At 38.0% G+C, this 72,089-nt stretch overlaps 1 protein-coding gene and 1 long non-coding RNA gene across 2 annotated transcripts; one reads left to right on the top strand and one right to left on the bottom strand.

Annotated features, from left to right (window-relative positions):
• The first annotated feature begins 15,588 nt into the window (after positions 1 to 15,588).
• Positions 15,589 to 21,979, top strand: P2RY1 (purinergic receptor P2Y1). The gene is made up of 2 exons (XM_049628687.1): positions 15,589 to 17,626; positions 19,703 to 21,979. The coding sequence occupies exon 1, from the start codon at positions 16,464 to 16,466 to the stop codon at positions 17,586 to 17,588; it is 1,125 nt and encodes a 374-aa protein (XP_049484644.1). The 5' UTR covers positions 15,589 to 16,463; the 3' UTR covers positions 17,589 to 17,626; positions 19,703 to 21,979.
• Positions 21,980 to 22,303: 324 nt separating this feature from the next.
• LOC125922137 (uncharacterized) lies at positions 22,304 to 25,149 on the bottom strand. The gene is made up of 3 exons (XR_007457585.1): positions 24,934 to 25,149; positions 23,657 to 23,894; positions 22,304 to 22,445 (listed from the first exon to the last, which is right to left on the bottom strand). It is a non-coding gene; the product is annotated as an uncharacterized LOC125922137 (long non-coding RNA).
• Positions 25,150 to 72,089: the final 46,940 nt, after the last annotated feature.

Here is a 72,089-nt window from a genome sequence, read left to right as displayed (position 1 = left end):
CCACTCAAAGAATTCTCTTTTACATTTCTTATAGGGCTGGTTTAGTGGTCATGAACTACTTTAGCTTTTATCTGGGAAACTCTTTATCTCTCTATTCTAATGATAGCCTTGCTGGAGAGTGTATTTTTGGATGCTGATTTTTTTTTTTTTTCCTTTTAGCACCTGGAATATATCATGCCACTCTCTTTTGGGCTGCAAAATTTCTACTGAAAAATCTGCCAGTAGCCTTATGGGATTTCCCCTGTATTTAACTGTCTTTTTTTGCTGCTTTAAAAATTCTGCTTATCACTATTTTTTTGCCTTTTTAATCACTGTATGTTGGTGTGGACCCCCTTGGGTTGATTTTTTTTTGGGGGGGAGGGATCTCTGTACCTCCTGGATTTGGATAGTTGCTTCCTTCCATAAATTTGGGAACTTTTTAGGTATTAATTCTTCAAATAATTTTTTTACCTCTTTTATCTCTTCTTCCAGGATCGGTGTAATGCTAATGTTTTTATGCTTGATGGAGTAGCTGAGTGCCTTAAGTCTATTCTCATTTTGCCTAGTATTTTTCTCTCATCTGCCCAGCTTGATTACTTTCCGTTACTCTGCCCTCCAGGTTGCTAATTTGTTCTTCTGCTTCTTCTAGCCTTCTATTTATTCCATCTAGTGTATTTTTTTCATTTATTGCATTCATCATCTCTAATTGGTTCTCTATATTTTCTATTTCTTTTTTTTTAAGTTGATTTTTATTTACTTATTTTTGAGAGAGTGCACGCATGAGGGAGGAGTAGAGAGAAATCCCAAGCAAGCTCTGCATTGCCAGCATGGAGCCCAGTGTGGGGCTCGAACCCACAAACTATGAGATCATGACCTGACCCAAAACCAAGAGTCAGACACTTAATGGACTGAGCCACCCAGGGACCCCTTATGTCTATTTTTGAGAAAGAGCCAGGGTGGGGTGGCAGAAGGAATGGGAGACAAAGGATCTGAAGCAGGCTCTGTGTTGACAGCAGAGAGCCCAATGCAGAGCTTGAACTCCTGAACCATGGAGATCATGACCTGAGCCTTAACTGACTGAGCCACCTAGGCCACCCCCATTTTCTGTTTATTAATAGTCTCCCTTATATCCTCTGCTCTTAAGTCCAGTGAGTATGTTTATGAGCATTTCTTTAAATTATCTATCAGTCATGTTACTTAAATCTGTTTCACTTAGTTATCTTGTTGTGGTTTTACCCTCTTCTTTCATTGGGACATATTCATTTGTCTCCTAATTTTATCTAATTGTTTGTATCTATTTCTCTGTGTTAGGAGAGTCAACTATGTCTCCTGCTATTGAAAGTATGGGCAGCCATACACTTTTAACAAGGTAGCTCTGTTCCTTTGCCAGAGGAGTTGTGCCTCCATCATCAAGACCAGAGCAATCTGAAGCAATCCACAAAGTGGTGAACAGTGCCCATAGCTTTTGCATGCCAGTCCTCTTTCACAGGGGACTTGTTACCATTGCTGATACTCCTCTATAAGAGGTGACCAGCCACTGCTCCCACCAGGACTGAGGCCCCACAAAACATGCAGTTGGGAGATGCAGTGTTGGCAAGGTTTGCACTGGTCTTCTTGAGGCAAGGAACTGCAGTGCTGGGACTGAGGCAAGCCTGGCTGGAGGTTCAGGGCTTGATATAACCAGGTTTGGTAATATAAGCTAGCACTGTACTCATTCCTATGGTGGCCATATTTATGCCGGGTACAGGGGAGGGAAATGACACCTGTCAGCTCCTTTGTTCCTACAGGAGTTTCCCAGTGACATTGGTTTATCTAGGACCCACTTGGTTATTAGTAAATAACTCTCCCTCCCATTTGTCCCAGGTGTTGTCCTAACTGCTGCTTGTATGCTGTTTCTCCATGGGCTATTGGTTGGGTTATCTCTTTAAGGGCCAAGACTCAGCTTCCTATTGCCTTTCTGGCCCTCACAGAGCTGAGGTCACTGATGTTTAAAGTTCCAGGCTTTAAGTCCCTCTGGTTGTAAGAACTCATGAAATTTGGCCCATCTGGTTTTCAAAGCCACATGCTAAGGAGATTCAACTTCCCTGAGCAGGCTCACCAGTGTGATCATTTTTTTCTCTCTCTTCTCCTTGCCCACAGCTCCATTTCTCCCACAGATGGCCCTTGAGTCCATTTAGCTCCCTACTATGTGTCTGCCCTTCCTGCCATATTAGATGTGGCTTCTTTTCTACCTTTAATTGTGAAGTTCTTCCAGTCTTCATTTTGTTTTCTGGTTATTTATATGGAATGTTACCTAAGTGTATTGGTGGGAGGAGGTAAGCTTAGGGTCCTCCTACTCCTTGATTTTTCCAGTACACTGTTACTCTTAATTCTTCTATATCATTCTATAGTTACTTAAATTTAAATTTTTTATTTTGATTTAAAAATGTACATTAGCATTGTAATAAAAATATATTGAAAATATATTAATGAGAGGTCAAAATATAGAAACTGTTTAATTTATTACACATGACTTAAATATATTTTGAATACACTAATTTTTTTACAAGACAAAATAAGATATTACCTAAAATAAACATCTCACTTTTGACTTTGCTTTCATCATAAACGGTTTCTTTTATATATTGGCTTTAGCAAAAGAATTGAGTTTGCAAATTTCAGGAACTACAAAAGAAGTATAAGGATCCCTGTAAAACAATAATTTCTCCCCCAGAAACTGATTTTCACTGTTCCCAAGATGCTTGGAAAAAATTTGGAAGATTTCTCATTTAGCTATTGGATATTAAATATATCCTTTTTTCCTCTTCTTCACTGCCGGGGTTCCCTAGGGTGCATATTGTAAAGCAGGGCTCTTTACATCAGACAAAGTAATAAAATAGAGGGGATAGAATTTGAAAACTTAAGAAAACAAACTCCTGAAAATATAATCATTACATATCATAGTGAAGTTTAATGTATGTATACACATAAGCATTTTAATAGCTTTGAATATAAAATGTCACATAAATATATACATAGGGTATATACATATCCTCTTCTATATGTATGTGTACGTGTATATACAGCTAGCCCTTGAATAATACAGTGTTTAAGGGTGCCAGTCCCCTGCACTGTTGAAAATCCTTACATAACTTTTCACTCCCCCACCCCAAACTTAACTAGAGCCTTCTGTTGACTAGAAGGCTTTCAAATAACAGTTGATTGACATGTATTCTGTATATGTATTATGTACTGTATTCTTAAAGTAAGCCAGAGAAAGGAAATTAAGAAAATCATGAGAAAATCTACACTACTGTATCAAAAAAAAATGCACATAGGTGGATTCAAACAGTTTAAACATATATTCAGGGCTCTATAGTCTTTTACTGCATCAGTTCTTCACAGGATTTAAAGGATAAAAAAGCTGAAAAGGCAAAGAGGACATTAAAAGGAAGAGTAAATGTCATGAGGGAAGCTTGAGAGGCCAGAATTAACACAGAATGCACAGGGAATAGAACAATATTGCTTTGACAGGAGGGTAGGTTTTAGAAGGGAAGACTTGGGCTGTAGTAGAGGTTTTAAAAATCTCAACCTAGTAGGGATAAATGTGAGTCCTCTGAACATAGAAAACACAATGAAAGTCCAATTTGGGGAAAAAGAATGAAAAATATTTTTGCTGCCTAAGTTTCATATTATCTACTTATTGTGTTTCAAAAGAAGTAGCTTATACTAGAATTGTCCAGAATCCTTGTTACTATGTATTAATGTAGTAAATCATAAAAATACTTAGGGAATGCTTTTATGATACATGCTATATAAAGAGTACACAACTTAATATAGATTCTCAAATACCTAAACATTTTGGGTCAAAGAGCAAGGTTTTAAAACAGCCTTCCTTAAATTTACACAATGTTGGTTTTTCCAAGTAGCTTAAAGTTCAAGTCCATTTTTTAATTCTCATTATCCCAAGAGATGGGTAGACATAGAAATTAATAATCCCAATTTACAGACAAAGAAACAGTGCACAGGGAGGCTAAGTGCCCATTGTCACACAGTAGGAGAGTTGAAGCTAGAATCCAAGATTGGTTGTACTTCTTACACCTTCGATGATATTTGTGTACCAAGGGTTTTGAATTCTAAATAATATTCATTTTTATCATTCCTGCAAAGTCACTCAAATTTAAATCAAACATACTTTGTTAGTTGTCTGCATTTAAACATTTCTCAAGACATAAGAGTTATACTGGAAGTTCAAACTGCTGAGTTTGGAGAAGCAAAATTTAAGGGCTATTGGAATAATGGAGAATTATTTGGTGATTATTGGCACACTCTGTGCATTGAGGATAAAAAAGGGAAACTTCGTTTTCACAGGGTTTACATTAACTGAAGCCTCAATGTCTTTAATTGCTGTGAAGTAGACATATACATAATACTGACATTCCATTATGGAGAAAGAACAAACACCACCTTGAGATCATGGAGTTGCTTATGCTAGCTGAAAGAGAAGGTAGTCGTGCAATTTTAGGTTCCTTTGTGCCCCATGAAGAACAAACCAAAGAGAACCAATTCGTGAGTCTCTTGTTAGCCTTCTTAATGGGGAATATCATAATGGGGAAGCCATTGGAATGGCTTAGTACCATAATGGGGAAGCCATTGGAATAACTCTCATATCTTCAATTTCTTGAGCTTCATAGATCCCATTTACTCATATTCCAGAGTCTAGCAAATAAAATACTGTGTTTTGATGCTCATTTTCTATATGTAATATTTTCTCTTTGTATATTCACTGTTGATAGATGACCTTTACAAGTACTACTTACATATGCATTTATTACTCTTCCCCAACTAACAATTTGCATGGCTTTGAAAATCAATTTCTTACATTTTCTTTTTCCTTAAACTTTCTTTCTCTTCTTCTCTATGATGTGGCTTACCCATCTTTTCTATAATGTGGTTTTTCCCACTTGGCACGTCTTCCTGTCTCCTTCACTCATTTATAGGTTTCTGCATTTCTGCTGTCCCAGAAGGACTTTATCCCCATAATTAGGACTTTTGGATCTTTTCTTTTCCTTTTAATAATACCCGATGATTTTTTATTTAAACCTCCATCTTGCCTGCTTCTCCCAGATCCATGCCTGTGACTTCTCCAGTTAGTAATCTCAGCCATCTGCTTCCCAAATCTTTTCCTATAATGCATTCCCTTATTAGGAGGGACTTGATCCTTACATGCTTCTTTTGGAGAACTGCCATGTTTTCCTATATTGGTTTTAATTATGGGTTTTGGGGTTTTTTACAAAACGTTCTGCATAATAGGCCTGCTTTGCTCTAGTTTTATTTCCTGTATCTTTTAGATGAATTTTTTTTCTACCCTCATCATCAAACTCAGCAATTTCTGTTTTGGGGGTATTGATGTACTTGGTGATTTTCTGTATTTAACTTGCCTTGTATTCCATTTTAAATTTAGGGTCTTTGCCTTTGTTTCAATGTCTTTATCTCCCTTTTCTACTCTTTTGTCTCTTTTTCATTTCTATAAAGACCTGATCATTTGTTAGAGAACTACCTTTGTATTATTCCCAAAGATCAAATTAGCAAAAATGTAAAATGCTATGGACTTTCACAGTAAGTGGTCACTAACTATCTGCTCTTATTTTTATATTTATGTTGGTGACAACTTTGAATAACCACTACACCCAGAGCCACTTGGCTTAGCTTGCTCTATTTTCAAAAACAACTAATTATAAATTCTCATTATGTTCACTTAGCAATTTCCCATTTATCTTGGATCTTTCTTCTATTTTCCGTATAATTTGCATTGCTCTGTTTGGTTTAACAGTTCTTATTACAACTTCTTGTATAAGTTATTAATGTATTTTAAAATTCTTCTTGTGTTTTTTATCATTTCATCTTTGTCCTTTAAATAAATTAGAATAAATATGCATTTCACTTCTGAACCTTAAATTTTATTTTTTTTAACATTTCATTTAGGAGTGCATTAAAATACTATATATCCATGCCATCTTCCAGGTTGGCCTTTTTCTGTCTGAAAGCTTCTGCAGGGAATCCTGGAAAATAGTTTTTGCAGTAAGTTAAAAGATAAGAGCTTTATCTTTTTCTGTTATTGGAAAGAAAATTGTTTACCTGATTCAAAGTCTTTATTATAAACTTAGTTGACGCACCTTGATACCTCTTAAGGAAATTGTGCTCCTTTTGTCCCCTTAACGTGCCTCTCTGTATTTTACATGCTATCGGGTCAGTCTTTCCTGTTTAGTAATGCCAATGCCCCTGGTTTTCTCTCCTTTGCCCTTTCAGTGATAGTGATGGTATCGTGATACCATCAAGAAAATGGTAAGATATGTGTATATGTATGTGTACTGGCAGGAAGGCAGGATACAACCCTATAGGGTCCCAATTTAAAATGTACATATAGGTCTATATTCACACAAAGGAAGAGAGAAAATCTTTGAATTAGTCGATGTTAACACTGGCTGCCATATAGTATGATATTTTGCATCTTTTCTGTGTGTGTGTGTTTGTGTGTGTGACTTACCTGCATTATCTACAGAAAGTAGATATGGGAAGAAATCCCATAACAATCCTGTTCTTGGGAAATTAGTTGAAACATTTTTATTAGAAGTACTTCTTTAAATTGAGTTTCCTTATGTCATCATACTTGTAATTCTAATAGTCTCCCATAAGCCAACAGTACCAGACAAAGTCAGCTCAGCCAGTCTACAGAAAGAATTTAGCTGAAGCCATTGAACCAGGAAAAGTTTCCTCTTTAAAAATGCCATCACATCACATAATTCTGGGATGTCAAAGTCTGACAATAATTAAATTCTCTCATTCTTTAGTACTGTCACCATGGTATTAAGTTGCATCTTTCCCAACTACATTTTAGATTATCTCTAATGGTAATCAATAATCCTTCTCCAACTTCCTTCCTTTGCAGTCCTACTTGCTTTTTTTCCAAGCTTTTTTTTTTTCAATATTTATTTTGAAAGAGAGAGAGTGAGCAGGGAAAGGGCAGAGAGACCACCATCAGCACAGAGCCTGACATGGGGCTCGATTTCGCAAACTGAGGTCATAACCTGAGCTGAAACCAAGAGCCAGACACTTAACTGACTGAACCACCCAGTCACCCCTCTTTTTCCCAAGTTTTTATTTAAATTCCAGCTAGTTAACACAGGGCAATATTACTTTCAGGTGTAGAATTTAGTGATTCATCACTTATATACAACACCTGGAGCTCTTCACAAGTGTCCCCCTTAAACCCCATCACTTATTTCACCCATCCCCCACCCCCTGGTAACCATCCCAGGGGTATACCATCCCCTCTGGTAACCATCAGTTTGTTCTCTATAGTTAAGAGTCTGTTTCTTGATTTGCCTCTTTGTTCCCCCCATGTTCATTTGTTTCTTAAATTCCACATAAGACTGAAATAATACAGTGTGTGTTTTTCTCACTGATTTTGCTTAACATAACACTCTCTAGCTCCACCCACACCATTGTAAATGACAAGGTTTCATTCTTTTTGGAGGCTGAATAATATTCTTGTGTGTGTCACACACACACCCCACATCTTTATCCATTCCTCAGTCGATGGATATTTGGCTCTTACCACACTTCGGCTAGTGTTGATAATGTTGCTATAAACACCGGGGTGCATGTAACCCTTCAAATCAGTATTTTTGTACCCTTTGGGTAAGCTCCTAGTAGTGCAATTACTGGATCATAGGGTAGTTCTGGCTTTGGAACTGCCATACTGTTTTCTAGAGTGGCTGCACCAGTTTTCATTCCCACCAACAGGGTAAGAGGGTTCCCCTTACTCTGCATCTTGGCCAACATTTGTTGTTTCCTGTGTTAATTTTAGCCATTCTGATAGGTGTTAGGTGGTATCTCATTGTAGTTGTTATTTCTATTTCCCTAATGATGAGTGATGTTGATCATCTCTTCATGTGTCGTTTAGCCATCTAGATGTTGTCTTTGGAAAAATGTCTATTCATGTCTGCTGCCCATTTTTTAATTGGATTGACCTGTCTGATAAAGGGTTAGTATCCAAAATATATAAAGAACTGCTTCTTTCTATAATATATATATGCACATACCTACATAGATGCTTTTTCATTTCAGACTGCTCCATAACCCATTCTGAGACTGAGTTATTTTCATTACATATTGTAACTTTAGGTTCTAATTTATCCAAACTTGGCAGTTTATCAATCCTTAAAAGTTTCTTTGATGAGCTTTTCTTTTATCATTAACTCCTTTCTTCTTCTCCTCCTCCTTCTTCAGTCTCTCATTGCCCAAAGATTTTCACCTCCTTTCCTGATAATTCCTTATATCACCATATGCCATATTCCTCATATTCTAATTTTCTCATATAACCTCTTAACAGTATTAATATATTTAATATTTTATATTTCCATCTTTGGGATGTTATATGCATTTTCTTCAGTCTTTACCTCCATCAGAAAAAATACACAAGTTCACTTCCCTCCACACACGTTACTTCTAAGAATCTCTAACCAAAATGGTATTTTGTGAGGTAAGGAGAGTTTGTCTCCACATTTTGTTCCTGCGTTTATTCTGAGATGTTCCCAGCTTAGTTCTTTCATTTCCCCTTTCATTGATTGTAACATAGTATATAACAGTGTAACATATAGCATGCTCTTGGGTGAATGCTGTAAGGATGATTTCCATGAAAGCATGATTATATACATATTTTCTTTTTTCTTTTTTTTAATAACTAAGATCATCAACCTTATCATCCTTCCCTAAACCTCTTTTCCTTAGTGTCCAAACACTAATTTCATTTTGACTTTCTAAGTCTATCTTTACCACCACCCTGAGTGTCCCCATGCTGGTAATCTTGGCTGTCTCTCAATGAAAAGTACTTGGTCAGTAGTTAAGCTCCACTTCCCCTTGCCACAGTGATCTTTCACACATACATTTTCCCAATCCAAACCCTTACCAGTCTGCCACGTTGACGGGAGATGCTAATCTTTCATGGTATCTCGCTAAAGTAAATTATAACATACCCCACAGCCAAAATTTCAGGCCTATGGAGAATGAACAGAGCTTTTAGCCATGACTGGTTAATGCAATCACCACAAAGTTTTTCCAGCCTTGCTTCCCGCTTTCTCTCCAGGCACTCATTCTCTAAACCAAATTCAATTTCTCTGCTGCTCTGAAGCACAAGTCAAATTTCTTATTTCTGGGGACTCAAATTACTGCAAATAAGTCCCTTGCGTTCTTCCCAACTCAATTAATAATTAGGGTCCCAGTAGTAATTACCATGCCTTGGGACTGGTTTCCATGATAGAAGCAGAACCTCATAATTTATCTTTGACTGAAAGAAGACTTCCATTTTCCTAGCAGGAATACAAAGATTTTCTTCCTTTCTTTTATATTTTTCACATGTTTAGTGAAGGCAAAAATAAATGGCGCAGCCATGTTTTTCTGCCTTCCGCCTCCTCCTTTCTGCTCAGTTCCTCCATTTTCTCTGTAGATCTTCAATTGGGTGCTTTCATGGGTAGTTAACTATCTCCTTCTCTGCCAAAGCAGTAGGCACCCAGGACGTGCTCTCACCAACCTTGGCGCATGGTTTTCTCCATGAGGCTTGGCATGGTCCCAGGCACAACCCTCCAGCTTGAGACTTTGGAGTTTGCCTGTCACAATCGCCTTTTCTGAAACCCTTGTTCTCCTCTTTTTCCTTTCCTACCCACCAATCACATGCATGGTGAAATTGCATTGTATACCAGAGATAATTTCATGAGTCAATCACATCCACTCTGCCCACATATCCCCTCCTAAGAGAAGTGGTTTATCCTTCTCTTTTCTTGGAGTCCGTCACTTAGCCCTGGAGGGAGGCTCTGGTCACTGAGCCTGTCCCTTCTCCTCCAGGTCAAAGTGAACTGGACCATGTCAGTCCAGATTGTTTCCCCAGGAATTTATGATTGGAAATAACCCTAGGCTGTGAATGTAGATGTTGCGTTATGTCCACATAGGGAAGAAAAAAAAAAAACAAAAACTTACCAACAGAGAAAGGGAAGTAAAGGAGGAAGAGTAAGAAAAACAAGTTGAATAGAAAAAGGCAAAGAACAGAGACCTCATGGCTTTGGATAAGTAGAAAATGGGCAAAATCCCTGATTTTTAATTCCTATGCCCACTTCCATATAAAGCTCATACTCCTATACCCTTCCCATAGAATCATAGCTGCTTTTAGTGGATTTGGTTTCTTAAGCTCAAATGCCCCCTTACTAAGATCTATCCCTTAAGGTAAAAATAATGATGGTATCGTAAGTAATGATATCCATCGTAAGAGCATTTATTGTGCATTCACTATGTACTAGGCACAATCCTCAACACTTTATATACATGATCACATTCTCATAGATATCGGTGGTATAGGAGTTACTTGATAGGAACATTGACACAAGACAGGTTTGGCCATGTGTCTGGTTGCACAGCTGTTAAGTGGCCTTAACTGACCTTTGAATCTAAAACCACATGCTATGAGCTAATACATAAACCATTCTAAACATGACCTGGTACATGTATGCCAGAGTTCAAGATTGCTAACCCCTTTAGGTGTTTTAGTCACTGGATGGGAGCAGCCACAGAGGGAAATTGGCATGGCAAAGAAACGTCAGGCAGGTTCATATAAAGTCTGCTCTGCAAACTACAGTGGTTGGATGAAGAGCTTAGACTTCAAAGGAACTTGTTAGAAAAGCAATCCTGGCTCCACCCCACACCTAAAATTGTATTTTATAAGATCCCCCAAGTGGCCTGTATGCACATTCAAGTTTGAGCAAATGTGCTAAGAGACTCACAGTAAATGTTGCCAATGAGCTAAGATGGTATTTTATTTATCTGGTTACTAGAACGATGATGCAGTCTCCAAGATAAATGTTAAGTGCAGCATCAGGTGTCTAGAACTAAAACTGAAAGATGAAAATCAAAACTAAGATTTCAAGGTTCTGCTAAACCCTGTCATTGAAAATACAAGACTTGATCAAGAAGTAACTATTACCCCACCGGAAGCTTTAGCTAGTCTTTTTTGGTTGTCAGCTACAATAACTGTTTCTGTATTGGCTTTTATTTTATTCCATTTTATTGTTACAGGGGATGGGTCTATTTCACCTTACTATGTTGACTCATTGGCTGCTTTCTGTGGCCACCCAGATAACTTTGCAGAAAAGTATCCAAAGTTTGGCTTGTTGTAAGATCATTCTCTGGGCTTAGCTCAGCCTGCCAGCCTTTCTACAGGAATCTAAACTAAGAGATTATTAAAGAGGATACAATGCTCATCTACTTAACATTGGTTCACACTTTTGGCCATGACTGGTGAAAACTTACAGACTTTGCAGAATTCCATATTCCAAAATCTGAAATATAAGTGACAACGACTGTTATTAACTTTAATCTTGAAAAATGTGTAACACCCCAGACATAACAGATGAATATCCCAGAAGTGAGCCAATGGAAGATGTGACTTAACATGAGAAAAATGGGTATTTCTTGACTTGTACACATGATTTTCATTCACTTGTTTAGAATTTAGCTTATATACTCAAAGTATGGACATACCAGAAGTCAAAAATTTATGATGGATATAGTAATAATTAACTTCCAAATATCGTCCCATTCTTATCTTTTGCACTACCATAGAAACCCTCCATTGGTCCATCATGTTGTAAGATTTCAGATATGGGTAAGTGGCTCTAAAGATATTGGCATACCTGCAGGCTTTATGGACATGCCCTTATGAAACCAGAGAGGCCAGAGACAAAAAGAGCAAAGGGAATAATTGTCAAGAAGGGTAATTAGAGAAAGACTGAGGCTACAAGCCAAGACAGGAGTCTTTTATTCTGGATTAAGTGAAAATTGTTTTAAAAAATATTAAACAGAACTTGGGCCTAGGGCTTCACATGGATGGGGATAAGGGACACAAACATTAAAGAAGTGAATATCAGAAGAGTTCCCTTGAATACTCCTAACTTCTGGGAGCAAAATATTTTCCGAAGGACCCAAGACTCAGGGGGGCTGTTATTTTGTAGGTTCCTGCAAGTGGTAGGACCGAGGTGGAAAAACCTGGCTCAGTGTCATCTACCTAATGGCAGACATTCAATAGGGACATTACTCTGACCACAGATCAGGTAGGCTATGGCCTCTCTCCACCTTCCAGACCGCTTTATCCACGCCTGCCCTGTGTAAACCTAAATAATTGAAAAGCAATGCTCTCCGAGATTTTCAAAGGTCTCCACCCAGTTCAGTGTATGTACTTTGCTTTCAATTCTCCCCACCCCCACCCACACACCTAGAATTTCCCCTCCTGCACCTCTGTCTTCCTCTGTCTTTGGTTAGGTCTCTCTGGTCTCTTGTTCTCTCCTCTTCTCATGCCAACCATGGAACAAACTGGATGCCTTCTGTGTCCTACACCCTTACTGTGATTTTTTTAAATGAAATATATTTCAGCAACCCTACTCAGAAGCACATTGGGCCCTCCCCAACACAGTACAAGCCTTTCATTCTTTCTCAGTTTGCTCTTTTTCCACTTCTACTCCACCATTGCCCCCTCCTGCTTCACTGGAAGATCTCGCCAGTGAATGCCTTAGACTTTGTCCTTCTATTTCTTTCTGCTGTCTTCTTGGGGAACAAAAAGGTCTTTCCTAAGGTATATCTCAGAGGCATGTGGATGGCTCAGTCAGTTAAGCCTCTGACTCTTAATTTGCCCTCAGGTCATGATCTCAGGGTTTGTGAGTTTGAGCCCCATATAGGGCTCTGCACTGACCATTCAGAGCCTGCTTGGGATTCTCACTTCCCCCTCCTCCTGCTCTCATGCATGCTCTCAAAAATATTTTAAAAAGTGATCACATCTTAGTTACTATACTTAGAAGAATCTCTTAGAGGATTATCTTATCTCCTAAATCAGGGTCTCATTGGCTCTTATTTGTAAAATCTTTTGTAGTACTGTTTAATAAAATCTCATATTTCTCAGCTTCAACTTGAAAGTTGGGAGATCTTATCTTTTGTGCTTAGAGGTTTCTGATGCTTATAGCCTTCAATTACAATCTTTTCAATGATCTTTCCATCCTCAATGATTGTGTGATGATCTATGACTTTAAGAAAGAGAAGAGATTCTTATGACACTCTTTGTAAACACAAAAAGGGCAGCCTTTTAGTTTGAGTCCAAGGCTCAACAGATCTGGCTTCTCCATAAATGTCTGTCCTTCTTGTTTTGTACATAAACTGTTGGCTGTTTTTTAAAAGCCTAAGTAAAGATGTAGAACACTTGAGAAGCTTCTGAAACACTCTTGGACTATTAGTTTTCTATCTTATAAGGCTTCTGGGAATAACTCTTTGTTCCTTCACTGCCCTGTACTTGTGGGTATTTCATCACAGAACAGTGGTCAAATGTATGGGCTTTGGTGAAAGATAGCTTAGTTTAAATCACAGTTTCTACTGTGTGACTATGGATGAGTTACTTAACCTTTCTGCCTTTGTTTCACCATTTGAAAAATAGGTACACAATTGTCTATCACAGAAAAATGTTAAGAATTGAAGTTCAAGATAATTCTTTTCAGGTATGTATGCATAGTACTGACTATATAAGAAATAGATATTATTGCTATTATGTTATTATATGGCTATGTACTTTGCATTTCCAACTACACTGTAAATCCCCTGAGGTCAGGTATTTGCACTAATCAAATACAACATAAATTTATACCAAATGTTTGAGGCAAGCCACTTAAAGGTATGAAAAGAATATGCTCCATATATTTAAGGCATTCATAATTGGTGGTAAAGAATCAATAAATATTAACATGTTCTTGGGTTTTAGAGGCATTATTTTCCTTCATTAAATCAAGTTTCATGCGTTAACATATAATTCGAATACATATAAATTATTCCTACTAGTTCTGAATTAAAATATAACAAATATAAACATGTAGTTAGATATGCTGAATGCAAATGCAGTATTGACAACATTTACATTTTGTATGTAATTTTTAAAAAGTCTGTGGTGCACTTAGGACAACTCTCCTCCAAAATCCTAGTCCAGTATTTAATGGTATTTGGACTAACTGTACATTTCAAAACACATTATGAGCTTAACGCATTTGACACAGACTTTAAGTGAGGTTACATACTGCTTATGTTGAAATTAAAAATGCAAAGGAGTTCGGATCTATTGAGTACCAATGGAATTCTTAATGGTTTTTCTTTGCTTCTCTCTTAATAGAATATCATCCCAGTTAATGCCATCCTAATCAAACTAGGAAGAAAATGTTTGATGTTAAGCCTCAGAATTATAGAATCGTATAATTTGGAGACGGGAGTAAAAAACTAAAAGACAAATTGACCCCCCTGATTTTATAGATGAGAAAACTGAGGCCTGAAACATTCCTTTCAATTAAGACTGTTTTCAAAACAACATTCATGCCCCTCGAGTTATTTACTCTAGTTTTATCATTTATTTTCATGCTGTTCAACTCAAAAAACCTGATGGTCCTTTGGAGGAACACATACTCAGAAAGGCCCCTCTGAGTCTTGAGGGGGGGGGCGGGGGAGGGAGCGAATTTCCCTTTGTGGTATCAGAGCCAGGGGCTAGTGGTTTTCCTTTGGGTATTTTTTAAGACAACACTATCATGTAACATCTGGGACCAGAAAGAGATCTTTATGGTATATATTTTATAGATCTTTTCTTCTTAGATTTTCTTTTTCCTCTAATTAGTAAATGGCTAAGAAGTGCTAGATTCCTGTGTGAGCCCCTTTAAACATATGCTTGAAACATTAGTAATTCATTTTCCAGTTACACTTAAATACAATTTGGAAGTGCGCTGTTTAAAACTTTGATACACTCAAGCCATGAAAACGAGTTTTTCAAGAGGTGTGATACTTAAGGAAGTCCCAACCTACATTGCCAAGGTATTTACAAGGGCTCATTGTGACTAATCACTTTAACCTAAAGGAATAGGATTGGTCATAAAACCCCCAAATCATACCTTAATTACTTGGGAGTTGTAATGGACCTTTACCTCTATCTCTATAAAGCTGTACTTAACATATTTATTTCTAAAATAAAGCACTGCCTCTGATCTTTAAAAGTACTGGACGGGGAGAGGATTTGGGGAGCTGCTGTTGCCCGTCGGTGGTAGGAATCAAGGTAAATAGTGCGAAACAATATGAAATACTGATACTCTGCTTATAAGGCCCTTTTAGAAATTGTTACCAATAACCTCAGTTGATTCCAACTGGGTTAATTTAAAAATATTGAAATAGACGCTAAGAAGCAGACTAGAAGGACAGAAAGACTCTCCCTGCCCCCCTCCCAACCCTCCCTCCTTCTAAAGCTCTCACTCTCTCGGAGTAGCAGGTTCCAGCAAGTGCCTGGAATCTAGTCTCTTTGAGGAGAGGAGCACTACCACAGCAGGGCGTTCCCAGCTGCTAGGAACCTGCAGACACCTGGCGTGGTTCTTCGGTGCTCTAGAGACTTCTGTCTTGGGCTGTACGCAAAGGCTGCGAGCAGTCAGAAGGGTTTCCTGTGTGTCAGCAACTTCACTTTGCCGGATAGCTGGCGGAAGAGCGAGGGAGCACTCCCGGGCCAATCGCTCCCCAGCAGCCAGTCGGACCGTGCGCCCCCTCGCCGCCTCTGGTAGCTGCCGAGGGGGAGAGGCTGAGCGCGGTCGCTCGGTCACGGTGAAGATCTCCACAGAAGCCTCCTCTGACTCCAGGCGGACGCCCGGGAAAGCGCTGGCTAACCACGGGTCTGGCTCCGCCAGGCACGCCCCTAGCCTCCCGGGAGCGGTCTCACCCGGGTGCCCAAACTCCGCCCACCCTCGCAGGGAGCCCGCCTGCCCCCTGCACTCACCCGAGCGGGGCCTTGAGGAGGGGCCGCGAGCTGCACGGAGGCTGAACACAACACAGAAGCGCACGGGTGTGCGGTGACGCGCGCGCTCCGATGGCCCCCAGAGGCTGAGCGCTGGGGGCCGTGCAGGAAACGGCGCGGGGCCCTGAAATGAGCTGCTTGATCGCAAGGTAGGGAGAAAAGAAGATGCCCAACCCAACTTGATCTTTGGGGACAGCAAGCTGGGGAGTGCCTTTGTCCCCTACTGAGTGCGGCACTGCGAGTTTGGCTCGACCTCGGGCACACGCGCTCTGAGCTCTCTGGTGCGGACTCGCGGCCCCTCGGGAAAGCTCAGTCGGAAAGTTGTCGGTGCCCCGTGCGCCCTATTGCATAACCTCAGCACGGTGGCCAGGCGGGGAAGTTGGTGGCCCGGCTGCCAGCCCAGCTTGGTCTCGGCGGCAGGGTGGATTTCATGGCCCGCAGGGCTGGAGCCGGCGTGGGCGAGCCCGCGTGTGCCCCCTCCGGTGGGGATCCCGCGCACCCGCTGCCTTCAGCTCACGCGCTGTTCCCATGCTCGGTGCGCCCTTGGCCGCTGCCGCCCTCTCACCGCTGCTTGCCCCTAGGAGCCGCCGCGTGAGTCTGGGAAGAGAGAATGACCGAGGGGCCGTGGCCGGCTGTCCCCAACGGGACGGACGCTACCTTCCTGGCTGGCCCTGGCTGGCCCTGGGGGAACAGCACGGCAGCCTCCACGGCTGCGGTGGCGGCAGCCTCCTTCGCCTGCTCGCTGACCAAGACGGGCTTCCAGTTCTACTACCTGCCGGCTGTCTACATCTTGGTGTTCATTATCGGCTTCCTGGGCAACAGCGTGGCCATCTGGATGTTCGTCTTCCACATGAAGCCGTGGAGCGGCATCTCCGTGTACATGTTCAACTTGGCCCTGGCTGACTTCTTGTACGTTCTGACGCTGCCCGCGCTCATCTTCTACTACTTCAACAAGACAGACTGGATCTTTGGGGACGCCATGTGTAAGCTGCAGAGGTTCATCTTCCATGTGAACCTCTACGGCAGCATCTTGTTCCTAACCTGCATCAGCGCGCACCGGTACAGCGGCGTGGTGTACCCCCTCAAGTCTCTGGGCAGGCTCAAGAAGAAGAACGCGGTCTACATCAGCGTGCTGGTGTGGCTCATCGTGGTGGTGGGGATCTCGCCCATCCTCTTCTACTCGGGTACCCAGGTCCGGAAAAACAAAACCATCACCTGCTACGACACCACCTCAGACGAGTACCTGCGAAGTTATTTTATCTACAGCATGTGCACGACCGTGGCCATGTTCTGTGTCCCCTTGGTGCTAATTCTGGGCTGTTACGGATTGATTGTGAGAGCTCTGATCTACAACGACCTGGACAACTCGCCGCTGAGGAGGAAATCCATTTACTTGGTGATTATTGTACTGACTGTTTTCGCTGTCTCTTACATCCCTTTCCATGTGATGAAAACAATGAATTTGCGGGCCCGGCTGGATTTTCAGACACCAGAAATGTGTGCTTTCAATGACAGGGTTTATGCCACTTACCAGGTGACACGAGGTCTAGCAAGTCTCAACAGTTGTGTGGACCCCATTCTCTATTTCTTGGCAGGAGATACTTTCAGAAGGAGACTGTCCCGGGCCACCAGGAAGGCTTCCAGAAGAAGTGAGGCCAACTTGCAATCCAAGAGTGAAGACATGACCCTCAATATTTTATCTGAGTTCAAACAGAATGGAGATACAAGCTTGTGAAGATACAAGAATCACCGAAAACCCACTTTTGTAACATGGTAGGATGCTTAATACAGCCAAATGCTTTCTTCCCCTTTAAGTGTCTAGTAAGTTGAGAGAAAAATCAGTCCAAGAGACTAGGAAGTTAAAAAACCAAGAAAAACAAGAAAAACACCCACCCCCACACTTAGCATGTTGGGGGTTCACTTTCAAGGCCTCCGTTTCTAACTAAAAGTATGTAAAATAAAATTATACTATCCTAGTTAAACATTTACTTTCTCATCTGCCCTTAGAATTTACAAGCCATTCTGCTTAAATGCACTGAGTACTAGCCCTATTTTGATATTAATAATTTCTCTAAGAGAACCGATCACTTGAAACTGAGCTGTCAGTGATCCATGGTGGGAACAAGCTGAAACTCGACATTCTCAAAGTTAACACAGTAGAGCAAAAATGCTAAACTCAATTCATTGAATATCAGATGAAGAGATCTCAGCTGGGTGTCCCTTTGGTCCTCTAAACATAGGTGGTGGCTGGCTGGGTTTCTTTGGAGAATTGAATAGCAAAGTCACTTCTTTTAAAAACCTAAAAAGTGATTATTTCCCATTTACTTGTAGAAAACTGCTCACTGTTAGGTGTTAAATGTTTGGTGTTAGAAGCCTGCATAAATTACCTTACAGGTAAATTGCTTTGGGAACAATCAAAGTTCATGTATGTTCCGTGTAAACACTGACCTCTTAGACTTCCTGTGATAAAGAACATTTATTTGTACCACTGTTGTGCAATGCCTTAGGAGTTTGGGTTCCAGTACAAATGCTCACTCATAGCTGTAAAAACAATGTAAAAAAATCACAGATAAATTACAGACCAAGGTTGAGGAATGTTGAACAAGACGATGATGATATTATCAGTGGGAGATGGTTGACAGTTATTCACAATGCAAGGTTGTAAACATAGTCTCAAATGAGGGAGTGAGGAAAAGACAACTTTTTTTTCTTTTTTTTTAGAGGACACTATTTTAAAATAAGGACGTTAAGTGGTGTAAAGCTCTTTTTTTGCCTCTTAAAAATAATGGGAAAATGTGATTTGCAAAAAAAGGCAGTAGACTTTGTACAATTTATGTTGATAGAATGAAAAGCTGTAATTATTTAATGGATCTTACATCTTCATATTTAAAGGGAAAAAAAAACTGCAACTATAGGGGAAAGGGAAAAATACAGAGAATTCTATCTATGGGCTACCTAAGGTACCATACCACTGAAAAGTTCTGAAAACTACACATCAGGCTAATAGTTTAAGAGAAGATTACTGGTTGTTTATTTTATTTCCTCTGCCAGGCACAAATGAAAGCTTCAGTAATTTTAATAAGTTTTCAATGAATATTGAATTTAAATGAATAGTGAATATTGCATTTCTAGCCACTGAATCAGGTCAAATTTTGTATGATGGAGAACAGTTAAGGTGAGGGAACACAATTTCTAACTCGTAACAAATCTAGCATCAACAGAAGTTCTGTCAAAATTAGCCTCAATGAAATCCAATCTGATAGCTTGCAACTGTTGGTGAAATAACTTGTTTGAAAGCATTTGGTAAGTAAAGCAATTTGGAGGCTGTCTTCAGGCAAGAAGCTGTGAGATGTAGGGACGGGACAACGGGGGCTTGATTTCAGTTGTTGTAGTGCCCGAGTGGCCTGTGCATTTGTGAGACATTCAGAGACTTGCTTCAGTTTATCCAGTCTCGGGCCACTAATCAATGAAGAAAAGCAGTGTTAAGCCTTACTAAAAAGTGCTTTTTTTTTTCTTAATATATGTTTAGGTTAATGCACAGAATTACAAAAGCCGTATCAAAAAGAAACCAGGTAGATGTCCTACCTCCACTGCCCCAATTCTGAGTAAGGAAATTAGTCAAGGTTCTCTCGGTTAGGATTCTCCAAAGCATTCACTAAAAGAAAAGGTATAAAATAGATCATTATTGTATTATCCCTGCTAAGCATCATGATCAGTGCCACAAGATTAATATCACTACACTGACCAAGATGGAAATTTCAAACCCCATATCAGTCTTGAACTCACAAGCTAAAGGTATGCATTTGTATAGTATTTCCTCACCATTCACTTTAGTTTTCTTTCTTTCAGGTCTTGGGATGCCAGCATGGTTGAATACATGTTCCACACATTGTTTCAGCTCCCAGAGAGCTTTCTTTTGGAGTGTGGATCCAGTGAGGTGGCCAGTGCCTGGAAAAGCCCTTTTACTTCTTGGCATGTTTTTTTCCAGTGTTTCTTCTTCATACATCACACAGTGGACAATGATAACTTGTGAATACATGCCAAATAGTAACAAGAACGATCTTGCCCAACCCCTTCTAGGCACAAAGAGGTCTCTGGGAAAAATCTGTCCTAATGGTAAAAACATACAGAGGGTCAAGACTATTGGCTAGAGATCTGATAACGTGATGAGGTAAGCAGGTATTTTAATGGTAAAGGCAGAAATCTATTGGCGTTTGGATGAAAGCACTGCCAAAATTATCAAACTAAATTTCACACTACAAAACTATTTTAATGCCAAGTTGAAGGTAGTTTATGGCTTACCAGTTGGCATCTTTGACTCTTTAAACATCACTGTATACTTGGATTAAAATGATAAAAAGACAGACCAAGAAGAGATACAGCAAAGGGTAGGTTTCAGAATTAAAAACATGACCTCACCACTCAGCCAACTGTGGAACTCTTGACCTATTCAATACCATTCTCCATGGATTAAAAAAGTTGGATGATATCCATCTGTTGGAACCTCAGGGGATGTGGTAAAGCCTGAAAACTACAGCCAGCCAGAGGTGCATGAAATCTGCTACTGTATTTTCCAGGACCCTTTGATTCCAGTCCTTGGCTAAAAATTCTCACAAAGTTCACCAATCATGATGTGGACCTATGACCCATAAGTTTTCTCAATCGACTCCAAACAGTACAGTAAACTGCCTTTGGATACAAGAGATGTCCGTGCTCACAGCAGCTGGAATTGGACTAGTGAAAATAAAGATATGTAAGTAGTTAGGAATCTACTAAAGCTTTAACTTAGCTGGGCACAGTGTAACTAACATAGTATTTATGGATGGAGCTCACAGTCCTTCAGTTGTACAGATTGAAAAACTTTTTTGCAAGATCAAATATGCTGATGTAAGATTATATTTATTATGATGTATAATAGGTCACACTCGTGTATTTTACATTATGTGTTGCATAGATAAAATGAATTACTGTATAGTATGCTTTTCAAATATCAGTATCTTGAAATGTTCAAGTCTTAAGATTTTGATCTAAAATATGAATGTTTTATGATCAAAGTGGTTAATTTTCTCTAGAAATGCTTTTGCATGTTTACCTTTTTATTTAGGGTTCTATATATACACATAATTGGGTGTCAAACTCTCATAAGCTCAATAGCAAATACAAAATATCTTTGCCAGACTAAGACTTACTGTCTATATTTTATATGACATAGTCAAGTTTCTATTGTCTTTAAAGAACATTTAGAATTGTGCCCCCAAATACGGTTGAAGCTTCCATTTCTAATGCAAAACCTTGTGCTAAATTCAAAGTAGATCTTACATTTTAGAAGTCTGGAGGAATGGGCATTACAGATCTATCAGAATTTAAGGAAAACCTAGGGAAATCGGGAGAGAAAAAGGCAGCTGGTGCAATCAGTTACTGTCCTCAGTTCTGCTTACATTTTTGTGTTGTAATCGTGTACTCTTAATTACTTTGAGATGGAGTTTCTAAGTAACACACTACCACCAAGTTCAAGACTGCTATTTAATGTTTTAGGTGTTCAGTTGGTAACTTGAATTTCAAGTTTTATAGTGATAACTGTGTATGATTTGGCTGCTGAATTGTTACAATTTTTTATTATGTTGTACATTGTATCATACACATCATTACAAATTAATATGAAGGGGAATATATATTACATATCAAAATTTGTGACTTTGAATTCTAGTATGTTTTTGTGTTTTTGCAAAAATGTTTATTTTTATATTATCTGTGATTTTAACATAGTTGGACTAGATTTCTTTGTGATTAGTAGTTTCATTGAATGAGCAGTATGGAAACAGTGTTACTTGACATTTTGAGCCTTCTCAGGTTTATCTAAATCAATGGTAGCTTAACAAATTCCAGACTAACTGTATGTAATTGTGTTTTTAATAAAAGGAATGTATATTTCCTATAATTTTGCATGCATGAGTGTACAATATTGTGTTTGTATATGTGTTCTAAGGCATGCAGTAACTTTGTATCTGCTATTTATAATAGGAAAGCTTTGATATGATCACCATCAACAGAATTGAACCTACTATAGACAATTAAAACTGAAAGTCTCAATAAAACTATGAAATGTGATTGGATGGCTTTCATGTTATTATTATAGTGTTAAAACTCCTAAGTTCCACCAAACTTTGACATACACTATGCTGACTGACACAGTATGTATTTCTTAAGCTGTGGCCTAGGGAAATGTTAAAGAATTCTGGTATAGGCTAATTTATAAGATCATTTATGTTGAGGAAAAATACAGAATCAATACCTATCTTCATACTAGTTTTAAATGTTAGCTATAATCTTTTCTCCTTTAATTTTTAATCCATGGAAGTGATAATACTAATAATTCTTTGTGGTTTCTGCTTATCCATTAGCCTATATTGCCTGCATCTTTCAATTTTATTAAAATATATGTCGAGTCTTGTATAGTGATAAAGTGTAGAGTGGAAGGGAAGTATGCTTAAACCGTTACCTTTTTTTTTCCTTGGCAGAGAAGGTAAGTGCACAATGGTCCTGTGTTGAGTTTTCTGGTCGTCTGCTAAGACAGGTGCCCCGTCACAGAATCCTGTGGGTAGTAAAGTGTAAATTACTTGCAGCTTTAAGGTACAGTTTTAACTCCTTAATTAGCTATACTAGAATCTTCCCTTACTAAAATCAGCTAGGTAGAGTTTTGTGGGTGTGTATGTTTATTTAGTGCATACACAGAAATAATACAGAAAGTCATATTTTTCTGATTTAAGAATTTACCACGAAGCTGTGAGAATGTTTTGATTTTCAAAGTCACGTTGGGATTAGAGTCAGACAGAGAACCTTCATTCCCTGTAAGTAAATACTCCTGCTTTTATTTATTTATTTATTTTAAGTTTTTTTTTTTTTTTCAACGTTTTTTATTTATTTTTGAGACAGAGAGAGACAGAGCATGAACGGGGGAGGGGCAGAGAGAGAGGGAGACACAGAATCGGAAACAGGCTCCAGGCTCCGAGCCATCAGCCCAGAGCCTGACGCGGGGCTCGAACTCACGGACCGTGAGATCGTGACCTGGCTGAAGTCGGACGCTTAACCGACTGCGCCACCCAGGCGCCCCTTTTAATTTTTTTTTTTCAAAGTTTTTTATTAAGTTTATTTATTTTTGAGATAGAGAGAGACAGAGCATGAACGGGGGAGGGGCAGAGAGAGAGAGAGGGAGACACAGAATCGGAAGCAGGCTCCAGGCTCTGAGCCATCAGCCCAGAGCCCGATCCGGGGCTCAAACTCACGGACCGCAAGATGGTGACCTGAGCCGAAGTCGGACGCTTAACCGACTGAGCCACCCAGGCGCCCCAATACTCCTGCTTTTAAATTCTTTTATTTTAATAAGCCAAAAGTTTATGCTCTTTTCAGAATGCTGAGAATTTTGCCCCCAGATATGGTCAGAGTTCCCAGTTCCAAATGTAAAAAAAATTCAAAGTAGATCTGTTATGGTTTAGAAGTCTGATGGGATGAGGCATGAAAGATACAACAGATGTCACTACACATCCATACTGATGTTACTCCCATGCTTACTTGCTTTAACCCTATAAGGTTATGCTGCTTTGGGGTGGACCCTGGGGACTGACATCTTCAACTAGCATAGTTGCTGGGACAGATCCGTGGATGCAGTCAGGCCCTGGGGCTGAGCAGCTGACAGTATTGCAGCCCCTTAAAAATAGACCTGGATAAAGGCGTAGGACCACAGGAGGCATGTGGGGCCAGTCAGTACTGCACACAGAGGAAACATGCACTGCTTTTCCGGATTACCTGATGAGGAAAAATCACCAGTATCAAGGTGGGAAATCCTCAATCCACTGAAACAGAGGCCGTGGAGATGATCTGATTTAATCCTATCACCTTGGTTTGATGGTGAGAGTACAGGTTTCCATTCAAAAGTGGAGCAACAAGGAACTCAGGATTCTCACTCCTGCTTGCACATTCCTTCCACATTGCAGGACTCTTCAAACTGTAGATTTTGACCCGTTAGTGGGTGATGATGAGCTCTCTTTAACAAAACAAAACAGGCCAGACTCCATTACTCAGTAAGGCTTTGTGATTTTCATTTCAGAAACACATGCTATATTGATACAAGTAACATGTTATTTGTACTTGTGTCTCGGGTCACAGTGGGCATTTGATTTCTTAGAGGTCATTTGATTTCTCTGAGGACCTAGTCAAAAAACATAAACTACACTACTCAGTATAGGTATGGGGTTACAAGAATAGGGTATGAGAGATTTTTTTTTTTTTCAAAATGACTTTTAAATAAAGAGGGACTTGGTTGTTAATTTTGTTATATGTGTCCGCTTTTTACAATACTTCTTAAGATCACATTTGGAACTCCCAAAGAAACAGCATTCAGCTTACATTTTACATCTAAGCTTACATCAGCAAGGAGAGCTATTTGTAGCATAGATACTATAATTGAAACAGATGTATGTAAACTTTGAAGCTTAGCTCTTCATACCAGTCTCATTGGTATGAAAAGTTAACAGTAAAACAGTAAATGTCCACTATGTTCAAGAGTAGCAGCTTTGCACTCAAAATGTCTTAGGTTTGAACCAAATTCTACCACTTATTACTTGTGTACCTTGGACAGTTGCTTACCTCTTCCGACTTTGTGTTCAATTATAAATTGGGCATAAAATGGCAGCTCAAAGATGTTGGGAGAATTACATGAAATAAAAAAATGCAAGGCACTTCACAATATACCCTCAGTAAATGTCAGGTATATCATTCTTGAGGCTGCTAAGGACTTTGCCACCCCATATGCTGTTTTGTTGCTGTTGTTTGTTTCTATTACTATTTTTATTTCTGTTATGTTCTTTCATGCCGTGGAGACTTTGTGGGTCTCCTAGAATTTCTTGTTGTGGACTTGAGAGCATATATTTCCTTTTGGACTCTCCATTGAATATCTGAGGTCAGGTAATAAGCAAGTGTTCAACTTTTTTGATGTTTTGCATTGTGATATACACTGTGTGGGACAAAGATGCAAATCAAAATGTGTGCAGCTAAAAATATATCAACAAGAAGAGTATGCTGACCTTTTTAGCTGGGCTTCACCTCTCAGATTCAGTCTATTTTCAGTTGCCACAGTCCAAAGTCTGATCTTCAGTTTTGCAGATACAGAAACTTGATCTCAACAGTTCACCTAGAGTTCACCAACTCTGGAGCACTGACTCACACCAAGAAAACTGACAAGAGAATCATTTACCAACCAGAACACCAGTTTATGAATATACCATGGTTACATCCCAGTCACAATAAGACATATGCCTGTTGTTCAATTTAATTATAGATCAAAAAGTTGCCTACAGAGCTTAAAATAAAAACACAGAGGTGATATTCTCGAATGGCATTTTCAGTGAGACAGATAATATGAAAGAATTGCCTATCCCTGAAGACACTGGTTATAATAATCAGTATCCATCCTGTATATGAAAAAATTCTGCCTCGCTGAAATAGCTTAGCATGTAGATTTCACATTTGCTTATTTTCTTTTAAAATCAGTCACCATCATTATTACTACTTTCCTTGCAAAATTAGTTTAGTAATATCTCCCTGTTGTGGTGTGGTGGTATTTAAGCCTGCAGTGCTTGCTAAGTTGGAGATATTTAAAAGATATGCAGTCAGAAACATACACTATGTCATTACAAATGCCATTCCGAAGTTCAGGACAAAGTTGTAGCAAAAGATAGAGGTTTGGAAATTGTCCATTCACAAATGATAACTACGGGGAGGGGGTAAACCATAGGCCTACTGACATTGGGATGACAGAGGAGAATACTGAACGGAAAGAACTGGAATCCTAGAAGATTCACAACAGCCTCCTGAGGAAATCGGTCTCAGAAAAGAGTTTCAGTGAGGAGGTAAGTCTGTGTCACTTGTTACAGAGAGGACTATCAAGAGTCTGTTAGAGTCATAAAAATAGTAATTATTTCTGATCACTAAAGTGTTTTGGTGAAGAGATTGAGGAAAACAAATTAGTACTTTGAGGAGAAAACAGAGACAGAAAAAGCTATAAAGAGACATTGCTTGATAATGCCAAAGGGAAAATGTCCATGAGGGAAACTGAAGTAGATGGATGACATCAAAAGGACAAAGGGGAGGAGCACCTGGGTGGCTTAGTCAGTTAAGCATCTGACTGTTGGTTTTGGCTCAGGTCATGATCTCATGGTTGTGAGTTTGAGCCCAGGATTGGGCTCTGCATTGACAGAGTAGAACCTACTTGGGATTCTCTCTCTCCCTCTTTCTCTGCCCCTCCCCAGCTTGTGCCCTCTCTCTCAGTAAATAAAACTTAAAAAAAAAAAAGAAAAAGACAAAGGGGAAGGCGTAGTCTAGGGAAGGAGTGGATGTGGGTACTGAAGTTGAACACTATCATAGTAGAGGACAGAAGTTAACTGTGAGGCTAGGGCATTGGCTGGGTCACTAGGTGATAGGAATATTATAGGGCAAAAAGATTACAGGGTCAGATATGAAGGTTGGTAGATGGCAGCAATGAGTAAGAGGGCAACTAGCGGGAGCTAGAATACCTATCCCTTCTCTAGTGTGTAAAGGTGGCAAGATAAAAGTGGCCTCTATGGGGAAAATGAGTAAGGGAGATATTTTACTGAGGAGTTGATAGCAGCTTTTAGGAAGAGATGCCTGTGAGTATAGAACCTTCCTTTAGAAGGAATTGCATCTCTAGAACACAGTCCCAAAAAAGGGAAGAGATATATATGGTCAATAAAGGGTAGAAATGGGAGGAGAGGGGAGTGAACTGAAGGAGAGTAGTTTTGTGACAAGGAAACTTGTACCAAAGGGGTCATATTAGACCATGAGGACAAAAAAGGAAGGTTATGGAAAGACCTAATATTTCATTAGGGTGTAAATAACCAATATTCCATTAGCAACTTTGGCAATAAGCTTCCCCATAGTCAAGACAGATTGTTCTCAAATTGATGGAATTGGGGAAAAGGGAATGGATTAGCCTTAGGCATTGAGAGCTGTGCAGTGTTTTAAAACATGACTGCAAATTCACTGCCGTTTCTCTAACAACTGTGATGTAGGGTCCCTCTCCTTGGTTCTGAGAGGGTTTGTGGTTATTTTGACCAATAGAATATGACTTCTAAGCCTGAGTCATAGAAAGCTACATAGCTTCTGCCTTGTTCGGAACATTCTCTCTTGCAACTCAGAATTACTATGTAAGAAGCTAACTACCTTGTGGCCACAGGGTGGTGAAAAGAGAGGTGTAGGGGTATAGGTGAGGGGTGTGGGGAGACAGAGCATTCACAAGCCAAAGAGCCTCTAGCCATTCAAATCCTACCAGCCCACATACCAGACAAGTACGTGAAGAAGACTTTGATCCAAATACCCTGCCATTCACTCCTAGCTGCTTGAGTCTTCTCAGCTGAGGCCTCAGACATCATAGGACAAAGACAAGTCACCTTGTCTGAGACTTGTGTGAAAAACCTATAAGGAAAATAAAACCATGGTTATTTATGTCTTCTGGGATAGTTTGTTACACAGCAATAGACATGGCCTAAGACAGACTATAATGCCAATGTTGTGTCATTTCCCACAGTCAGTGTTTTTGTTTATCCTCAGGTATGTGTGGCCAGGGTAGGGATGGGGCTGATTTAGGAATATATGGTGTATTCCCAAGCAGGAATGACATTCAATTAATGCACAGGAACAGACTAGTGGATGTTTGGTGAGATGTCCATTCAGATTGGTTAAAGTTTGTGCCTAATCATGAGAAAATATTTTTACTATATCCCTTGCCTCCAAAACAGTGACATGAATATAGAAGGTACTTAGATTGGCACAAAAATGTCTGTGAACAGAGAACAGTTAAGAGGTAAGTTTTATCAATCTGTGAGTGTAAAAGGATTTCACAGAGAAGAGAATTTTGGCTGAACTAGAACGGACTGAGAAAATATATTCATGAAGGCATATGTTACACAGTTGGGTTTAAAGGCAGGATGGAATTTAATATTCAGGAGGAAGAAGGGAAGGTATCAGCCTCGTTTTTGTTTGTTTATTTGTTTTATCTGGAGGTTGGGGTATGAAGAAAACAATGAGCAAAGGCAATGGGTTGCAAAGAGGGTGGCCTTAGGTAGAAGAAAGAGAGAAAATAGACTCACTATGGGCTCAGAGGGTGAAACAAGTTAAGGCTAACTAGGCTAAATAATACCGCAGAGTGAAAGAACAAGCAAAGAGGTTTGAATTTACTGTATTAGGCAATAGATATCCATGCAAAGTTTTAAATTCGGAAAAAGACCTTGCAGAGAATCTGGCAAGGGAGGCAGCACCTCCTAAGACACTGTTTCTCCCAGGAGGACATTCAAAGACCGGTGGTGGTGGCAGTGGAAGGAGACAGAAGCGTGAAATACTTTGTAGGAAGAAATAACAGCTGTGGTGTGTGAGTGCAATGGAGAAAAGGAAAAGCCAATGATGACCGAGGTTCCATCTGGAGAATCAGGAATAATGGTGTTAATTCTGATGGAAATGGAGTGTTGGAAAGGAAAGCAGAGATGTACAAAATGTGAATATAGTGTGTAAACCTTGAGGTCTCCTCAGCAAGAAGCATTCCACTTATTTTTCTATGCTTCACCGTAATGTTTTGAGCCTCTCTTGGCTAATCTGGCATAGTTTTAATTTCACATTGTTCAGTTCTCCTGCCCTTTTTCTTGAACTTGTGACTTACATCCATAAAGGCATCGAATTGTTGAAAGGAGGGCATCTGGTACACACTGTCATCTCTTAACATTGCAACTCATGAGGTGACCTATGTATGTGCAGTATTCTGTTTAGTCACCCTTGTTGCTACTCACAAAGCCCTTCGTTTCTGGTTCTGTGAGCAGGTATCACGCTCTTCTTGGGATAACAGTGTCTTACCGTTGGGATCTGGGAAGGCATGGAGTATCCCATGAACCCCCCCAGTCCACTTCCTTAGATACACTACAAAGCTATTTCTGTTCAGGGGTTTCATGCCTTCAGAAAAATGTAAAAGGAAAATATTGAAACATTAAAAAAGTACCAAGGACATGGTAAGAAAAATTATGGGTAAAGAGAATAGATTTTTCTTCTTTTCAATTTTCTAAATAAACTTTGGGGCTTAAAGCAAAAATTAGTGTTTGATTTGGTTCTAAATGTATGTAGACAAAATATTTAAGATGATTACTTTTTAAATGGGGGAAGGTAACAAGAAATAAAGAGAGGTAAGGCCCCCAAACTTACTTGAACTGGGAAAATGACAACAGTAAAGGGGGAAAGTTATCCTAATATAATAGCTACAATTACAACTTAAAGTAGTAATACAAAACAACACATTCAAAAATAATGTCAAGGAAACAAAATGGAGTTCTAAAAATATTCAAGTAACCCACAGAAAGGAAAAAAGAAAACAGAGAAATGAAAACCACAACAAAACACAAGACAAAAAAATATGATAGAATTCAATCCTAAACTATCAATAATAACATAAAATGTAAATGTGTCTACTAAATACACAAGCAAAACACACAGATTGACAGACTGTATTAAAAAACAAAACCTAACTTTATTCTGTCTGTAAGAAACTCACTTCAAATATAAGCAGATTGAAAGTAAAAGAATAAAGACATATAAACATTAATTAAAGAAACACAGGAGTAACCATATTAAAAGATTAGAAGAAAGAGCAAAGAAAATTGACAGCAATGGATGTTGTAGAATGATTAAAGGGTAAACTCACCAAGGTATGCACCAAAACAACACTGCAAAATATGTGAAGCAAAAATTGATAGAACTGAAAAGAGACAAATTCAAAAATATGGTTGGAGACTTCAACATCCTTCTTCCAACAATAAAACTATGAGACAGAATATCAGCAAGTACATAGAACTCAACAACATGACCAACCAATAGGTTCCAAGTGACATTTATAACAGAACACAGGCTTTTTTCAAGTGCTCACATCCTGGGTCATACAACAAACCTCAAAAAATTTGAAAGAACTGACATTATATGGAATGTGTTCTCTGACCTCAGTGGAGTCAAACTAGAAATCAGAGAAAGATAACAGGAAAATACCTAAGCACTTGGAAATGAATGACACACTTTATTTTTTAAAATTTTTTTAGTGTTTATTTTTGAGAGAAAAAGACAGAGAGAGAGAGAGGGAGGGAGAGGGGGAGGGAGGGAGGGAGGGGGAGAGAATGAGAATGAATCAGAGGGCAAACTGGCAAGGAGCAAAGAGAGACAGAGACACAGAATCCGGAGCAGGCTCCAGGCTTTCAGCTGTCAGCACAGAGCTGGACACGGGGCTTGAACTCACAGAACACAAGATCATGACCTGAGCCAAAGTCAGACACTTAGTTGACTGAGCCACCCAGGTGCTCCACTGACACACTTTTGAATAATTTATAATCCGTGCATCAGAGAGGAAGTCTCAAGGGAAATTAAAAAAAAAAATAGATTGAAGTGAATTACAATAAAAATGTAACCTATCAAAATTTGTGGAATACAACTAAAAAGCATCTATTAAAAAATTACAGAGGCACCTGGGTGGCTCAGTCAGTTAAGTGTCCAACTTTTGATTTCAGCTCAGGTCACGATCTCACAGCTCCTGAGTTCGAGGCCAGCATCGGGCTCCGTGCTAACAGCTTGGAGCCTGCTTGGGATTCTCTCTCCCCTTCTCTCTGCCCTTCCCCCAACCTATCTCTCAAAATAAACAAACTTTTAAAAAATAAATAAAAGGCAAGCTTGCCTTAAGAAAAATTTACAGCTAACATTCTATTTAATGGTGAAAGACTGAATGTTTTCTCCCCTAAGATGGGGAACAAGGCAAACTTAGTGCTAAAGCAGTGCTGAGGGGGGAATTTATGACATTAAATTCTTAGCTAGAAAATGGTAAAATCCTTAAATTAATAATCAGAGCTTCCATCTCAAGAATCTAGAAGATCCGAAAAGAATAAAAAACAAGAAAACCCAAAGCATTCAGAAGGAAGGAAATAATAAAGAACAGAAATTAATGAGATATTAAAACACACAATCACTAGAAAAGTATCAATGAAACAAGACGGGTATTTGAAAAGATCAATGTAAATGATAAATCTCTAGTAAAACTGACCAAAAAATACCCATTATCAATATAATGAATGAAATTAGTTATGGCTGAAATTGTTGCAGCTATTAAACAAGTAATATGAGAACTAGAACTACCAGAAACAACTTGACACACTAAAATTTGGTATCTTTGATAAAACTCATCCCAAAATACAAAGTTATCACTCACCCAATATGAAATGAATCATTTAAATAGCCCTGTAACAATTAATGAAAGTGAAATTGTAACTTAAACAGCCCCCCAAAAGAAATCTCTAGGACTGGTAGTTTTCACTGGAGAATTCAACCAAATATTCAAAGAAAAATTCATATGTATTCTGCAAAATTTCTTCCGGAAAACAGAAGAAGAAATATTTACCTGTTTATTATATGAAACTAGTGTTACCAATGATACCAAAACCAGACAGTACAAAAATAAAACCAAAAAACAAAAAAAAATATAGAAGAGTACCCCTTATATATATAGTCACAACCATCCTTAACAAAATAGTAGCAAATAGAATACAAGAATAAAAAGAATTATAAAAATATTTTAAAAATATAAAAAGAATTATCATGACCAAGTGTGACCTGGGATGCAAATCTGATATTTATTAAAAAAAATTTTTAACATTTATTTATTTTTGAGAGAGAGGGAGAGACAGAGTGTGAACGTAGGAGGGGCAGAGAGAAAGGGATACACAGAATCCGAAGCAGGCTCCAGGCTCTGAGCTGTCAGCACAGAGCCCGATGCAGGGCTCGAATTCACGAACTGTGAGACATGACCTGAGCTGAAGTCAGACACTTAACCAACTGAGCCACCCAGTCACCCCACAAATCTGATATTTAAAATGTCATCTATGTCATCATGATACTAACAGACTGAAGAAAAATCACATGATCACATCACCGTTAAGGAAAAAGTATTTGACAAAATACAATATGTATTACTGATAGGAATTCTCAGAGAAATCGGAACAGAAGGGAATTTACTCAACTTGATAAAGAGCATCTGTTAACACCACCACCACCAACTGCAGCTAACATTAGCAAATGGAGATGGAATGAAACAATGGTAACATGAGGGCTTTTGTGGTGATGGAAATGTTATATATCTTGACCGTGTAATGTCAGTATCCTGGTTGGACTATCCTACTACAGTTTTTCAAGATGTTCCCATTAGGAGAAATGGGTAGAAGGTACTTGGGATTTCTTTGTATTATTTCTTAGCAACTGCATGTGAATCTATATCTCAAAATAAAAAAGTTAAATTAAAAAAGAGAGAGGGGGGCTGGGTGGCTCAGTCGGTTAAGTGTCCAATTCTTGGTTTCAGCTCAGATCATGATTTCATGGTTCCTGAGTTTGAGCCCCATGTTGGGCTCTGCACTGACAGCATGGGCCTGCTTGGGATTCTGTCATCTCTCCTCTGCTAGCTCTGTTTCTATCTCAAAACAAATAAGAAAATTTTAAAGAGACAGAGAGAGAGAGACTGAAGGAGACTAGGCATACCTAGAAATATGTATCCGTCAACAGATGGATGACAAAACAAATTGTGGTAGATCCTTACCATGGAATGCTACTTAGCAACAAAAAGGAACAGTTTACTAATACATACACCACAGATAAATCTCAAAACTGCTACACTGAAAAAAAGAAGCTATAAGAGTACATTCTAGGTTATGTATATAAAATTCTGGAATAGGCATAACTAACCCAGAGTGATAGAGAACAGAGAAGTAATTGTTCAGGGCCAGAACGGTGTAGGGATGAGGAATTGACTACAAAGCTGCACAAGGGGATTCTCGGGGGATGCGTTTGATTGTTTCAGTGTGTGTTGCGATATCAACATTTCAGTACTCAAGCTCTGTACTTAAAAGGAGTACATTTTATTGTATGCATATAATTACTCAATCAAGTTCTATTTAAATAAAAAGAGAGAATAAAAAAAATTGAGATATTAGAGTTGATACTCAATTTTTGTTTTTAAATTGGAAGCTGTAGCAAAAGACAAATACTCTCAGGAATGTCTTTTACACACCGTGGCAAGATTCAGAGTAAGAGTTTTCAACAGAGACTCTCAAGGCTAGGTAGATTTGGAAGTGATGATAAGGTCGTGAGAAAGAGAAGGAGTGAGTCCCCAGGAGAAGATGGAAGGCAAGATCTTGGCAAATACACAGATTTCAATGGCTGGTCTTCTAATAGCTTGGCACTGTTAACCTCAGAGTGGAGTGTACACTGAGAAGCCAGGGGTTAAAACAGTCACCTATGGGTGAGGGAGGTGTGGAGAGGGCAAGGAAAGCAGAAGGCCCAGTGAGATTGACGTTTGCAAATGCATGTAAATTATCCATGGGCTGGCTAGGTTTTAACTCATGGTACCTGTGGAGACAGACAGCCAGGGTGGGACTAGAATGGCAAAGTCAAGCTTGCAACCAGAGCCATGTATCAAGAGGAGGCCAGAGAGAGAGAGCTTGCCAGCAGTGTGCTAAAACTAAGGCTAAAATGAAGACATCATGCTAGATTAAAAACTGGCTCATGAGACACAAAGTGACTAGATCAAGAGAGAGTTAGGGGAGGTCAGGAAGAGGAGGGAGTTGTAACAAAATCCATCCTGCCATATCCTGTCACAAAGCTCAGTGGTGACACTTGTGCGGAAGTGGAAGCTTGTTCCTTATCAGAGTCTGGCATCAACTTCTCCCTAGTTTGCCAGTAAGCTTTGCATCAAGCAGATAGTCTGTCCACTTTACTAGGTTGACTTGTGAACCCATACCTGTCAGTTCATCACTGGGTCTCCATATCCTGGAATGTCATTTCAAGACAGGGCTCATCAGATGCCTGAAAGATGCAAAGAAAGGCTAGACTTTGCATGCCCTTCTCTTTCCCAACTTTCCCTAATTTCCCTTGGCCAAGCTGAGAAGAATAGGAGCGATTTACCATGTAGAAGCTCAGATATAGAGGAATCTAGTTGCCAGATGGGCCGTGCAAGATGGAAATTCATCTTATGAATGAGGTGAAGATGAGGAAAATCACACCATAAGGTCAAGGCTGTGATATGAATGCTTAAGTCAGGGGACAATATTTTACATGTTTAAGAGCGAGACTCAATTGGATTCAAATTCTAGTAAAGACAATTATTAAACATGAGAAATTGGGCAAGATACTTCATGTTTCTGAGCCTCGGTTTTCTCATCCAAAAAATAGGGTTGGTAATACCAATCTCAATGTATTACTACGGGGCATAAATGAGGTCATTTGTGTAAAACTCTTTGTACAATTGCCTGGCACTTAGTGGTCAATGAATGGAGAATGCTGCAGTGTGGGGCTGGGAACCTGGGAAGGGAGTTGGGCAGAGGCTGTCTGAGGAGGTTAACAGAATCAGCTGCAAGGGGAGGGAAACCTGAGAGGCTTGATGTCCAACCAAAAGGACTCAGCTGAGGAGGCCAGGACAGACTACCCAGGGAAACGAAGGGAAGGAGGAAATAGAATGTCTAAGAAACCCAGAAGGAAGTACTGATCAGCAGGAGCAAATGAGGAAAAAGAATGAGCATGGAGGGAGACAAGAGCGGTAGGCTTAGCAATAAGGAGATGATCAGAGTGGAGGGGAAGGCAGCCAGAGGGCAGAGGGTCAAGAAGGAAATAGAAAGGAACAGTGTGTTCTCAGGAACAAATCAAGAGAACCAGTTGCTATGAAAGATCAAGTAGCAAAATGTAGTGATTCTGAAGTGTAATGTTGTTGAGTGTGTTTCTTTGTTTATATTGTTGTTGTTCAAGTCTCAACTCTGAAAGAACAAGCAGACCCTGGTTGCCAGGATGTATTACTCCTGCTGCTTCCAAATCCAATTCTGGCAAGCGCAGTCATTCCCCATGGTATTCCTGTTAGCATTCATACAGTACTCATTAGGACTTGAAATCTTTTCAGCCTTGTCAAATTCCATTATATGGCACAACAAATCTTAACTTGTGGATTCTAGTGTTTCTTTTCATATCAATTCAGTTTTAAAATCAACTGCCGAGACAAAGAAAAACAAATACCAAATGACTTCCCTTATATGTGAGATCTAAAAAACAAAACAAATGAACACACAAGACAGAAACAGACTCAAACACAGAGAACAAACTGGTGGTTGCAGAGGGGAGGAAGGCAGGCAAAATAGGTGAAAGGGATTGAAGGTAAAATTTTCACTTAGAAAATAAGTCATGGAAATGTAAAGTACAGCACAGGAAATACAGTCAGTAATATTTGAATATCTATGGTGACAGATGGTAACTAGACTTATCCTGCAATCATTGCATAATGTATATAAATGTTGAATAATTTCATTGTATATCTCCAACTAATATTGTGTGTCAACTATACTTCAATAAAAAGTGAAACAAAATAAAGTATACCACAATTTAAAAGCCCCCCCAAAATAAAACCAACTGCCAAAAGTAATAATCTTTTGGTGCTCTTATACTGAAGTTTTTCTTCATAATAAGAAAATTATCACCTAACTAGGTGTTTAGCAATTAAAGAAGTAAACCCTTCTTGTACATTTAAAAAAAAAAAAAAATGAAATGACAATACCGGGTTTTTCAATTCATTTGCATGTAAATTTATAAATTATTTCAACTAGTCCATTGTTTTCTATATAGTTACTTCACATCAAAAACATCCAAGCATTTCTTTTGATCTACCTGCCTACAAAGCAATAAATATTTAATACTGTATCTAGAATATCTATATATATCTAGAACAAATATCTAGACCTCCAAAATTGCTCTCTTTTATACAAACAATTATTTGGGGTAAAAGTGGAGTTGATCATAATTATATGCAAGCAATTATTCTATGAAACAGCCAATTACACCACTTGAGCAATGTGAATTTCCCACAATGCATTTAGCTCCATATTGCTACAACTATGTCTTCCAATATTACTTACAATTTAATCTGCTTTGTCATGAGAAATACTCTCAATTAATTATGCTTTCAACTTTTTTTTTCTTAAAAGATTCTTAAAATACTACATTACCACCCAATAGCAGCTGACTATTCAGTACAAAATATAATATGAAACTAAAACAAGCTCATAGTTTACAAATCTATAGCAAATAAGAAAAGCTTACATTATAGTTTTGTTGGCAAATTGTACCTGATGCCATTTAGAAAAATCTATAAAATTCTCTGAACATTAACGTATCTCAGGGATCTCTTTGACCTTTTGGGGAAACATTTTTTTTAAATTAATAATTATACTTGAACCTATTTGCCTAAGGTCTGTACATTTTTAACAATGATATCTGTAATTTCCCCTCATTTTTCAGCATTACTCTTCCTTGAAAAATGTTGCAAAAAGATGAGGAAATTAAACTATAAAGAAAATTATTTACACACTTGAAACTAATATATGTCAACTATACTGCAGTTGAACATGTTTTTTTTTTTAATTTTTTTTTAAAGATTCATATATGTATTTGAGTGCATGCTAATTGAGGCATGAGGAAATCACAACTTGAGTGGGCACCATTATGAATGGCCAGAAAGATATTTAGGAGGCATGATCAACAGGATTCATTGAATGTGGAGGAATGGGGAAGAGGGAACAGTCTAGATCTCACATAACGTCCAAATTTCTAGCCTGAGCGATGGATGGGGTGAATGGAGGAGCCATGCCAGTTCTGGGAAAAGGGATGGGGGAAATCCTCTTTTGATTAATTGGGTCTCAAAATAGAATTCTAATACATAAAATTTTGTGTTTTCCAGCCCACTTATTTTCTTTTATTTAAAAGTATTTTGTTGGAGTGCCTGGGTGGCTCAGTTGGTTGAATGTCTGACTTCAGCTCAGTTCATGATTTCATGGTTCATGGGTTCAGGCCCCACATTGGACTCTGTGCTGACAGCTCTGAGCCTGGAGCCTACTTCGGATTCTGTGTCCCTCTCTCTCTGCCCCTCCCTGGCTTGCATTCTGTCTTTCTCTCTCTAAAATAAACATTTAAAAATTTTTGAAAAAAAAAGTATTTTGTTATAAATAGGGCAAGATTTAAATATTCTGAAGAAATACTGGTTAGAGGGCAATTGAAATGGTCATAGGATTGCTAAATATATTGCTAGAGTCATCTGGTTCAGAATTGGGCCAAGTATCCAATTTTATCAAGCAAAGAAATCATCCTTTATGCATTCAACAGATAGATTTGTGAGTGCCTCCACCATATCAGGCACCATTATAAGAGTTGGGACATAACAGGGACGAAACAGACGCAATCCCCACTCTCATTGTATTTATAAATGACTATAAAAATACACATGATGAGTAAAAGACAATGAAGATAAATTCATCTCAGCTCATTACAAGTGCTATGAAGAAAACAAAACATGGTAAGAAATATAGTAAGAAGAGAGTGACTAGAGTAGGGAAGAAGAATAAGACATGATGCCTCTGAAGGGTTGGCATTTGACCTGAGCCTTGCATGATGAGAAGCCAGCTGTGAAGAAATAGGGAAAGACCTTTCAGACAATGGACTTCAGACTTCCTAGGTAGGGGCAACAATCTGGTTGCAAGGACTTTGAGGGGACTTTTTTGGAAGTGATATTTGCATAGAAAACACGCTCTATTTGCCTACAGTCCATATTAATTTGAGAAGGAAGGAGCTGATATTAAAAAAAAAAAAAACACACAGGTGACTGACTGTACCCTCTTTATACCCATCAAACTACACTTTGCACTACCAGCAGTCCAAGCAGAGAGAATAGCACAGATCAAGGCACAAAGGCAGAAACTAGTTTGGCTCTCCCAGGGACTGTAACATGTGAAGAAACAGAGGGATGGGTAATAAGAGAACGTGCTCAGGAAGAAGGGGAAGGAGGGCATATCACACCTGGGCCTGGTAGACAACAGAAAGGATGAGAAGGTCTAAGCAGGGATGTGATGGGGGTGTGTTTCTGCTTTATATATTAAATCCTCAACTCGTCATCTGGTACAATTACTATTAGTAGTAGTCACTGATAGAAAAAAATTCATTTAGAAAGAAAGAAAAGCAATAGTTTTGTTTTTATACTTTCAATCCTTTTATGTAAAATACTCATTGTCTCAAAATGGTCTCAAAATGGTCTCAGAATGGCATTTGCTGATGCTGAATGATGTACTTTGACTCATGTCCTGGAGAGATATTCTGTTGGTCATCTATGTAATAATAATACTGTTTAAATGTGTTGAACTTTTTTTTTTTTAAGATTTGTTGAACTCCTGATTAAAGATAACTGGTATAGTTAAGGCCGAGTTGGAAAAACAGTTGGAAAACAAACTATATGATGGGTGAAGCTGTGTATTTTCCTGAAGACATTGGTAATTCTCTTCCATGAATAGTATCAAATATCTGATGATATTAAGGCATTTTCTTTGGGGCAAGGTAGGAATATTATATTTTAAAATTGTTTCTTGACTTTTTTACAAATATGGGGAAATCTCTCATCCGCCCTATCAATTTCTGATCCTATGTACAAATAGGGATGAACTGCCTAGGAATGTCATGATGATTTTCTAAGATAAAATTGGAAAAATATCCAATATAAAAATATTTTTAAGTTTCATAATCTGTAACAAGTGACAACATGATCATTAAATGCAAGAGCTTTTTTTTTCTTTCATTCTTTCTTGAAAAATCCAAGCCCAGGGACTTTTAAGGGTGGAAAATGTTTTAAAAGTGTGGTTAATACTGAGTACTTAAGTTAACTGAGTGATTAGACCACTGATTAATTAATTCATTCTATAATTACATACCTACTGCTATTTTGGATGATATCAAAGAAAAAAGAACAGTTATTAAATGTATCATCTATATAATCAAATTATTTACAGCCTAGTTGATGAAGCAAAGCAGAAACATAAAATGTTTACAAGCAGGAGGACTGATATGAGGCAGAAGAGATATCACAAGGCAGTACAGATTTGGAATGCCAGATAGCACTACAGATCATTCAGGGTGGTGGGAGCCTTAGAAAGCAGAGTTCCCTTGTTTGGACTCCCTCCTGTCTGGACATTTTCTCAAAGTGCACAGACAGATTTCTTCAACAGTATATAGCCCACTGAGGTCAAATAAGGGTTAAAGTTTACATTTGAACAGCAGAAAATATACAGGTCTTAAGCTGGTTAGTTACACCATGACCGTTCTATAACCTTAAAAGGCAATGTTTTTACACACTAATCAAAAAAGATCTTTCATTTTTTCCATGCTCTATTATTTTCCTTAGTGAACAGACACTTTAAATTGCATACTGTAAAGCTTCTGAAAGAAGCCTTTCAGAAATCCATCATAGTCTTCTCTCCTTCGGATGACTAGATCCTCCCTCAATGTTCTTTCCTGCCGACTCAGAAGGCACCCATAGACAAGCACTAAGAAGATTTATTTAGAAGAAATTTCAAAGCAATTTCTGACCAATAAGCTCCAATAGAGGTATGAATTGTCTAAATTGATGTTTTTTTTTTAAATATGAAACTGAGAAAATATAATAGTGATGTTTTGTAAGTTGCAGAATTTTAATTTTTTTTAAATGTTTATTTTTGAGCGAAAGAGACAGAGCATGAGCCAGGGAGGTGCAGAGAGAGAGAGGGAGGGAGGGAGGGAGACACAGACTTCAAAGCAGGCTGTAGGCTCTGAGCTGTCAACACAGAGCCCAACGTGGGGCTCGAACTCACCAATGTGAGATCATGACCTGAACCGAAGTTGGACACTCAACTGACTGAGCCTCCCAGGCACCCTTAAGTTGCAGAATTTTAAAGCTACACACTTTATTGTAAAATTGTAATTTTAGCTCTTTTTTCTCCGCCTCCTCTCCCACAAAAACTTAGTCCTAAAGCTAGGTAGAGAAGAGCAAGGTAGGCATCTGTGCCAGTGGCCCAGATCAAGATACCAGAGCCCAGCAGGCTGAGAGGGCATTTGGTCTGTAGGAAGTTGGCTTGGAGTGAGGTGTAAAACCTAAGGAGGATGAGGAGGGTGTACATAGGAGTGTCCCCACATGGCCCTATCAGGATCAATATAGAGATCTGAATAAATAATGGTAGGGACCAACTACAACCCATTGAATGATGTAGGAAACTGTAGTCCATCAGGTAGAAATAACTGAACACATTTAAAGTTTGGTGAGAAATGGGTTAGTGACTGAGTTTCAAAGTACCAGCTTACGAAACACTTACCAATTGCTACAAGGAGAATGAACTTTATCTGGAGAAGTTTTGCAGACTCCATCTTAATATGGGCATCAAAGTGAGCTTCTGTAGTAATGGAACCCATCAAAATTGTGTGCCATCTGATAGAATTCAACAAGAACACAGCATTACCTCTGTCATATTCCTGCCGAAGACGCACAACCTGGATCTCATCATGAAGAAACATCAGACAAACCCAAAGAGAACATTCTACAAAAGAGTTGGTCTTTACATTTCAAGTGTCAAGATCATTATAGCAAAGAAAGACTGCAAAGATTGTTCCAGAGGAAAGAGACCAAAAAGATCGACAACTAAATATATCCTATGATTCTAAGCTGGAGCCTTTTATTACAGAGTCGTTATTGGGACAATTGGTGAAGTTTAAATGGGATGTGAGGATTAAAAGTTAATTACATATTTGTGGTAACTCCTTGAATTTTAGTTGTGTAGGAAAAACGTCCTTGTTTGTAAGAAATACACATCACAATGTTCTAGGGTGATGGGACATCAGGTTGGCAGTTTGTCCTGAATGATTCAGGAAAGAAAAATTTATTATATTGTTCAACTGTGGCTTGAGATTGTTTAAGAATTAAATTTGCTTTTACAATCAATAGCAATCCTTTAATATTAATTATATACATTGTTGCTATAAATATATTGTTTAATTAGGTAATCCTTGTGGCATTATAAAGCATTTTACCTGACAAATGATGATAATACAAACAGTCACTGGGGTTTTGTTAGTATTCATATGGGCATGTAGCATATTCCTTCTCCATTTAAAAAAGAAGGGAATGTCTTCTGATAAAGTCTATTCTTAAATAGAAAGTGGGATGATTTTGTTATTATAAGTTTATGGTCAATATTACGGTCCAAAGTATTGATTCTTCCCTGAGACAACAGCAGAACAATGGACACAGTCTCATGGTTCAAAAGAAGTCATTTTTACTCATTAAAGAAATTGGAGCCAAATAAGACATATCTTCTGCAATCTTGGATGATTTACCTGAGTAATCCAATTTTACAAATTAATTTTATAATTTCTTCTATAACTTTAAACTTATTCTTCATTTTGTCTTTACAAATGCATAGGAATTTAACTAATTTGAGCCTGTGATAAAGGCATCTATCCAAAGAGTTTTAAATATAAATTTTAACTCCAAATCAGAATAATAACTAACATTATCAAGTGGTCATATGTGAGAGGATACTTCCCTATATATATATATATATATATATATATATGCATATATGTGGATAACTACATATTTATAATATGATGCCCATAACACTATGTGTTAGGCATTATTGTTAGACATAAAATAAGTAAACTGAAATCTACAAGGTTAGTCATACAAGTTGTTAAATGAAAGGAATACAATGTCGTGTGAAAATATATCCCAACTATCTATGCTTATAAATCTCTTTACTTACCAGCCTTCTAAGGAAGGTTGACTGTCTCTAGAATTGTGCAGGGCCCAGAGCAATTGCCTCTACAACCACTGTACCCTGCTACTCCCAAATATCAGTGTTTCTAAGAAATCTGGTTAAAAGCTGTATCTAAAGAAACTCACAGTGGAAAGAAGTGATACAAGGACAACACCAAACCTCCTGTAGGTGCAGATATGAAATAACACCCCTCAAATAAGTCAGGAATGGGTTGATTTATTCATCTGAACTTTAAGTCTCTTTGCCATAAATGCACTAACATAGCATTTCCCCTAATTAACAGCCTCCCTGATTCACTGTCCTAAACCTATAGAAGTCTCAGAGGAAGGGACCCAAGCTAATCCTCACCTCCTCCTAACCACCCTAATTACCATAGTCATATGCATTTACAGTGACTGGGGGAAAAGGCTACAAGGAAGAGAAACATTGATTGTCTTTGCAACTTCAAGTCTAATCTGATTTAGAAACTATGTATCAGTTTAACTTGAAATAAGCTAAGAATGAAATATAGGCCATAACATAGAGTCTACCTAGAAATTCACATACGAGTAATTGATAGGTAATTTTTTTAAATACACTTCCTTGGGTTATTATTCCTATTTTGAATGTAAGTTTCCTGTGATAAATTTTTTTGATAAAGTTCAGAATAGTTTTATTTCACTAATATAATCAGGAAAAAAAGGTACTTTGCTCTATAGACTGTAAGTGTCCCCCACAAAATTCATATGTTGAAGCTAAATCCCCAGTTTGACTATATTTGGAGATAGAGCTTTTGAAAAGAAATTAAGGTTAAATTAGTTCATAAGGATGGGGTCCTAATTCAATAGAATTGTAGATGTGATGAGAAGAGGCAAAATTCCCCTCTCTTGTCACAGGCACACACCAAAGAAAGGCCATGTCTTCACACACTGAGAAAGTGGCCATCTGTAAGCCAGGAAGAGAGTTCTTTTCAGAACACAGCCATATCCCCTGACTTCAGACTTCCAGCCTCTAGAACCTGAGAAAATAAATTTCTGTTGTTTAAGCCACTTAGTCTATGGTATTTTGTTATGGCAGCCCAAGTTGAGTAAGACATTTCCCAAACTGACCTTCTACCTACGGAGATAAATTCTGTGTAATTGTATTTAGTACTTAGTATCACTCTCAAAAGCTACTGAGATCATTACTTCTCTTACCAAATCTTCATATTCCTTATTTTGTTCCATAAGAAACATAAATTCATTTCCCTTTGAAAGAATTGACGCAAATTGCTATCAGAATCCTAGCTGATGCAAAAAGCTTCATAGTGCCACAGTTAAGAAGCTGTGCAGTATTTCAGAAGGATGGTTTTAAAGCTTAGAAAGCAGGAGTTACATCTGATCTAGTAAGTGAATTAGCAAGATGCTAATGAGATTAGAGAGGGGATATGCCTGGTCCAGTCGCAACTGAAGAGAAGGTTGGCTAAATTTCCTTTCAACACAGAACATACTGGATTCTGATTCTCAGACACGCAGAGCTTGGGAAGTGGGTCATCTTTTCAGACTGGGTTAGTTTGCCAACTGAGTATTTATTACTCAAGTATAATAAAAATGACCAAAAAAAAAAAAAACCCTCAGACTCCAACATTAAGCAATTGACAAGGTCTGTGTGCTAACAGTAAAGACTTACTGTGGGGATGGGTGTTAACGTAAGTGCTCTGTGCCAGATGCCCAAATTAGAATCCCAGCTTAGTTAGACTCCTACTTCTTGTTATTAATCTGATGCAACCTTTTGGAGCTTCAATTTCCTCACCTCCAAAATGGGATGATAGTACCTACTACTAAGGAGTAAATGAGTAAATTCATGTAAAGCCCTTGGCAAAGTCCCTTGCATATAGCACTCAATAAGTGTTAGCTACAGAAACAGTAGGACCAAGTCTGTATGTGAGTGCCTACATACGTATAACATGAATGAAACAGGTTTTTTTTTTTTTTTACAAATTACATATAATTGACTTTATAAATTTGTGTAGATGCAGAAAATACTGCTCCTACCTCTATATCTAAAGAACTCATTCCTGTCCTGTAAGTGATTTTTGAAGATGGAATATTAGGGTTAGATGTTGTGCTGGTTGGTCTCCACTTGCCCATCCAGAACCATTCCCCACTCTTTCCTGCCTTACTATATCCCAGGACATTGACCTCTACTCTCTTCACACATGGTTTCCAGCATTCTGCTCCCTGTGAGTTTGGACAGTGGGAGGCACTGATAGGAGACTGGAGGTTGGAAGGAGAAAAGGATCAGAGTGTATTCCTTCTTCCTACCCTCATTTCCTCCCTCCTCCCTGTTTCCTCCCTCCCCCTCTCTCCATTTCCTCCCTCCCTGGCCAAGATTTTAGTTCTGTATGTGTTCCTCCGTGTAAGGGGCCACCCCCTCACATGGCCGATACCTGGTCTGTAAATCTTCCTTCTCCTCATCCCTTGTGATTTAGGGGTGGTAACACCATCCCACTGTTTCTAGTCCCTCAGTAAGGTGACTACACCATCCCCTACTCCGGTGTCTGTTTACTAAACATTATTCAATGATTGGGGTTTTCCATCTGCCCTGGGTGCTGACTCTAGTTTGCCTACATATTTATCTAATTTGGTATTGCTACTGGAGGTCACCTTTAATTGCCCTGTTTCTACATTACATATTCTAAGGTTTTTTAAAAAGTTTATTTATTTTGAGAGAGACAGAGGGTGAGCAGGGGAGGGGCAGAGACAGAGGGGGAATCGCAGGCTCCATGCTGTCAGTGTGGAGCCCGATGTGGGGCTCCAACTCACAAAACTGTGAGATCACAACCTGGGTCAAAATCAAGAGTCCAATGCTTAACCAACTGAGCCATCCAAGTGTCCCTCTAAGTTACATATTCTAATTACGATATGCCTATTTAGAATCACCAAATAAGTTAACTGGAAACTATTATAAAAGTCCATATATTTCAATATTTGCTCCCTTACAGGAATTCTTTCTTTGTGTTACAGAGATTTTCCTTAAAAAAAATGAAAGTTATGCAATGGATTAGTACCAGTCAAGAATAGGTCTGGATACTGACTGAAGGTCAATTCTAAACAGAATGTCAGAAACACAAGCAAAGCCTTAAGATGGGAGTATAGCATACCCACTGGCCCTGTCTTCAAAGTTAAAGAACCAAACAACTGGCTCACCCAATTATTGGCACATCATGGATGACATGAAACTCATAGGTCTGTAATCTCCTTATAATAAGTAAATTACCCCAATCAATTCTTGGGTATTTTTCATTTGAAGAACTTGGATAATATTAGTAGCTAAGCATTTTTGGATTTAAGAAATAGAGACGTGACAGATTAATTTTTTTTTCTTTTTTAAAATGTTTATTTATTTTTGAGAGAGAGATGGAGAAACAGAGCCATGAGCAGGGGAGGGGCAGAGAGAGAGTGAGACACAGAACCCAAGCAGGCTCCAGGTTCAGAGCTGTTAGCACAGAGCTGGACATGAGGCTCAAACTCATGAGCTGTGAGATCAGGACCTGAGCCAAAGCCAGACACTCAACCGATTGAGCCACCCAGGCACCCCTTAGTTTTTTTCTTCTAGTATGAAGCCAAGAAGCTGAATTACTACTGTCCTAGAAAACTGAAGTAAACACAGTGAATTGAGGAAATAGTATAAAACTCAAATATAGCCCCTGTAAGAATGTGACTCATCAAATCAGATGGTTTGAATCCTTCTATAGAGTACTTAACAAAATTCAGAAGAGAGATAAGAGCCATGATATTTGAAGACTGCATACCACTTTGGCGGGATTCCGACCCCACCCTTGCCCTACCAACAATGAATAGAAAACAAAATCTCTCTCAGACAGTAGCTAGAAGGACAAAAGAACTTGGTTCAGCTATATCAGGAAGAATCATTAGTATTACTCACATTATAGCAGGAGAAACGTCTAAACAGAACTGCTTAATTATGAGCAATGTGAAATGCCATGGCAAATAGGCAACCATAGTGTAGCAAATAAAATGCGTGGTGAAGAAGAAAGTATGCAGGACAGGAATGTAACTTTCAGAGGAAAAATAAAGACCCTAAATGTAAAATGAAAAAACAAAACAAAAAAACAACTTAAAGCACAAGAAAACTCATCACAAAGATCTCACCTTAGAGAATTAGTAAGAACATACATTCACGAGCTCACAGATAAGATGATGAACAATAAAAACAGAAAAAGAGGCAGCTTGTAGATTTAGGAAAACAAAAGTAGACCATAAATATAATCACAGAAATAAATTAAATAAGGCAAAGTATAAAATAGAGTTTACTAAAAATTGAAATAGTGACCTAGAGGAAAGATTTGTGATGATTTTCGTTAACGTACATGAAAGAGGCAAACAAATAAAATAAATAAAATAACCATAGGAGGGCTAATGGATATTGAGGACAAAGAAAACCCAACATAAGGATATAAAGCACTCCTGAAATAAGGAATCTGAACAAAGAAACGCAGATGCATCCAAAGATAGAAGGATTTTTTCCTAAAATGAATTCACTCAATCCGTCTATATATACCCCCCCACATACACACAATGGGAATAGTATTCACCAAAATGTAATGATGAGTACTACCAAATGGCCAAATTCAGAGTTATTTTATTTACTTTTTATTTACTAATGAGAGACACAGAGCGTGAGCAGGGGAGGGACACAGAGAGAGGGAGAGAGGGAGAATCACAAGAATGTGGTCAGTGTACAGTGTACAGAGCCCTATGTTGGGCTCGAACCCACGAAAACATGAGACCATGACCCGAGCCGAAATCAAGAGTTCAACGCTTAACTGACTGTGCCATCCAGGCACCGTAGGAATGACTTTAAAATAATTGTGTCATTTTCACTTTTCTAACATTTAAGGTAAATATGTTTCATCTGTATTAAAAAACAAAAAAGATGGGACTGATTTGCCTAGAAAATTAGATGATATATTAAAGCAGAAATTTTCAGTGCCTACCCATTTCCCTTCAACCCTCCCATGTGCTCCAGCTGGTTCCCTACCACCAATATCCACATTTCTGTGCCCAAGTGCCGTCCCTCTCAACTGTGGAAGCCTACTATGTGTCTCTCCACATTGGGTATGACCCAGGAGTGTGGAGAGATTAACATTCACCCCCAACAGCCCTACATCCAGTCTCCTTGATTTCAGGGGGAATCACTGAGACCTATGTTTTGTACCAATTCCCAGAATTTCTCCAAGAGACCAACTCCAGTCACCCACCATAGAACCAGATTAAATAGTGTGCTCTTTTCTGGCTGTTTTCCCTTCCCTCATTGTCCCACTCCTCTACCAGGGTCCTGTACTCATGTCAAGTAAAGGATTTGCACTCAAATCATTGTCTTAGGATCTTTTGGAAGAACCCAAAGTGATATGTACATCATGTGCAAGTAAAATAATAAACACTGGAATTTTCAAAAGTGCCAAAATGATTCTGGATGATGAGGTTGTTTTGTGTAGTTTTTCTTCATTGTAGGTTTAAAATTTGTCAATTATAAAGAAAAACAACTATAAACAAAAAGAGAAGCAAAAGATACAGACTAAAGTAAACACTGAGGCAGACATTATCATTATAAATTAGTAACCAATGACCATAATTAAGCAATACCCTAAGTTATCAGCACATTCTGCCACGTAAAACCATTTCCTTTGTGCAAAATAAATTTTACATGACAAATCTGGAAGGCAGGTACCACTGTACCTAGGTCTGTATCTGCTTCCTTATTTACCTCTCTTCTCCTATCGATTGTTCTGATCCTGTTAATCTCTTGGCATTGTGCTTTCACCTTATTACACCATCACATCTACTTCTGTGCTTTCTAGTGTATTTGTAGCAACACAGTTTAATTTTTAAAGGCAGCCTATATAGAGCCATAAATTTGGGAGAATAGTAAAAAAATCTTGAGCCCTATTTATTCCAACTCAGTAATTTTATAAATTATACCCAGAATTACAATGAGGTTCATTCAAATTCAGCTACTTAAAAGCAACTAGGACCAGAACCAAACCAGGTCTCCTGAATTCTAGTCCAATTATGTTCAAAACACTTCTTCATTCCAAAGCTCCTTCTAAACCTATTTCCCTAACCAGGTGCTGGTAAATAATGATGTAAGGTTGATAGCAAACAGGCAGGGAGGAAGAAAAAGGCCATCAGAGGCAAAAGCAGTAGGGTAGACCTTAAAAAGAGGAAGATGACAATGGCCTACTCAGGATTTGACATGTTTCACTGATTGCTGCTAGACGGAAATGGGTATTGTCTGATGGACAGAAGGGGAATGATTATGCAATGAGTAGCAAGTCTGAACAGGGCTAAACCAAGCACATCCATCCGTGTCTGACCAGTTTCTCTTCTAGGGTAAGGTTTAGCTACAGTTCTTGCCACCACTTCCCTTCCTCTCTGGTTCCAAAAGTTCAAGCCTCTGCAGTTAAAAACTCAAACAAAACAAAACAAAACAAACACAAAACAAAACAAAAAAAACACCACTGCAGCCACCACCACCACCACCACCAACAAAAACAGAACACAACCCACCCTTCAAGCTTTCAGATATTTTCAAATGGAGTTCAGAGAAGAAACGCTTTTTCCATCATCTTAATGTTATTCTGAAGTTGGAGTCTTCAGAAGTGATTGCCTGCAAATTTAAGATGGGAAAACAAAATCACAGTTCCTAAGTTTTCTGAAGGACAGAGAAAGGCTAAAATTAAGGTATATCCCATTACCGAATTTTTGTATATTTTTGGATGCTGGACTTTTATCTATTTTTTTTTGAAGAAGAAGAAAAATAGAAATAAAAGTAAAAATGTATTATAGGACATTTAAGGTCAAAGTCATAGAAGTTTACATGTGATGATGGCATGGTTGTAGTTTGCTCCCTGTCGCAATCTTCTAAAACTAAACTTTTAAATCAAAGTTCTCATGTCATGTGTTCATGATTTATGCTCACAGATTGTTGAATTATGTATTATGTACATGAAACAGTGCTAGTCAATATGGGCAGTTTAGAGATTAGTAAAACTGGATTCGATTAGTAAAATTAGATTATAGGAGTTTATACTTCTATAGAATATAGTTAGCATAACAAAAAAATAAATGCCTATTAGATTTGCTTTATTAAGAAACTCAAACTTTCGTGCTAGAGAAAGTCACATCATCTGATTACACGCGGTGCACTTCGTATCCTTCCTATTTCCCTTGAGTTTGTTTAAATGCTTTGTTTTAAAGTTCCAGTCTTCATTTAACCAGGTTGACTTGAGTTCAGGGAAGAAGTGAAAAATCCATCTTCAGACAAAAACATTAACGGAAGAGAATCCTTTTTGAGGTCCCCATGCTGTTGGGTGCAACCCATGCAAGGTTTTCTTGTTTTTTGTTTTTGTTTTGTTTTGTTTTTTTCTGATGAGAAGATAAATACTGCGGACCAGACCTCAGAACTTCAAGTCCATATTCATGCCCTACAGGTGAAGTTTTTCTTCCTTTCCTCACCTTGAGAAATCTGGGTTTGCTTTTAATGAACTAACTACAGATATTTCTTTCAAAAACGAAAGTGCCTAGTGTGAGTACAGAGGAAGATGTGATTACTTCTATTTTTTTTTTATTTTTTTTAAGTTTATTTATTCATTTGGAGAGACAGAGAACAAGCAGGGAAGGGGCAGAGAGAGAGAGAGGGAGAGAGAGAATCCCAAGCAGGCTCCATGTTGTCAGTGCAGAGTCCAACTCGGGGCTCAATCTCATGAATTGTGAGATCATGACCTGAGTGGAAACCAAGAGTCAGACACTCAACTGAGCCACCCAGGAACCCCAGAAGTGATTACTTCTAGTTGGAGAGTCAAATGAGCAAAGTTTATCAAAGGCTTCAACATTTGAGCTCAGGCTTGGAGAAGAATTTCTACAATGAGTATGTGGGAGGGACAGTCCAGTCTGAAGCAGTCTTACTTCCTGATTTGGGCCATTTCTATGTTCACTAATAAAAGATAAAGCAGCAAAGTACAAAACAGAGAAGTAGCTGTATCTTTGTTTTTAATGTGAAGTTCCAACCAAAAATGAATTAAAAACTCAGAAACAGAAGAGACTTAAAACAAGCTTTTAGAGTTTTCTGTGAATATGAATTATCCAGGGTACATTTTCCCAATTATCACGGCTGACTTAAAGTTTGGATATTATCCACTGCTTTATTTATGGTACTCCTTCATATTTTTCATCTGACTGGCTTTATAATATCATAGAAGCTCCTGAGTAAGTCACCTTAACTTAATCTTCCTAAAATTTAAATGTGGAAATCTTAAAAATATGAAGAAATGCTCTTTAGTGAGTACGTAGTTAAGGGAAGGAGATGTTAATAGGTTATTTGAATGATGAGATACAGTGTTTCCTTTGGATAGAAGAGAGCTTTCTTGAACTTTAATGTTTTAAAAGTATATCTATCATATGGGATTTTTATTTTATTACTATCAAAGTTTAGCTTTTTGCAATCTTTTCTCCTTATTTGTTGCACGTGTATTGGCCTCCAGTTATATATAAGACAGGCCTATGATGATATACAGACTTTCATAGCTCTTATTATCAGATAAACACTAAGGAATACGGACTTTACATATATTAACTAATTTGCTCCACCATCCCTATGAGTTAAGTACTTTTATTATGCTCATTTGATAGTGGGAAAAACAGAGGCATAATTGACAGAGATTTCATTGTTAATAATTAGAGGAACAGAAATTCAAACCCAGTTTTCTTTGCTCTTTTCATCATTGCACAAAAGAGCCTTCTATAAAACCAAGACTATCATTATAATAACTGGCATACAGTTAAATCCGATTTTACAAAATACAAGTTAGCCCACTCCTAATGAATTTTAATTTGTACATGTAGCTGAAATCATAAACTGAAGGAACTTAAGGTGATACATCTAAATACCTTTGAAAGGTAAACATAAGCTTAAGCATTTCAAGATGTACACACCAACATTTTAAGAGGTGTCAGTTGATGCATAGTTCATTTACTTATTTAAAGCTGGCAAAATAGTTCTAAAAGTTCAGTTGTTTTTCTGAGCCTTTTTTAGACAATGCTTAGAATATATGCTCTATAATGTGCAATGTAAATATTATTATACATGAACTGTCAACCCTGAACTAAATCCACCTTGCTATTGTAACTGTTTACCTTTGCTTAGAATATATTCACTCAACCATGATTAATATGGCATTGAGTTTATAGTCAAGAAAACAACCTTTCAATTAAATGTTGTGCCAATAGAAAAATAGAGATCACTTTATAACAATTCTCTAAGTTGTAGTTTCCGGTCTTTACTCAACTGTGTTGCTAGAATTAGGGGAAGAAGTAAAAAATTCATCTTCAGAGCAAAATATTAAAGATAAAAGAATTCTATTTTCTCCATCATTTAAATGAAAAAATAAACAATCCGTTCAGGCACCTGTGTGTTTGACATTGTGTGGACAATATATAGGGAGGAGAGTAAAGTATGTTTCCTTTTTCTTTGGATATTTGGGACTGGGTAGATGCTCTCAACATTAGTCCTATGGTATAAAGTATGTGTTTTGAAATACAGCTGGTCAGACAATTACTTTCACTTTATCTTAACTGATCTGTGGTTTGCCTGTCACACAACCATAGTCACTAGACAGGATCATCTTTTATTGTGTGATAGCTGCTTGTGTAAAATATTTTACCCTTTGTGAGTATTGGCAATTGCAGTGAATGGCTGTAGCTATGCCTAACTTCTCATCACCATCAAGGTATCTTCTTTGTGTTGATTCCCTTCCATTTGCTGTCAAGTCAACCCTGCTTTCTTTCTGAGTAATGTAAATTGCCACAGCGAATTGGGAGATACCAATTTCGGTCCTAATTTTGCTATAGATTGTTCAGCTGGCCTCTCGTGTATGTGTGTGTGTGTGTGTGTGTGTGTGTGTGTGTGTGTGTGTGTGTGTGTTTTGTACTTTCTTCCTTCCCTTTGAATTCAAGGTATCTCACAGGAGGATCATCAATCAACTCATTAAAAACTCTCTAACTGGAGAAGTTTCAGGGGCCTTTTAGTAATTACAGACTTGAGACGTGTACAAATTGCAAGCATTTAAACTTTTAAGACTAAATCACTGAACAAAATTAGCATTTATAGGTTCAATATTACAGGGTGAGTTCTGGTGGAAAAACTGCCTTCAGTTCACGAACGTACTGGGTAAAACCTCAAAATTCTGAGTCAGTATCAGTCTTTTTATCTAACGTTATTCTGTTCCTTGAAATTCTGGTGGTCAAAAGTACTTTGTCTTCATTTGTGACAAAGACTGAAATATCTCCTAAAAGACAGAAAGATCTTTAGCTCTTCCTGTATCTACTCACAAAGTTGGACAAATACATAAAACTTTATCTTATCATCCGGGTTCCGTTTTCTCTTTTAAATTACATTGCTAGTTCTCTCCCTCTACTACCAATTACACTAAAGGAATCTAAAAGGTGAACAGAAAAATTCCTGTGAGAGAAAATCACTCCAGGGATCTTGGAATCTATTAATATCAAGGTGAAGGGAGACCTCGTGCTTCTCTGTGATATTAGCTTATAACCCTTACCTACAGTCTTTCTGCTTCAATAGAATATACCAATAATTTGTATCATGTATGAAAGTCCGTAGCAGAGATTAAGAGAATCTACATGAATTTTTAATAACTCTTCATATTGCCCTATTGCAACAAACATTTAAAACATTAACAAACAATCTGAAATGGATATTGCTAGGGACTCTTCTAGTAAGTAACCTATTTGGGAAATGATATTAAACCAACTACAAGGCTATAAAAAAAAGTGTACAATATTCCAAAGCTGTGAAAAGTAAATTAGACAGCTTCAGTCTTGGCCCCAACTCTTGGCTTTTTATTTCAACTTTTATACCTGCCTCTGTAACTCTTAATGTTGATAACTTTTTGGATTCCACTCCTGCTATTTTGGAAGTTGTCTCCCCTGCCTGTGTTGAGTTCCTTGATCTCACAATCTTGCTCATCTTAACAGGCCAGTCATTCACAGGCCGTTATTTTCTGTGAAAATAAGCAAAGAATTTGGAAATTCCCTAGTGCGTCATGGACATTTCCAGATAAATGTCTCACAAGAACCTTAAATTCAAGCTGTTCAAAACTGAACTTGCTCTCCTTCTAAACAAATTCCATCATTCTCCTGACTTCTGTATTTCTGACCATGCCACCACCCTTCTCTTGATTACTCAAACGTCTCTTCCTCATTCTCCTCATAATATCAAGTCATTAGGTCCTACTTCAAATTTCTAACATCCTTTACAGCTTTTCCATTCCAAGCTCAATAGCCTCATAATCAGTTTCCCCACCATTAACTATCATTATTTCAGTTTTATGAACCACCTCCCAAATAATTATTCTAAAGAACAGATCCAATAATACCACTTCCTTGATAAGAAATACTTAATGTTTCTCACTGCATACCAAATTCACATAAATTGTCCTCTCTGGCATTCAAGATCATCCAAAATACATCTGTCACTTACTTACCATGTCTTAAGCACTGATGTGGACGTTATACCCTCACCGAGCTCAACTCCCCTATCTTTTCTGAAGAGACCTGGACTTTGCTTCTTAGCTGCCTTTGCTGTTTTCTCACTGATAATGATCATAGACTCTTCTGTTCAGACACTACTCTCCAATAGAGCTTTCTGTGAGAATGGAAATGTTCTGAAACTCTGTGCTGACCAACATGGTAGATAGAAGACACAGGTAGCTAGTGAAACTTTGGCATGTGGTAGGGCAACTAAGGAATTAAATTTTTAAATTTATTTGATGTTAGTGAATTTAAATTTAAATTTCAACATGTGTTAATGGTTACTAAAGAATAAAGAACCAGATCCTGCTCTAATCCCTCTGAATTCTCTCCATCCTACATGTAAATGTGAACTTTCTGTACTTTAATGTCTCCAATGATTTCATCGATTAGAATAATTCCTTCTTGAACCCTTACAACATTTCAGCTATATCTTTTCATAGCTTTTATAAGAGAATATGGGAAAAAAAAGTGATTAAAAGTCTGGATTTTGGATGCACAGTCTAATACTCTACCTGTGTCACTTGGCCAATTGACCTAACTTCTTCAACCCTCAGTTTCCTTATTTGATAATTGTAATCTCATAGAGTTGTTATGAGAATCAAGATTAAGAGTGGAATGCTTATGGGAATGCAAGCTGATGCAGCCACTCTGGAAAACAGTAAGGAGGTTCCTCAAAAAACTAAAAATAGAACTACTCTATGACCCAGCAATTGCACTACTAGGTGTTTATCCATGGGATACGGGTGTGCTGTTTCGAAGGGACACATGCACCCCATGTTTATAGTAGCACTATCAACAATAGCCAAAGTGTGGAAAGAGCCCAAATGTCCATCGATGGATGAATGAATAAAGAAAATGTGGTATATATATACAATGGAGTATTACTCGGCAATCAAAAAGAATGAAATCTTGGCATTTGCAACTACGTGGGTGGAACTGGAGAGTATTATGCTAAGTGAAATTAGTCAGAGAAAGACAAAAATCATATGACTTCACTCATATGAGGACTTTAAGAGACAAAACAGATGAACATAAGGGAAGGGAAACAAAAATAATATAAAAACAGGGAGGGGGACAAAACAGAAGAGACTCCTAAGTATGGAGAACAAACTGAGGCTTACTGGAGGGGTTTGGAAAGGGGGATGGGCTAAATGGGTAAGGGGTACAAAGGAATCTACTCCTGAAATCATTGTTGCACTATATGCTAATTCGGATGTAAATTTAAAAAAAATTAAATTTAAAAAAAAGGAAAAAAATAAAATCTTAAAAAAAACATATGACACAGACTGAAAAACAATAAAAAAAAACAATTAAAAAAGAATGGAATACTTAGCTTTGCTTCACTGTAAGCATCTGTCTGCAAATCACTGATCTATTCCTTAAAATTATGAATGCAGTGTCTAGTGAGTATCCACTCATCACTTAGGATGCCAAGATGAAGAAGGTACAGTTCCTCCATTCTTGGACTCAGAGGCTGCTGTGGAAATGTTTCCTATCTTTCCTTCTGGATTTTGAGCCCTGAAGTGCAGAAATTATGTTAATGTTTATGGTCTACTAAGAGCCTTGTACAGTATCTCCTACAAAGGAGACTATCGATAAAAATTTATTTCTCTACTTAGCTCTTTCCCCTTTTTAACATAGGTAGAAAATTTTGTACTCCAACGGCACATTACTCAATCTTGTATTACAGTTCCTTGTGTGAACATTTTCTCCCTCTTGCCTTTATCCCTTAAATACTAAGTAATCAATATGCATTTGAGACTACTGGCTGTCTTATTGCTTCCCCTCTCCCATGCTTACTTTGAAATATTTCTCTGAGAAGTAGAATATCCTCTAGAGGCTTGAGAGTAAATTAAACAAAAATTAAATGTCTTTTTTTTTAAATGACCTCACACCTGTCAGAATAGCTAAAATTAACAACTCGGGAAACAACAAGGACGTGGAGAAAGAGGAATTCTTTTGCACTGTTGGTGGGAATGCAAACTGGTGCAACCACCCTGGAAAACCATATGGAGGTTCCTAAAAAAATTAAAAATAGAACTACCCTAAGACCCAGCAATTGCACTACTAGGAATTTATCCTAAGGATACAAAAATACTGATTCAAAGGGTACATGCATCCAGTGTTATAGCAATGCTATCAACAATAGCCAAATTATGGAAAGAGCCCAAATGTCCATCAACTGATGAATGGATAAAGAAGACGCGGCACACATACACACACACGCACACACACTGGAATGCTACTTGGTGACCCAAAAGAATGAGATCTTGCCATTTGCAACAACGTGGATTGAACCACAGTGTATTATGCTAAGCAAAATAAGTCAGTCAGAGGACAGACATCATATGATTTCACTCATGTGTGGAATTTGAGAAGCATAACAAATGAACATAGGGAAAGGGAAGGAAAAATAAGATAAAAATGCAGAGGGAGGCAAACCATAAGAGACTCAAATACAGAGAACAAACTGAGGATTATTGGGGGGATGGGGTAAATGGGTGATGAGCATTAGGGAGGGCACTTTTTAAGATGAGGATTGCATGTCATATGTAAGAAATGAATCACTGGGTTCTAATTCCGAAGCCAATACTACACTGTATGTTAACTAACTTAATTTAAATTAAAAAATAATGTTCTGAGAATTGCTAACACATGGTATATCATTTTAAGTTTCTGTAGATTGCAATGCTCATACATTATAGTTACAACTTCATGTTGCTAATAATTGAGAATAGAGCATATTTCATATGCCTTTTAGTTTACTATATAATAGCCAATGACTATTTAGCGTATACCCATCACAAAACTTACTTGTTGAAAGATTTTTGATGAAATGGAGTTCTTTGCCTACTCATGGGTTTTTTTTTTTTGTTTTGCTTCCTTCTAAATTTTATTTTACAATCATAATTTCTATTATTTGCCTGTATAGATCTCATTTTTATTGCTCATATTGAAGCGATCATTTTGTTCTTTAATATACCAAGTGATTCTGAATCAAGGAACTCTGTTAAAGGGTTTGTTCTATTTTATGATTAAAAGTTATTCCTGATTTTCCATCTCATAATAGGAAATAAATTGTGAAATATAACCACCACCAAATAGTTTCTACCAGACAAAATCTCTTTAAATATAAAGGGGAAATGAGATTGACTAAAATTTTAAAGAAGTGAAAGTTATACTTATAAAAATAAATACTGAAAGTCATGTTTCTTATGCTTAAAGCCAGCAAATGAGAAGTATTCAAAAGCTCTGAATATAATTGCAGTCATGATAAAGCATAACTGGATAAGTCTAATTTTCCTTATAATACTTTGTTAATTAGAAGCATATGAAAAAGACACTTAAACACCAAGTAAGAATTTTAGCTTGAGGTTTGGGCAATATTTAAATTCTTAAAATTTTTTACCATGTCTAAGTTAGGTTTAAACCAGATAGAATGTAATGAACTTTGAGGTAAATCAGTGGTGCTTTTGTAAAATCCAATTAGTGGTTCATGGACTTGTCTGAAGCTTTGCCTCTTCATTCATATTCTTTGTAGAAGATAATTACACATAGACAAAGCCCTACAATCCATCAGGTCGACATTTGAGAATAAATTGCTATTAAATTACAATGCACTTTTGTCATATTTGCTGTAATACACAGGATTTATGTTGTGTCATAAATTTCTCAAGCTTATGTTTATGGCACTATTCAACAGATTGGATGTTTTCCATATTATTAACTAGGTGACTTTCCAGAATGTTAGACTCTCTTTTCTAACCCTTAACCACTAAACCCTTAGTTATGTAATAGTACAGAATTAACAAAAATTTGTCATAGAGTGATCATATAGATAAAAGCTGATAGATTTGTTTTTAAGTTGCTCTTATGATTCTTTTAATGGAAATGTTTTAAAGGGTATATTTTCACTTAGAGATTGTTGAAAGGTAATTTTTTTTCCTTGACATGGGAAACTAGAGGTATATAAAGGATATCTTAAAATATTGCACTGAATTTTAGCAGGGAAGTGACTTAAAACGAAATAGGTGGAATTTCACCAAATATATCTACCTCAAAAAACTCTTCATCATCTGTCCAAGTTTTTATGTTAAGCTAGACCTTTAACCATTTATTGAATTTGATTTTCAGATGCATCTATCTCTGCATATTTTCCTAAGCTTATTTTCCTAAATAGATTTAAAACTATCTCAAAAGCTTATGGAGCTTTAATGCTGCAAGAGCTTATCTACTGCTGTCCCCTCCTTTCACAGAGGATAAAATAGAAACAGACATACAAATAAGGCAGTCTGGTCAAAAAATAGATCTTATGTGTGTTACCTCCCACTTGTGTCCTACTTTTGGAGGGTTCTGTTTACAAGCTTTTAGCCTCTCAACTGCTGATGGGTCTAGATTTTGAATAATCTCTTTGTTTGATTTCTATTTTCCTTCTCCTAAGAGCTTACCCTCTGAATACATTTGACTCTCTTGAATTTTTTTTTCCTCAGTAAAATTACATTCTTCCATTTCTTACAATCAACGCAACAAATACTATTATTTTTCACATTTTTAAAAAGTTTATTGCTTTGTCTCCAAGTTTGTAGCCCAAATTGTATCAGTTAGCTACTACCATTATGTGCTACATAAGAAACCATCCCAAAACTTGGTGGCCTAGAGCAACAAGCATTTATTTTGTGTTCACACACCTGCAAGATGATGGCATTTGGTTGGTGTGGACTGGGTTGGCTGGGCTTGTTGCCAAACTCTAGATTAGGTCCAGATCTACTCTATGGGTCTCTCTTTCCTCTAGAGCTGGCTACCTAAGTATGTTATTTTCACAGCGAAACTCAAGACTGCATCCAATCTCACAAGCACATTGCAAACATCTGCTTGCTTCATTGTGTCAGCATCCTGATGGACAAAACAAGTCACATAGCCAAATCTACCATCAATAATACAGGAAAGTTATTCCTCCCCAAGAGGCAGATGCATTGGTCTGGGAGGGAACATTTGCTGAACAATAATTTAACACACTAGTTCTGGAACTACTCTAACTATACTGATACAACAATGTCTTCATCAGATATATTCAAGTAATTTTCAGTGAATACTCATTGCACACCAGCTGTGTGCTAATACTATTCAATCCTTTGTTTCTGCAACTCTCCACTTTGTGAAGATGTTATGATCTAAGAACTCAGTAACAACTTCTTGGGATTTCCTTCTAGATGGATTGGATGTACAGAATTGGGTAGAGACTAATGAACACTGGAATCATTTTAAATTCATTGTTAGAATTTCACAAGCAACGTTTAAATTAACTGTTAGGAAAGACAGGACTGGTTTTTGCATAACCCTTCCCATAGTAGAGATTTTAAGAGTGTGAAAGAGAAATGGCCTTGCGCAGGGAAGCTGATCCATGTAGGCTGGCTCAGCAGTTGTGCAAGCCCAGAAATACTACACTGTCAGTATCTTTTGTGATCCAATGCCTGCATATCTCACACCATAGTCTGCCTTACACTTTTGTCTACACTTATTTCAAATGCATGTGTAATTGGATACCCATTCTACCACTGTTCAATTTTTGGCTCAGTTTTCACTATGATAAATAATGATGTGAGAAACATCTTTGTTTATAGATGGTCTATCTCTGATTGTTTTTTAGACTAGATGAGAAGAAGAGTTTTTCAATGGCAGGATATAATTTCTTATAAGGCATTTGTCACAGTTCAACAAAGTTCTTTATGCATGTTAAACTGGTTTTTTTTTTTGTTTTTAATTTTTTGTGCTATAGAAATGGAATGTAACTTATATAAATTCTCCTTTCCTATGTGGCCTACTAAATTTGTTGACCTACTTCTATATTTAACTGATAATGATGCTTATCACCAATCTTTTATACCCTAACTTTCCCATTCTTAAAGTTTTAAATTTTAGTCATCTTTCAATTGTCTACACAATAGTTTTAATAGTGTGAGTAAAATGTATTGGAAATGCTTGCATATTTGGAAATCTCTTCTAGCACTCTACGTATATATGAACATTGCTAAGTACAACCTCTTCCTTCATGATGATGTACATGTTGCTCAATTTCCAGCTGACATTAATTTTTAAGAAAAGAAAACTGAGGCCAAGCTAGTTTGTTTTCTTTCATGAGTGACTTGCATTTTCTGTCTGGATGCTTTTAAGACTTTTCTCTTTGCTATTCAAAAATGTCCCTCACATTTCATCAATCATTTCAGATAGAAATAGTCCTCTTACTCCATTCCAGAAAGTAGCATTTAATTACATCTTAGATAATTGCTACTGTTTTAGTTGAAAACAACTCCTTACAAGTAGTTGAACCAGTTTAAAGCTCTTCTCAATTCACAACCCATTCACAGTCAAGACTCAGTTGTTTAGGAAGGGCCTATAGCTATGGCCCCAGGGGCTCTCACCCTTCCCACACACTTGTACCTGGGTTCTGCCTTCTGCCTAGCCCTCTGTCACCTTTGCTTCAGTGAGGCAGGCTGACCCACATTCTGCTGGACTGGAGGCCCACCTTGTTTGCAATCTCACTCTTGGTTCCAGTGCCCAACTATAGCTGAAAGCAGGCCCATAGGAGGCAAGGCCAAGTCTACTGTCTCAGATATTTCTTATTCACGACAAAAATTGAGACACTCCCATGAACCAAATTTCCTAAATATATACATATGTATGTATGTGTGTGTGTATGTATGTACGTATGTATATATATACATATACATGTGTATATATATATGTGTGTGTATATGTATATATATGTATGTATATATAATACACACACACACACACACACATATATATATAGTAAATGGAATCAGTAGTTTAGGTTTACTTGTGTCCATTATCTTCCGGAAAAAATTTCCAAACTATTGAAAAGTTAATTCAGAGAAATAATTGGTTATTTAAAAAAATCAGTTGAATTCCAACAACCAATTTCATCCACTTACTAAACAGTTGTTAATTTATTAAAAAAAAAAAAGTTTATTTTATTTTTTTTGAGAGCGAGAGAGAGGGTGAGTGGGGAAGGGGCAGAGAGAGAAAGGCAGACAGAGAATGCCAAGCAGGCTCTGCACTATCAGCATAGAGCCTGACATGGGGCTAGAACTCACAAACCATGAGATCATGACCTGAGCCCAAATCAAGAGTCAGACGCTTAACCGACTGAGCCACCCAGGCGCCACTACTAATTTTTTATTTCAAATCCATTTAAAGGGTTCATTTTGTGGGTGCCTGGGTGGCTCAGTCTGTTAAGCATGTGATTCTTGATTTTGGCTCAGGCCATCATCTCACAGTTCCTGGAATCAAGCCCCAAGCTATCAGCACACAGCCTGCTTGGGATTCTCTTTCTCCCTCTCTCTCACTGCCCCTCCTGTCCCTCCTTCTCACAATAAAAATAAACATTGAAAAAACGGTTTCATTTCATTAAAAATTTTCAAATTGCTTTCAATGTAGAGTCACTAGCAAAAGGACCCTAGCAACTACCATAACTCAATAGTATATATTCTCACTGATTATTCAAACAAACCATGTTTAAAGACTAGTTTGATTCAATTCTTCACAACTTGAATGTATAGCCTTGGATTCTTGCTATTAAGGGTGTCATCGTAATTAATCAACGATACTTTATATAAACATAGGATTTTAGTTATTAGGCTCAATTTTATGTGGTTATATACACAGCCTCTGTATGCATTCATGAGTATCTATGTGTGTGTTTAAAGGAGCTCCAAGTATACTGATAATTTAAAATTCTAAATTTCTTGGCTAAATTTTGCAGTCTTGATACTGTGTTTCAGTATTTTAAGTAATCAACTTTCTAAAAATAAGATGAGGGTCACTTAATTTATTCTGTTTATCATGTACATACTTAACATGTATATATATAAGTAACTTTTAAAAGTTCAGTACTTACAATTCCAATTTCCTTAAAGTGATTACTTTACATATATGATGTATTAATTATTAAATGTCTTATTATATAATGAATATAATTCCTTTCCTCAGCCAATATAAGTACCAACTATGTACTTTCCTAGATGCTCAGCAACCAGTAGTAAGATGATGAAGTTCCTTCATTCATGTAATTTTCATTCTGGTTTATGAAAATGTAAATATGGGAACAAATGTGAAATTGTATATATAAAAATACATAATTATACACACACACATATAATTTCATTAGTGAAAAGACTATGAAGAAAATCATGTAGACACTTCTCACTAGGAAAATATACTTTTAATCTACCAAATACTCATGGCAAGGAAAAATAAAGGAGTTGTGTTTAATTTTCAGTCTGCTTTGCTTGCAAATGATTTCTAGCTCATTTATTTTATGAGCACTTGGATGTCCAATCTTTTCATTTAAAAATAAGTGTTACATAGCTACTCCACTTACTGTTTTGATACAAACTTATCACTAAAGAAAGCTACCAAACAAGGGAATAAAGCAAGAGTAGAAAGGAATAGGAATGCCTGGGTGGCTCAGTAGGTTAAGCTGCCAGCTTCAGCACAGGTCATGATCTCAGTTCGTGAGTTCAAGCCCTGCATTGGGCTCTGTGCTGACAGCTCAGCCTGGAGCCTGCTTCAGATTCTGTGTCTCCCTCTCTCTGCCCCTCCCCCATTCACATTCTGTCTCTCTGTCTCTCTCTCAAGAACAAACATTAAAAAAAAAAAAAAAAAAAAAGAGAAATTTCTCTGTAATGGGCCTGATAGTAAATATTATAGACTTGTGGGCCATATACTCTTTGTTATCACAAATATTCAACTCTGATATAGCATGAAAGCAGCCAGAGACAGCATGCAAATGAATGAATATGACTGTGTTCCAATAAAACTGTATGTACAAAAAAAAATTTTTAAGTAGAAAGGAACAGAGAAGAATGACAAAACGGCCATAAAACAAGTTTAAAAAGTGTATTAAATACCTGTCTATAAATAATGATTTAGAATGCAAATGGACTAAATGCTCCAATCTGAAAACACAGAATAGAATGTTAACATTTGGGGGATCTGAGTGAAGGCTATACAGGGATTCTTTGTACTATTTTGAAATGTCTATGTATTGAAAATAATGCTGATATTAAAAACAAAAGAAAAGGGAATGGAGGCTTGAGGGGAAGACAGTGGAGTAGGATGATCCTAATCTCACCTCATCCCACAGGTACACTTAGATAACACCAACATGAGTGTAAATAACCCAGAAAACAACCCAAGACTGGCATAACAGACTCTCCACAGCTAAACATAGAGAAGAGGCCACATTGAAAACTGTAGGGAGGGTGGAGACAGGGCTTGGACAACTGACCTGTGACACTATCCATAGGAGGGAGTGTGACACCAGAGGCACAGAGATGGGAGAGAAGCAGACCCCACACTGGGAACAGAGGACCCACACTGGAAAGAAATTCCCATAACATTTGGCTTTGAAAACCATAGGAGGATTAACTTTGTGAGTTCTTACAATCTGGGGCCTTAAAAATCAGCTCTTCTCGGGGCGCCTGGGTGGCGCAGTCGGCTAAGCGTCCGACTTCAGCCAGGTCACGATCTCACGGTCCGTGAGTTCGAGCCCCGCGTCAGGCTCTGGGCTGATGGCTCGGAGCCTGGAGCCTGTTTCCGATTCTGTGTCTCCCTCTCTCTCTGCCCCTCCCCCGTTCATGCTCTGTCTCTCTCTGTCCCAAAAATAAAAATAAAAAACGTTGAAAAAAAATAAATAAATAAAAAAAATCAGCTCTTCTCTGGAAGAGCTAGAGGGTGCTAGGAAACAAAGTACCTGATTTTCAAGAGACAACAGAACAAACAGCCTAGCTAAGATGCAGGATAGAAGCAGCAGGTTGAAAAATACCTGGGGTATATGGGAAACAGACTTATCTACAAATCTCAGAATGCATGTTGGAGGGGCAGGCATCTTTATGAGACTTCAACCAAGAACAAAAGAGCTGGTAGGTGCCATTTCCATCCAATGCCCCCAAGCCTAGATACATGGACACCTAAAAGACCCAGCATAGCATGAACACTCTCCACCTAGTTTGCTAACAGCAAGCCTCACCTTCACACTCTTCTGCAGACCACCCCTTCCAAGGCACCCTTGACAGGAGTTCTTTCAAGCTCTTCATTTCCCCTCCTACAGCAGACCCCTGCAAACCTCATGAATACCTTGTACCCTAACCCCATAGTCTCATGCAGGCCCTCCCCATCCAACATGCCCTTGGCAGGAGTCCATCCAAAGTGATACCACAGTGTGGCAGTGGGCAAGTGGCCCTGACAGGGGCCAGCACCACTCTAAAGTGACTCCTGCCCCAGGGAGAGAAGATAACTACACATACCAGTCCTACGGCAGCCCCAGCAGTGGGCAAGGGGACAGACATCATGTCTGACTTCAGGTCCAACCCACCAACTAAAGCTTCTCAGGGGACAACACAGGGAGAGAGTCCTGCAGTTCAGTTTGACCACAGCTCTGACAAATGCCTGGTCTGACCCAACTCAAGCCTAAGGGTGCCCCAAACTGGCCCATTAACAACACAGGGACCAACCCCTGCCCATAACAGGCAAAGAGAGCCATTGGAGATGACTAGACTGAAGGTAAGTGCAGCTCAGCCATAGCTGTAGAGTACATGCAACACACATAGAAGACACCCCTGAAGCAAAAGAGGGGACACTGCACTACAGGGCATGACAGGACCTCTTCGTCATAAGGTTACTATTTTTAAGAGCAGAAGTTGTCACTGACCTTCCTAACATATATAAACAGACACAGAGAGTTAGACAAAATAAGGAAACAGGGGATTATATCTCAAGTGAAAGTACAGGATAAAATCACAGCAAGTGACCTAAACAAAATGGAGATAAGTAATAGGTCTGATAGAGAATTTAAAGTAATGATCATAAAGATACTCACTAGACTTGAGAAAAGAGTGGGGGACCTCAGTGAGACCCTCAACAAACAAAAAACATAAAAAAGAGCCCAACAGAGATGGGAAAATTCCACAACTGAAATTAAAAATATACTAGAGGGAATAAATAGACTAGAGAAAGCAAACAAATTGCTCAGCGACCTGGAGTACAAAGTAATAGAAAACAATCAGCTGAATATTAGAAAGAAAATATATAATAAAAAATGAAAATAGATTAAGGGAGCTCACAACACCATCAAGCATAATAACATTGACATTATAGGGATCTCAGGAAAAGAAGAGAAAGAAAAGACGGTAGAAAATTTAAAGAAATAATAGCTGAAAACCCCAAATCTGAGGAAGGAAACAGAAATCCAGATCCAGGAGACAAAGAGAGGCACCAACAAAATCAAGCCAAGCAGGTCCACACCAAGACACATAGTTATTAAAATGGAAAAAAGTAGTGATGAAGAATTTTGCAAGCAGCAAAAGAAAACAAAGCAGTTATATACAAAGGAAATTCTGTAAGCCTATCAGATAATTTTTTGCAGAAACTTTGCAGGCCAGAAGGCAGTGGCAGGATATATTCAAATTGCTGAAAGAAAAAAACCCTGCAACCAAGGATAATCTATCTAGCAAGGCTATCATTCAGATAGAAGGAATGACAGAATGACAGAATTTCCCAAACAAAAGTAAAAGAAACTAATGACCACTAAACCAGCCCTACAAGAAATGTTACAGGGACTCCTTAAGTGGAAACGAAAGACCATAAGCAGGAGTAAGAAAAGGAGGAAACACAAAAGCAGTAAAAATAATCACAAGTATAAAAATCAGTCAAGGGATTAATAAAATTAAAGGATGTAAAGTATGACACCATATACCTAAAATGTGTATAGAGTAAAGAATGGGTACAAATTTAACTGACCATCAACCTAGTATAGACTGCTATATGAAGAAGAGTTTATATACAAACCTAATGGTAACCATAAACCAAAATCTAATAATAGATAGGCAAAAAATAAAGCAAAAGGAATTCAACTATATCACCAAAGAAAGCCAACTCATAGTGAGGGAGCTAAAGAAGGAAGGAACAGAGAAGAACTACAAAACAACCATAAAATAAGTAACAAAATGACAGTAAGTACATACCTGTCAATAATGCCTTTCAATGTAACTGGACTAAGCACTCCACTTAAATGACACTGGGTGACAAAATGGATAAAAAAGTAAGACCCATCTATATGCTGCCTACAAGAGACTCATTTCAAACTTAAAGACACATGCAGATTGAAACTAAAGAGATGCAGAAACATGTATCATGCAAATCAAAGTGAAAAGAAAGCTGGGGTAGCAATACTTACATAGGATAAAACAGACATTAAAACAAAGACTGTAACAAGACACAAAGAACACTACATAATCACAAAGGGAACAATCCAACAAGAAGACATAACAATTGTAAATATTTATGCACACAGCATGGGAGCATCTGAATATATAAAGCAACTATTAACAAACATAAAGGAAGTAAGCCATAGTGATACAATATTAGGGAACTTTAACACCCCACTTACATCAATGGACAGATCATCCAAACAGGAAATCAATAAGGAAACATAGGGTTTGAATGACACATTGGACCAGAGGGTTCTAACAGATATATTCGGAACATCTAACCAAAAATGGTGGAATACACATTCTTTTCAAGTGCACATGTAACATTCTCCAGAATAGATCACATGTTAGACCACAAAACAAGTGTCACCAAATTCAAAAAGTTTGAAGTCATACGATGCCATGTGTTTTTTCCAACCATTATGCAATGAAACCAGAAATGAACCACAAGAAAAAATCTGAAAAGCACACAAATATATGGAGATTAAATAACGCGCTACTAAACAATGAATGGGCCAACCAAGAAATCGAAGAGGAAACAAAAAAATACATGAAGTCAAATGAAAACAAAAACACAATAGTTCAAAATCTTTGGGATGCAGCACAAGCTGTGCTAAGAGAGACGTTTATAACAAAACAAGCCTATCTCAAGAAGTAGGAAAAATCTCAATAAACAAACACTTAAAAGAGCTAGAAAAAGAAGAACAAATCCCAAGGCCAGTAGAAGGAAGAAAACACTAAATCTTAGAGCTTAATAAATGAAATAGAGACCAAAAAAGAAAAAAAAAAAAACCAAAAAAAAACCAAAAAAACAAAACAAAACAAAACCCACAATAGAACAGACCGATGAAACCAGGAGCTGGTTCTTTGAAAAGAACAGCAAAATTGAAAAACTTTAGCCAGACTTCTTGAAAGAGAGAGAAAGAGAGAGAGAGAGAGAGAGATAGAGAGAGATGGAGAAGTCAAAATTAGAAATGAAAAGAAATAACACCAAGAAATATGAAGGATTATAAAAGAATATTAAGGAAAATTATATGCCAACATATAACTTTTCATAGTATTCCCTGATAATTGCTTATATTTCTGTGGGATTGGTTGTAATAATTCCATTTTCTTTCATGATTTTATCTATTTGGGTCATCTCCCTTTTCTTTTTGAGAAGCATGGCTAGAGGTTTATCAATTTTGTTTATTTTTTCAAAAAAACCAACTCTTGGTTTCATTGATCTGCTCTACTGTTTTTTAAGATTCTATATTGTTTATTTCTGCTCTGATCTTTATTATTTCTCTTCTTCTGCTGGATTTGTGGTGTCTTTGCTTTCCTTTAGGTGTGTTGTTAGATTTTGTATTTGGGATTTTTCTTCTTTAATGAGATAGGCCTGGATTGCAATGTATTTTCCTCTTAGGACTGCCTATGCTGCATCCCAAAGCACTTGGGTTGTATTTTCATTTTCATTTGTTTCCATATATTTTTAAATTTCTTCTCTAATTGCCTGGTTGACCCATTCACTCTTTAGTAGGGTGTTCTTTAACCTCCATGTTTTTGAGGTTTTCTAGACTTTTTCCTGTGGTTGATTTCAAGTTTCATAGCATTGTAGTCTGAAAGTGTGCATGGTATGATCTCAATTCTTTTATACTTATGAAGGGCTGTTTCGTGACCCAGTAGGTGATCTATCTTGGAGAATGTTCCATGTGCACTTGAGAAGAAAGTATATTCTGTTGCTTTGGGATGCAGAGTTCTAAATATATCTGTCAAGTCCATCTGATCCAATGTATCATTCAGAGCTTTTGTTTTTTTATTGTTTCTCTGTCTAGATGTTCTATCCATTGTTATAAGTGGGGTATTAAAGTCCCCTGCAATTACCACATTCTTATCAATAAGTTGCTTATGTTTGTGCTTAATTGTTTCATATATTTGGGAGCTTCCATATTTGGTGCATAGACATTTATAATTGTTAGCTCTTCCTGATGGATAGACCCTGTAATTATTATATAATGCCCTTCTTCATCTCTTGTTATGGCCTTTAATTTAAAGTCTAGTTTATCTGATATAAGTATGGCTACTCCAGCTTTCTTGTGACTTCCAGTAGCATGATAGATAGTTCTCCATCCCCTCACTTTCAATCTGAAGGTGTCCTCAGGCCTAAAATTGGTTGGAGCATTTAGTCCGTTTACATTCAGTATTATTATTGAAAGATATGGGTTTAGAGTCATTGTGATGTCTGTAGGTTTCATGCTTGTAGTGATGTCTCTGGTACTTTGTGGTCCTTGCAACATTTCACTCGCAGAATCTCCTTAGGATTTCTTGTAGGGCTGGTTTAGTGGTGATGAATTCCTTCAGCTTTTGTTTGTTTGGGAAGACCTTTATCTCTCCTATTCTGAATGACAGACTTGCTGGATAAAGGATTCTCGGCTGCATATTTTTTCTGTTCATCGCATTGAAGATTTACTGCCATTCCTTTCTGGCCTGCCAAGTTTCAGTAGATAGGTCTTCTGCTAGTCTTATTGGTCTCCCTTTATATGTTAGAGCATGTTTATCTCTAGCTGCTTTCAGAATTTTCTCTTTATCCTTGTATTTTGCCAGTTTCACTGATATGTCATGCAGAAAATCAATTCCAGTTATGTCTGAAGGGAGTTCTCTGTGCCTCTTGGATTTCAATGCCTTTTTCCTTCCCCAGATCAGGGAAGTCCTCAGCTATGATTTGTTCAAGTATACCTTCAGCCCCTTTCTCCCTCTCTTCCTCTTCTGGAATTCCTATTATACAGATATTGTTCCCTTTGATTGCATCACTTAGTTCTCTAATTCTCCCCTCATACTCCTGGATTTTTTTCTCAGCTTCCTCTTTTTCCATAATTTTATCTTCTAATTCACCTATTCTCTCCTCTGCCTCTTCAATCCGTGCTATGGCCACCTCCATTTTATTTTGCACCTCATTTATCGCATTTTTTAGCTCCTCATGACTATTTCTTAGTTCCTTGATCTCTGTAGCAATAGATTCTCTGCTGTCCTCTATGCTTTTTTCAAGCCCAGCAATTAATTTTATGACTATTTTTCTAAATTCTTGTTCCATTATATTACTTAAGTCATTTTTGATCAATTCGTTAGCTGTTGCTACTTCCTGGAGTTTCTTTTGAGAATTCTTCTTCTGTTTCATCATTTTGGGTAGTCCCTGCAGTAGCTCCAAACTGCAGGGCACTTCCCCTATGCTTCCCAGAGAAACTTGTGTTGGTGGGCTGGGCCACAGTCAGACCCAATGGATGTCTGCCCCTAGTCCACCGCTGGGACCACAGTCAGACTGGTGTGTACCTTATCTAAGGAAAATTATATGCCAACAAATTGGACAACCTAGAAGAAATGGATAATGCCTAGAAACATATAATCTACCAAAATTAAATCAGGAAGAGAAAATTTGAACAGACCAGTTAACAGCAACAAAATTGAATCAGAAATTAAAACAAAACAAAACAAAAAAACCTCCCAACAAACAAATGTACAGGATCAGATGGCTTCAGAGGCAAATTCTACCAAACATTTATTTTTTTTATTTTTTTTTTAAATGTTTTTATTTATTTTTGAGACAGAGAGAGACAGAGCATGAGCAGGGAAGGGGCAGAGAGAGAGGGAGACACAGAATCGGAAACAGGCTCCAGGCTCCGAGCCATCAGCCCAGAGCCTGACGCGGGGCTCGAACTCACGGACCGCGAGATCGTGACCTGGCTGAAGTCGGACGCTTAACCGACTGCGCCACCCAGGCGCCCCGTCTACCAAACATTTAAAGAAGAGTTAAAACCTATTCTTCTGAAACTACTCCAAAAAATAGAAGAGGAAGCAAACCTTCCAAATCCATTCTATGAAGCCAGCATTACCCTGATATCAATACCAGATAAAGACACTATAAGGGTGCCTGTGTGGCTCAGGTGGTTAAGCATCTGAGTCTTGATTTTGGCTCAGGACATGAACTCGTGGTTAGTGAAATCAAGTCCCACATCAGGGTCTATGCTTACAGTGCAGAGCCAGCTTGGGATTCTCTCTCTCTCTCTCTGTCTCCTTCTGTCCCACCTCCATTTGTGCTCACCCACAGTCTCTCAAAATAAATAAATGGGCTTTAAAAAAAAAAGGCACTACAGACAAAGAGCATTACAGGCCAATATCTCTGATAAACCTAGGTGTAAAAGTCCTCAACAAAATATTAGCAAACCGAATCCAACAATACATTAGCAGAATCATTCACCACAATCAAATGGGATTTATTCCCAGGATACAAAGGTGGTTCAGTATTTACAAATCAATCAGCATCATATACCATGTCAACAAGAGAAAGGATTAAAACCATATGATCATTTCAATAGATGCAGTATTTTTTAATAGGATTGTTTATTACGATTTCTTCTGAATAGCAAAAATGGTAAGTGAACTGATTCAGAATAAAATTTATTTAGAAATGTAAAGGAAATGGATTGGCTTCATGGCAAGAAAAATGCCAAGTGGAAGATAAGGGACATTAAATAATAACTTACTGTGTCCTATGGTTACAGGCTGAATTGTATACTCCACAAATTCATATGTTAAATTTCTAAATCACAATGTAATGCTATTTGGATATGAGCAACTTGAGAGGTAATGAAGAGAAGATGAGGCCATGAGGGTGCGGCCCTCATGACAGGATTAGTGGCTTCATGAGAAAAGGAAGAAAGAGAGAGAATTCTTTCCGCTATATGAACAAACAGTGAGAAGACTGCCATCTTCAAGCCAGGAAAATCCAGCTCTCAGTAAGAACCAAAGTACTTAGTACCTTCATCTTGGACTTCCTAGTGTCCAGAACTATAAGAAATACACATCTATTATTTAAGTCACTCAGTCTCTGGCACTTAATTATAGCGATCAAAGGAGACTAATAGATCTACTATTAGTAGATGGTGGAGATGGTGGAAAAACATACAAGCAGGCTTAACCAAATTATTAAACAGCACAATACAAGGATGGTAGGATAATTATTGTGACATTAATTTCTGTCTTGTTTCTTCTTGAAATATTAAAAATAAGTTTTACTTTCCTACATATAACCAAGCATAACTTCATATTCTGTTCATCTTCACCAGCTTTTGTGTACCAGGGCCCCAAAGTGTAAGCTGTGAGGCAGGCAAAAAAAACATTACCAGTTAGGTTTTTGTTTTTAAATTACAGAGACACTAGTGGTGGTAGTTTTACAGAGAGGGCAAGGAGTCTGAGCACTGAATACCTTGATCTTGGGGACCATGCAAGTTTTAGGCTGGGGCACTGAATATCCCAGGGGCAAACAGAAAGGACTGCAGTCTACAGGTTCTTCCTCAAATTCTTTCTATTCAGTATGGGCCCTCTTATACATTTATCCAGCCCTGCAGTGGGGAGTGAGACCAGTCCCCTAACAATGACTGATATTGGGTTTCTAATTCACAGTTAAAAAAACTCAAGTCAGATTTAACATGATTTATTTATTTTTTAAAAATTTTTTTTAACGTTTATTTATTTTTGAGACAGAGTATGAATGGGGAAGGGTCAGAGAGAGTGAGACACAGAATCTGAAACAAGCTACAGGCTCTGAGCTGTCAGCACAGAGCCCGATGCAGGGCTCGAACTCACAGACCACGAGATCATGACCTGAGCCGAAGTTGGCCACTGAACCGACTGAGCCACCCAGGCGCCCCAGATTTAACATGATTTAAAAAAAAATAAATAAAACAAGAGAACTTTCTTGTAACCAGTAAGGTAAAGCAAATTCATACCACATCATGCAAATTGCATACAAATATGTGAAAAGGGTTTTTAGATGCTCTTCCGGGCAAGATCTCCAAATTCACCCTAGAAGTTTGGGAATTGTAGGGAGAAACTTCTATAAGGTAGTGTTTCTCAATTCTGCTGTAGCGGCACAGAATTCTCTTGAGAGCTTTTATACTAAATGCCCAACCATAGCCCAAACTAATTAAAGAATCTTTGGGCATGGGATCCAAGCATCAGTTCTGTTTTGCTTTGTTTTTAAACCTCTCCAGCCACTGCAGAGCCAACATGAGATCTATTGACTCAGACTATACTGAGCCATGTGGCAGTCAATAGTGAGGCCATAGGACAAGGAGAGGCAGTGAGAGTGTGCATGCTATGGACAGATGAAACTATATGTGCAAAGGTCTGAGGCATACAATTGAGGAAGATGCTTATGAGGAGTTACAATTTGAGTCAGTGGACTCTGTTGTACATTTCTGGAGAGGTAAAGGAGGTATTGAAGGATGCAGCTAGACAGGCCCAGTAGAATTTTGGCACATCCTTGCTGCCATGCCAAGAAGCTTGGCTTTTATCCTGTGCAGTCCACTGGAACACTGTACTCAGCTGGCTAGGGAGTTGTCAAATTGGATTAGCATGTGAAAAGGAGCATTTCAGCAGCAGCTTCGAGAAGGAACTGGAGCTGGAGGCAGATAACACCAGTGGTAGGGAGAACAGTTGGCATTTCAGAGAAAAAGATGATGCGGCTGTACCCAGAAGTATCCAGAATGGATAAGAAAGAAGTGTGATAAATATTTAGGAGGTTAAACTGATAGGGTTTGGATTGAAAGGTGGCAGACATGAAAACGCATTTGTCAGATCTCCC

The sequence above is a fragment of the Panthera uncia genome, chromosome C2 (assembly GCF_023721935.1).
Source record: "Panthera uncia isolate 11264 chromosome C2, Puncia_PCG_1.0, whole genome shotgun sequence".
In the NCBI taxonomy this organism is placed as follows: domain Eukaryota; kingdom Metazoa; phylum Chordata; class Mammalia; order Carnivora; family Felidae; genus Panthera; species Panthera uncia.
Note: the sequence above shows the minus strand (reverse complement) of the source record. Positions and strands in the feature narration are given on the sequence as shown.

What these genes read in the sequence shown, in the direction of transcription:
- P2RY1 (XM_049628687.1), top strand. Translation starts at nt 16,464, where the DNA reads ATGACCGAGGGGCCGTGGCCGGCTGTCCCCAACGGGACGGACGCTACC.